This window comes from Arachis hypogaea, chromosome 7, assembly GCF_003086295.3.
Source record: "Arachis hypogaea cultivar Tifrunner chromosome 7, arahy.Tifrunner.gnm2.J5K5, whole genome shotgun sequence".
In the NCBI taxonomy this organism is placed as follows: Eukaryota; Viridiplantae; Streptophyta; class Magnoliopsida; order Fabales; family Fabaceae; genus Arachis; species Arachis hypogaea.
In genome coordinates this window covers 74174841-74246929 of record NC_092042.1, presented here as the reverse complement: position 1 = coordinate 74246929, position 72089 = coordinate 74174841, and the positions used below count along the sequence as shown (strand labels likewise).

The 72089-nt window shown below is 30.8% G+C and overlaps 3 protein-coding genes across 3 annotated transcripts; 1 reads left to right on the top strand and 2 right to left on the bottom strand.

The window, feature by feature from the left end:
* Positions 1 to 21738: 21738 nt before the first annotated feature.
* On the bottom strand, positions 21739 to 23487 carry LOC140174406 (uncharacterized). Its single transcript, XM_072198857.1, has 2 exons — positions 23338 to 23487; positions 21739 to 22224 (listed from the first exon to the last, which is right to left on the bottom strand). Exons 1-2 carry the CDS (start codon positions 23485 to 23487, stop codon positions 21739 to 21741), a joined length of 636 nt encoding a protein of 211 aa, XP_072054958.1.
* A 37-nt stretch (positions 23488 to 23524) lies between these two features.
* Positions 23525 to 41535, bottom strand: LOC140174405 (uncharacterized). Its single transcript, XM_072198856.1, has 4 exons — positions 41266 to 41535; positions 40496 to 40876; positions 40145 to 40336; positions 23525 to 23824 (listed from the first exon to the last, which is right to left on the bottom strand). The coding sequence occupies exons 1-4, from the start codon at positions 41533 to 41535 to the stop codon at positions 23525 to 23527; spliced, it is 1143 nt and encodes a 380-aa protein (XP_072054957.1).
* Positions 41536 to 45204: 3669 nt separating this feature from the next.
* On the top strand, positions 45205 to 48641 carry LOC112703460 (9-cis-epoxycarotenoid dioxygenase NCED1, chloroplastic). The gene has a single exon (XM_025754913.3). The coding sequence runs from the start codon at positions 46358 to 46360 to the stop codon at positions 48161 to 48163; it is 1806 nt and encodes a 601-aa protein (XP_025610698.1). The 5' UTR covers positions 45205 to 46357; the 3' UTR covers positions 48164 to 48641.
* Positions 48642 to 72089: the final 23448 nt, after the last annotated feature.

Sequence of the window (72089 nt, the reverse complement as noted above, 5' to 3'; positions counted from 1 at the left end):
TTTTGTCATCTTAGTATCACTTATTGTTTTCTTTCCTTAGTCACATACGTTGGTTGTCTTCTTGTCAAGTTGACATCTCTATCATTTAAATTATCTTAGTTTGGCCTCTCAATTCTTTATTTTCTGAAGTGTAACTTGTTAAAACAATCCAAGAATGAAAAAAAAAGAAAAGAATGGTGAGCTGAAAAGAGGGTAAAAATCACATATTGAGTGTTAACACGAGTGTCCTAATCCGAGTGATACACGTAAAAAGAGTGCTATGAGATTTTTTCTTTCACAGGTTCTTCGGTGGAACCAAAACCTACCCAATCAGTGATGGATGACAACAAAGAGAGCCAAGATCCAAAACTAACTTTTCGTTTCAACGCCATCACTGGCACACTAGAAAGGATTGAACAGTATCTTGATGACATGGCTTCAAGAATTAATTCTTTATCCCCTAGTCGACGAGCGCGATCCTGAGAATCTTTTCATAATCATTCTATGGAGTCTGCGGAGGAGGTTTCACTCAGATCCCAACGTTATAGACAACGGAAAGCTATTGATAATAACATAAATACTATCAAAATGCGCATCCCAGAATTTCAAGCCAGAAGTGACCCTGAAATTTACCTGGAATGAGAACAGAAGGTAGAGCTCATAGTTCAGTGTCATAACTACTTTGAGGTGAAAATGGTAAGACTAGCGGCTGTAGAATTCTCAGATTATGTCCTTATCTGGTGGGCTGACTAGAGAAAAATAGAAGATGGAATGGAAAATTACCAATTCAATCTTGGAAGAAGATGAAAAAAATCATGAGGAATCGATTTGTGACATCATTATACCACAATGAATTTTTTTTAAAAGGTTCGTAAGTTGAAACAAGGTTCCAAATCTGTAAAGGAGTACTCAAGGAATTGATTATGTTATGTAAGGTGAGATTAACACTGTTCGATTTTGTTTGGTTTGTTGAATTAATTAGTTTCACGTAGTGAGTTTAATAAGTTTTTTTTCATTAGAATGATGCTATTTCTCTGAGAATAATTGAATTTCACTTTTTTCGTATTCTATACATCTATGTTTTAGGTAGGTTTTCTATCTCTAACTATGATCAATTGGTTACGTTTTGTGTTCGACTTACTTTTCCTAGGATAGCATTTTAAATAGCCTTGTTTGAGTTTAATTTCTGAACCTTTGTAAGAGAGGAAGAAAGAGTAACGAAACACAATTAGGAAGTGTGAGGAAGTGAGTGACGAGAAAGAGAGCAAACTGAGAAAGAAAAGGGAGTCCTTCCAATCTTCACCATCTCCATATGATTCCTCTCAAGCTTACCTCCACCAGGCTCAAGGAGATGATCAAGTCAGGTTAGGAGAATAAGGGAAAGTGAAGAAGGGGCTGACCAAAGTTTGAAGTAAAGCTGACCTAGGGAGGAAGAGAGAGCTAGAACAGAATTTTTGTTGACAAAAGAGGTAGGGATTAGGCTAGTTTAATTGTATGTTTGTGTTCGTATGAATGATGATGGGTGATAATAAAATGTGTGATTGCCTGCTGATTATATTGCTAAATTAAGCATACTAATGATGATGATAATGGTAGTGCTACTATACAGAATTTGATGAACATATATGTACTTGTGCGAGTATGTGATATGTGACTATTGATAATAAAAGGAATTGAGCTCTTGGGGATTATTAACAAGTTTATATACACAACATACAAGTGTTAAAGTGATTAATTAGGTAAAGAAAGGGCTAGAAGCTTAAAATGAATTTCAAAGTGGGCTAGAAAAGTGAAGCAGATTCTGCAGAATTAGTGGCAGCAAGAGCAGTAACTTTCCGAGACTTTTTCTCTCTCTCTAGACCCCCAAAAATTGTAAAACTAAATTCCTGTAAAACTTTGAAATGTCTTTTTCTTTACCTCCAAATTTTATAACTTTTGGAGTTGTAGATTGAAAGTTATAAAGGTTTAGATTTTGTCCCTCAAAGTTGTCAAACCAGAATTTCAGTTTTCAAACATAAACTTCAAATCTGCATAACTTTAATTCTAGAATGCTTTTGGAGTTACTTCCAAAGGCTAATGGAATATAGAGGTGACTAGAGCGACAGAGTAAATTTTCAGAGTCATTACCATTTGCAGAGAAAACGTTACGAGGCTTACAAACTGATGAACTCTCTAGTTTGGCTGAATAAAATTCTATAGAAAAGTGAATGTTCAATTATATATGTGCATCTATAAAAATGTTAATTGATGATTCTAAGCTCTTGGAGCTATGACAATCATTCTAGCAACTTTGTTTAGTTAAAAGAAAGATAGAATTATGGTTTTAGAACAGTTATAAACTTAGATATAAAATTTGGTATATGGGTTGTTAAAATGTTTGATACAAAATTTCTGCATATTTGGCAGCGACTTGTAACAAACTATGGGAGCAATTTAGATCACCATTTTGAATATTGCATAAAAATTTCATAACTAATTGATGATTAGAATGGGAAGAATGATTTTTTGAAAATTGTTGGTTTCTGCAGAAAAATCTGTTCTCTTGCTGCAGAAATATCAACTTCCAACCTACTTAACTTTTAATTCTGATAAGTGATTAAGTTAAAACTAATGGAAATTTAAAGCTCTGTATGTCTATAATACTCAGTTTAAATTTTAGACTAATTCCATGTTTGACAAAATAAATATGCAGGTGGGAAAGTGACTAGCTCACTGACATTTAAGAACAACTTTCTCTAAAACAGGCTATGTTCCCAGCTATATAACCTTTTTGTGTGATATGATATTGATCTAAAATTTTGTTTGCTTGAAATCTAGGTGAATCTTATTTGATGTCATCAATTTTGAAGGACAATTGATCATAATTGGATTTTTAATGAATTTATTACAACCACTGTTGTCTGCTATTTTTCTAATTTTTTTTAAAATGATGGCAAAATTTTGATAATTTTTATAAAATTTAATTTTGATCAAATTGCCTTGAAACCATATTTAAATTAAAACGTTAGACTTATAGAATTACTTCATATGAGTAAAGGTTTCGTGTGCGAGCCTTTCGCGACATAGATGTCCCTTAGAAAGTTAATAGGTGCTAAGTTAGTAAACTGTACATAACAGTCTCTGTTTTGCAAGGATAATTATAGGGACTGGTGCACGAAATTGTGATAATCAACAATGGCGCCAAAAACTTGGTAGCGCTCTCAAACGTGAATCACACTTTATCACACAACTCCACACAACTAACCAGCAAGTGCACTGGGTCGTCCAAGTAATACCTTACGTGAGTAAGGGTCGATCCCACGGAGATTGTTGTATGAAGCAAGCTATGGTCATCTTGTAAATCTCAGTTAGGCGGATAATAAAAGGTTATGGAGTTTTCGAATAATAATAATAAATACACAGAAAATAAAGATAGAAATACTTATGTAAATCATTAGTGAGAATTTTAGACAAGTGTATGGAGGTGCTTGTCCCTGTTGAATCTCTGCTTTCCTACTGCTTTCATCCAATCCTTCTTAATCCTTTCCATGGCAAGCTGTATGTAGGGCATTACCGTTGTCAATGGCTACATCTCATCCTCTCAGTGAAAATGGTCCAAATGCTCTGTCACAGCACGGCTAATCATTTGTCGATTCTCGATCATGTTAGAATAGAATTCCTTGATTCTTTTGCGTTTGTCATCACGCCCAGCAATCGCGAGTTTGAAGCTCGTCACAGTCATTCAATCTCGGAATCCTACTCGAAATACCACAGACAAGGTTAGACTTTCCGGATTCCCATGAATGCCGCCATCAATTCTAGCTTATACCACGAAGATTCTGATTAAGGAATCCAAGAGATATGCGCCCCGGTCTAAGGTAGAACGGAAGTGGTTGTCAGTCACGCGCGTTCATAGGTGAGAATGACGATGAGTGTCATGGATCATCACATTCATCAAGTTGAAGTGCAACGAATATCTTAGAACAAGAATAAGTCGAATTGAATAAAAAATAGAAGTACTTGCATTAAAACTCGAGGTACAGCAGAGCTCTACACCCTTAATCTATGGTGTGTAGAAACTCCACCGTTGAAAATACATAAGTGATGAAGGTCCAGGCATGGCCGAGAGGCTAGCCCCCGAAACGTGATCACAGGATCAAAAATACAATCCAGGATAAAAATATAATAGTAAAAAGTCCTATATTACCTCAGTTTAAGGAGAGATGTTAGAATAGTAGTTAGAGTAGTTAATCTGTTTTTAAATTTAGTAAGTTAGTTAAAGGTTAGTTTGATACTTTTCCTCTCTTATAACAAACTACTTTTAACCTATATATAGTGTTCTTCTCCATTGTATTAAAAATAGATTATTGTAATGAATATCAAGTTTCTCTTCTCTACATTTTTTCTCTAAACTTTCTGTCGTTACCGCTTTTACATATTACAGTGTAGAATTGAATCTTGCATTCCAAGATTCTACTAGTATGTATAAGCAATCAATTTTTTTTTATAATATATTACAAGTCTTACATCTATAAAGAATAAGGTCTTTAAAAATTTTATAAATGTAAAATATTTTTCACCCATGAGCTAACTTTTGGAATTGAGTTAGACTCACTTTATCTTAATTCTAATATGATATTTGAGTCTATCCAATCTAATATTATTTGGTCACTCATCTGTAAATGTTCATGTTTCAGATGATTATTTCTAAACGTAAAATAAATGTATTATAAATCTCACCTCTTTTAAAATATAAGATTTTTAGAAAGTTTATAGTATAAAATATTCTTCATCTCATAAATTAGTTTTGGTCCATTTCATTTCAATTCTAATATCATGTATATACTTATTACTTGATCTTCTATTATATATTTCACCTATTTAAATTACTTAATGCATAACAACTTTAATTAATTATTGTGCCCTCATAGAAGGTCTCTTGATGAATCTCAATATTCCTTTCTAGTTATAGAAGTTATTCATCACATAATTAACGCTAAAATAATAATATTGGATGATGGAATGAATGAAGTACTAATTGTACATAGTTACTTTTTATCATATGATATATGTCATCATTTTGCACTTAAAGATTGTGACTGCGATTCTATATATGTCTCCTAAAATACGAAGGGTACCATTATATCAATATCATAGCCGTTTCTTTGTGGAATTCTGATCATAAATTGCATTATTATTACATGAACACACACCTAAATAAATAAGTGGGTCGGTTTGATGAGTGCGTAAGAAGAGCATTTGAGAGAGCCTTATACGCGTTTCAGCAGTTTGAATCACTATATATTGTTACTAATAATAAATTATAACATTAACAACAAAAATAATCTGATAACAATGTAGGAGCCTATCATTTACTACTTTCTCCATTCTTTTTGTATTTAGCATTTTAAAATTTTGATATATTTTATATCAATATATCTTGATATAATTACATCTATATATATTGTTCTATTATATTCAAATGTATCACTTTAATACAGTATTCTAATTTTTTTATATAATAAACAGAAGATAAATAATTCGGTGCGAGTAAACCTAGTTGATTAAAAGAGATTTATATTCCCTTAACTAAGTATTAAAAATCCGATCATCTTTTTAAATGCAAAAACAACTTCAGAAATTTTAGTTATTAAAATTGAGTTAAATTCAATCCGAAAAACTAGTTCATAAAGTGAAAAGTATTTTACATTTATAAACTTTTTAGAAATTTTATTTTTGATAAATATAAAATTTATAATATATTTTTACGCATAAATATAATCATCTAAAACATGAATATTTTTGCAAATAAGTGGTCCAATAATATTGGATTATATAGATTATAATACCATATTAGAATTGAAATTACGTGTATCTAACTCAATCCTAAAAGTTAATTTATTTGATGATGTCTCATACCTATAAATCCTGTGGAAAGCAGCCATTAACGCATCATTTGATAAGTTTATATTAGCATTTAATAAGAAATTAATGAATTATATATGTTTGACAATGTAAAATCCAATAAAGAAAAGAAAAAAAAAAGGGAAACAAAAGATAACGGGGAAAGTATAGTGATGATGGAAGTTCAGGCCACATTACAATCACATGTTTGTGGAGAAAGACACGTCAATGTTCGTGTATGGATTAATTGGTGGGAAGCTAGAGTGCTAATCTTTCAATCAATTAATTAATGAATTATTCAGTCTATCCTAAATTTAATTATGATTAGTCTTGACCATCACTAATCATCGTGGGCCTTTCTCTATGAAACTAAATCATTAACTAAACCTGCCGACTTTCCACATATTTCGCTATTCTTAAACAAATGCACATCTCGTTAATCTGTTATAGTTTCTTATATTTTTTTATTTTTGGTAGGTTTTAGGTTTTCTTTACAAGGTGTTACATATTTGCTTTGTGGACAAAGAAACACGCACAATAAAGTCTAGAGAGAAAAAAAAGTTAACCATTAAATTACATAGAAATTGTGATAAGTGTACACAGTAGTTCAACCCATAAACTTCCTTGTCTATTCACAATAATAATTTAAAATAACAGATATAATTAAATAATTATATAAAATATTTTACATAGTTAATATATTAAATTAAATTATATATAAAAAATATAAAAAAAATCCTTAATGACCATTTTTTGGGAGGGGGGGACCAGAGATTAGATTATGGAATACGTAAGATGCACGAGTAGCGGACCCGTTAGCTGCTTAAGAATGTTGTGCTAATTTATTTATGGATTAATGAATAAATTTTTTTAAAAAAAAATATAAATAAACAATGAAAATACTAAATAATGTGAATAATAAATAGATTGGATGTTCATTTCATTAGGTATAGGAATGGTTATTCTAATATTAAAATTTAGGTAAATAATTTAAAAGTATAGTATATTTTTATTTTATTGGTAATTATTCATGTTATTTAAGAAAATCATTAGTTATCTAATACAACTTTTTTTAAAAATAAAAAATATACTCGTCTTGATCAGAATCAGTGCTTGAAATATATAACGTTTTAAATTATTTTAAATTCAACCTTTTATATAGTCATCCATAACAGTATAGAGATTACAATATTTAGAATATTTACTTTTTATCTATTAAAAAAGTTTCAAATTATTTAAATTATTGGGGAACACATGAAGGGAGGATACGTTGTTAGCACACATGATTATAAGCCGAAAGCCATTAGTAAAAGAGACGTTCTTTATATTGAACACGATCGAATTTATTAGGTATTCCTTGGAATTTATGTATATATTTAATAATTAAATATAATTAAATAAAAATTTAATTTTGATATACTGTAACTATAAAATAATTTTATATATTATTTAATTATGTAATATTATTTTATATTAATTATATGAATGATTATTTAAAAAAAATAAATATAATTAGATGATTATAAAAAATATTTTATACTATTAATACATTAAAATTAAACTCATATAATGATAATTTAAAAAAACCAAAGAAGTATAGGATCTCTCTTGTCTCAGAACAGAATAATTAATAAATAATCCAAACACTTAGCACAAATTATATATTGTGGTATACAAGAAGAAAATCTTTCTCCAACGGATACGGTCGCATAAAAAAAAAAGCTTAATAGTAGGGGACCTAACCATTGTTTAATTTGTCTCCCGATGAAAGTTGTAAAGTATTAATTTTATTGCAGGTACAAAGTGGCTAATAATTAGTATCTCCGTTGATCACAAGTAAAAAATAAAAAGGTAATAAAAAATAGAAGTTAAAATTAATATATGTTATTTGTTTCACCAACTTTTCAATGTTCAAAATGAAGCCTAGTGTGTTTGTTCGTTTTGTTTTGCTTTTTAACTACCTGCCTGCTCATGTGGCAGCCAGTTATATTTCAAAAAATGATATAAACTAATCAACTTTTAAACTACTTATTATCAAGAGAGACATGTTATGTATGTATAATGAAATTTGAAACTACATATAAATTATAATATTCCTATGGGTGCTACATTATGATCTATGAAACTATGAAACTACTAGATTATTCAAACCTCGCACAGTTGGTTGATTAAACTTTTTTAGAAGTTGGTTAAGAATTTAATTTTTTTCAACAATGTGTATAAGAAAGACTTTACTATATATGATATGAGGTTCGTTATTGGGGATTTTATATTTATAGCGCTTTATGTGTTTATAGGGTTTATGGTTTTCTAAATTAATATTAATATAACTCAAAATAAACTAAATAAAATAAATAATATGATTTAAAGTCATACCAAATACCATCAAAGAAACAAGTTTGATACTGGACTAAAATTAAGATGGCTATAATAAACAACAATAATAATAATAAAATTAAGACTGACTAGATCTAATTCAAATTAAAAAATTAACTCGTAGGATGAAAAATATTTCACACATAAATTATTTAAAAACTTAATCTTTGAAAAATGAACTAATACTCTAAATAGGTTTCTATACAATATAATAATTGAGATTAAACAATTCTAATTCAATTATAAAAGTTAATTTATAAAATATAAAGGATGTTTGTATTTATAAATTATTTATACATCTTATTCTTGCATTGAGAGCACGAGACTGGTAATAAATAATCAGAAAATTTAACCTTTTTGCAACTACTTTGAAGTTTTATATATCAATATCACAAATCTATCCCTAAAATATATATAATGTCCATTCTAATTACCATGTTTGAGAGATGCCAATAGCTCTTCAATTTTCTTTCTTTACAAATGGAGTTCCGACAACACTGAACTTCCATTACAACCTGGTCCACTCTGGTAGGTAGATGCTACCAGAACTTATATATTGAAGCACATATATATGTTATTGTGAATATGATGTATTTATCCATTCGCCATATTATATATATAATTAAAAAGAAAGAACAAAATATCTCATAAGATAGTGATATATGGTGTCCTTGCATCATGCATTACATCATTTTTATTGATTTCTTCCTTATTATTAGTTATAGCTTTTAGACGTATAAGTGCAAATAATATTTTTTGTATTAATTGGGAGGGAAAAAAATATCATCGTATTATATGTATATATCATCTAATTAAATGCTTTTTTGACTCCTTTATGCAAGATGCTATAGGTTGGACAAAATAATCCATATCAATATTTATATTATTATTATTATTATGATGTTCAACCAAAATGCAACCTTACACGTAGCTAGGGTCAATTTTTGTCAACATTAGTCATGCCAAAGCACAAGAATATTGTTAGTCCAGAAAACTTCGAAAAAGTTAAGGAATAGGAAACGGTGGATGTAATTGCTGTTTGGATATCAAAATTGAAAAGTCATTTTTTAAAATTATTATTTTTTGGTTTATTTAGCAGTTATCACTGCTTGTTATTTTGGATAAGCTTTCAAATAGTTTGCTTATACATTTACATATACATCAAAGCATGAACCACATTTATCTTTTCTTAAGCAAAAAATTATGATGGAATTTCAATTTTAAGTATACGCACATGCATGACTAGTGTTTCTTTTTTTTTTCTTTTTTTTTTTACTGTGTTCTAGCTTAGGTTTTATAAATTTTATAACATTTCTAACTTTATAACATATGTACCTTTTTTTAAATTGATATTCTTTTGTAATATTGTTAGTGGTATAGAGCAGCACACAGAAAATAAGAGAATTGAATGAATTCTAATTAATCAAAATTAGAGTCATACATTTCATGTATATCAACAAATTCTCATTTAACACAAAAAGAGAGCTTCATCTTTTTTATTCTAACAAAAAAAGAGAGGAAAAAAAAAAGGGAAAGCTAATTAATGAATCTAATGTCAAATAAAGTTAAACAAAAGCAAGTTTAGCACAATCAGAGATTAAAAATAACTTGCTTCTTTTTTAACATGTAAGTTAATTGTTTTACATTTTTTTTTATTTTGTGCACCACCATTTCGAGTAACATGAAGAAAGTAGTGGCAACGGTTTTCTGTTGTGAATTAATGGTTAAAAATATTTCTTAGAGCCAAAGCACAAATTTAAAGATTTGGATTTGGGAACCACACTGAGGAAGCAATTTACTACTGCAACCATCTCCTCGATTAAACCCAAAATCATATTTTAAATCCCTAATTTTGTGGTCTGAATGAAAGAAAAGGAAAAAAGGTTACATTTGGTTCAAGAACTAAGAAGTTGACTTTAAAGAAACCCTAGCCGTGGCTCAGAGCAAAATACAAAAAGGAAAATATTTTCATTTGAGTTCAAGGAGATAGAACCTGAATTGGAGAGTATAGTGAAACCTCACAACAGAGTTTGAAGTCTTGGAAGCATTGCTGGGACACTAAAGGGAGCACTCCGCCAAGATAAAGAATAATATTTTGAGTTCAGAAGTTGGGTTCAGCATATAGAGTCAAGGTTGTGAATCATCATCTCTTTCATGGTTTACTGTTTGTATTTCTGTTTTAATGTTATATCTTTCTTTCTTTTTATTATGTGGAAAAAGGAAAAAGAAAAAAGCATTGAGAAAAAGCCATTGAGAGAAAAGGATGAGAGAAACACTTAGAGAGAAAAGTCGAGAGTGATTTCAGATTTTTTTTTTGTTGTATTTCCGTTTTGTGTCATGTACCTGAGAGGTATCCCTTGCTAAGTTAGATAAGCATTTAGTATGTCGAGTCTAGGTAGAGATATATCCAAGTCAATTTTATGTTGAAGTTTGATGTGTCTCTGATAGGATTATGTTGAGTCCTTAGTATTGGTGTATATAATACTTGGATAGATAGTGAAAATTCCACCAACATTGTGGTAGAGACTAAATGTAGGTTGCATTGCACTAGGCAACTGAACCAGGATACATGGCTGTGTCATCTTCTTCTTCTCTATTCTAATTCTATTTTTCAACCCCTCTTCTCTATGCCATCAAAAACCTTCAATTGGTATCAAGATTCAAGTCTCAAGAATCAAGCTTCACAGCTTGGAAGAAAGGTCCAATGGCAAACAACATGGGTACAACCACAGTGGCCTACACTCTAATAGAGGATCAGTCAAATAACAAGCCTCCCCTCTTTAATGGGAAGAACTATGCTTACTGAAAAGAAAGGTTGCAGATCTTCATTCAATCAATTGATTACAACATATGGAAGATAGTTGTGACTGGTCCTAAAATTCCTACAAAGATAAGTGCTGATGGAGTGGTGACTCTAAAGGAAGAAGCCGAATAGAATGATGATGACAAAAAGAAGGTGGAGCTGGATGCTAAATCTATAAACTTGTTGCACTGTGCTATCAGCTTCGAGAAGTACCGAAAGGTGTCTAGATGTAAGATGAAAAAATAAATCTGGGAGAAACTCCAAGTCACACACAAAGGCACCAAACAAGTCAAAGAAATAAGGATTGATATGCTGCGAAAAGATTATGAAATGTTCACCATGAAGGATGAAGAAAGCATTGATGAGATGTTTGAGAGATTTTCAATCAAAATAAACAACCTAGATGTCATGGGCATGACCCACACTGAACAAACTCTTGTGAGGAATGTCCTTAGAAGCCTTACAAAAGAGTGAGAAACAAAAAGAGTATTCTTAAAATCAAAAGTCGAATCTATGGAGGGTGATTCAAGTGACAATTTTTCAGATGACGAACTTGTGTTTTTTTCTAGGACACTAAGGAGGCTGATGAGGAACAAGGGCTCGAGCTCAAAAGAGTATAAGAAGGATTTGAGCAAAGTAATCTGTCACAATTGCAAGGAGGCAGGACACTTCAAGATCAACTGTCCAAAGCTCAAGAAAGCGGACAAGGCGAAGAAAGAAAAGAAGAAAGTGCTTATGGCTTCTTGGGAGGATCTCAAAAATAATTCAGATGAGGAAAAAGACTCTGAAGATGAAGTATGAATATGTTTCATGGATGGTGGAGAACAACAAGAAGAGGTAAATTACTATAACTTATCTCTTGAAGACTTACATGTTATCGTTGATGATTTCACTCATCATTCTGAAAAATTGTTGAATAAATATAACAAATGCAAATATGAAAATGAAGTTTTGAAAGCTGAAAATGAGTGTTTGAAAGAAAAAGTGAAGGAGACCAAATGTGCTATTGATCTAGTTGAAGAAAATAGATTTTTTAAAATCTGAAATTGAAAATTCAAAGGAAAGCACATTGTTAATCCTTCTCAAGAATTTGTTACTGAAAATGAAAGACTAAATGAAATAATTAAAAGATTGAATAATTATTTAGCAAAATTTTCACATAGTTCAAGCAACTTGGAAAATTGCTTACTAATAAAAGACTTTTGTTTGAAAAATTTGGTTTAAGTTATGTAACAAAAAATGATGCAGTTTTTGAAAAATCATTTTCTAACAACATGGCATTATCTTCAAAATCAAAACCCAAATTTGATAAATCTGGTCTTGGGTATTTCTCTAACAATGATGTTGTCTCTAAAAAGCCATATTTTGATAAAAATGCATCTTCATCAAGATCCGAACTTACTTCAAATAACTCTGGTTTGGATTATATCTCTAACAATGAGAATGTCTTTAAAAGACCACACTTTCACAGAAGAGTCTCACATTCTAGAAACTCATTTGTGTCAAGAAATTATGGTTTAAGTTATTTTGCAAGAGGATCTGCTAATGTTAGAAATGGATTTGTCAAAAGAAATGCACCACTTTCAAAAACAAGAAAATTTCAATCTTTTAATCACCATCAGCATAACTTCAATCATTTTTAGTAACATGCATACAGAAATCACCGTTTTAACTGCAATAAACCTGGTCATTCTTCTTCCTAATACTTTATTGACAAAAGAAGAGTAGAAAACAAAACATACATAGTTGTTAGTGATTTTAATGCACTTGGATAATCAACATGGATTAACTTTAAGGGATCCAAATTAGTTTGGATACCTAAGGTTACTTAAGAGTGTGTGCAGATTTGCCTAGCATCCAAGAAGAAGAAAGACATATGGTACTTGCATATCGGATGCTCTAGGCACATGATAGAAAATTCAACATTCTTCGTCAAACTCAACAAGTATGACGGAGGATTTGTGACTTTTGGAGATAACAGCAATGGTAAAATTATTGCAATTGGAAAAGTAGGTAAAGATCTCTCTACTTTCATTAATGATATTTTCTTGGTAGATGGTTTGAAGCACAATCTTTTGAGTATTAGTCAATTGTGTGATTTGGGTTACTTGGCAATTTTCAAAAGATTAGAGTGCCTTGTTGTGAATGAAAAGAATGATGAAGTGTTATTTGTTACAAACTATTGTGATAATGTATATGGCCTCACTCTCGATGAATTAAAAAATCAAAATGTAACTTGTTTTCATTCTAAAGAATCTGAAAAATGGCTATGGCAAAAAAGATTGGGTCATGCTAGCATGTTTCAAATAAACAAACTTGTTAAAAGGAATTTAGTGAAAGATCTTCCTAAGATCAAGTTTGACAACGACATCACATGTGATGCTTATCAAATAGGAAAACAAACAAATAGTTCTTTTAAACAAAAGGAATACATTTATACTAAAAGACCACTTAAGTTACTACATATTGATCTCTTTGGTCCAACAATAACTCAAAGTTTGGGTAGTAAACACTATGGTTTAGTAGTTGTGGATGATTATACAAGATTTGGTTGGATTTTATTTATTGCACACAAAACTGATGCATTTTCAGCCTTTGAGGCTTTTAGCAAAAGAATTTAAAATGAAAAGTGTTTGAAGATTGCTTCTATTAGAAGTGATCATGGTAAAGAGTTTGAAAATCAATTTTTTGAATCCTTTTATGATGAACTTGAAATTTCACATAATTTTTCTTGTCCAAGAATACCCCAACAAAATGGTGTTATGGAAAGAAGAAATAGAATTATTCAAGAAATGGCTAGGGCCATGTTATGCGAAAGTGATGTTCCTAAGTTCCTATGAGCTGAAGCCGTAAACACAGTATGCTACATTTTAAATAGAATAATCATAAAGAAATTTTTTAAGAAAACTCTTTAAGAGCTTTGCAAAGGAAAACCACCAAGTTTGAATTACTTTCATATCTTTGGATGCAAATGCTTTGTTTTAAATACAAAAGAAAAAATTAGAAAAGTTTGATCTAAAAGCATATCTCCACAACTAGCAAAGCATATAGAGTTTACCATCAAGATACTAGAATCATTGAGAAGTTTATACATATTACATTTTGTGACTCTAACTTAGTTCAAAGTGTTTTGTAAGACTTTAATGCAGGAAATCAAGTAGAGAGCAACAAAAATGAAGTCCAAAATAAAAAAAGTATAATTTTGGACAACCTGATCCTGATCTTGCTGCTACAGATGATTCTACAAGAGATAATTCCATTTTATCTCCTGAAACTGGTGAAAACCCTGGGAATACCAGTTCCATTGATCCCAGCTTAATCGAATCTGTTTCTAAATCCTCAAGATCCCATGAATGGAGATTTTTGAAGAACTATCCACAAGATTTTGTAATTGGGGATGTTTTTCAAGGTGTCACAACTCGATCCTCCTCTAGAAAGGCTACAGAACAAACAAATTTGGCTTTTCTATCACAAATTGAGCCTCAAAATATTAAAGAAGCACTTGAGGATCCTTCTTGTGTAAAGGCTATGGAGGATGAACTTCAACAATTCGATAAAAATTAAGTGTGGACACTTGTTCCTAAGCCTACAGGGAAGAAAGTGATCGGCACTAAATGAATTTTTAGGAACAAATTAGGTGAAGATGGAAGCATTGCTAGGAACAAAGCAAGATTGGTGGCACAAGGATATGATCAAGAAGAAGGGATAGACTTTGATGAATTCTTTGCTACATGATGGAGGATAAATGTCGGTTAGGAATTTTCACAAAAATAATCTCGTTGCAAGTATAGATCCAAACCAACAATTAATCCTCACATCAAAGTTTAATTTGTTTGTCACAAGTAGAAATCCCAATAAAAATAAACCAAAGTATTTAAACCTCGAGTTGCCTCTCAAGGAATTGCAGAGAAGTGTGTATATTATTGGTTATGGGATTGTATATTTTTGGGGTTTCAGGTTTGATAACAAAAAATGTAAATGACAAAGAAAATAAGCTAACAACTAAAAAGGTCTTGGCAAGGATTGATGGTTAAGGATCACTATCCTTGCTACCAACCACAACATGATAATTACAAGGATCACTCCCACTTTGTCATTCCCAAAATTAGAGGAAAGTCAAGTGAGTTTAATGGATCCTAGTCCATAAGTCTTAGCCACCTCACTAATTAATTTAGTGAAAGACTAGAGTTAATGGAAATAAATTATCAATCACTTGGACATTAGTAACTCAAGGTCACCCAAGTTACCAACCCAAGCCAAGAATAAAAAAATCTACTCTAAAATCTAACCAAGCATTTTATCAAACACTTGGTAGGCATAAAAGGAAAGCATAGTAAATTAGCAAGAAATATAAAATCTAACAACTACCAAATGCAAGAAAACAATAATAACAACTCAAATAAACATGAAGAAACATAAAATATAAATTGTATTAAATGAAATTAAAATCAGCAAGAGTGCATGAACATAAAGGTAGCAAATAAAAAGAAATAACATGTAAACTAAGAAAGCAAGGATGTAGGAACAACAAATCGCAAGGAAAAGTAAATGAAAAACAAGAATTAAAACTTAAATCTAAGGAAAATCTAACCTAATTCTACCCTAATTCTAAACAGAAGAGAGAGCTTCTCTCTCTAGAATATGACCTAAAACATGATATTAAGCTATCCTAATTGCTCTCCCCTTGATTCATCTTGAATTCAGCCTCTAAGAGCTTCAGAAATGAGTTAGATTTGGGCCTGGATGGCTCAGAAATCGCCCCCAGCGTATTACCTTTAAGTTGGTCACGTGTTGCTTGTCATTGGTACGCGTAGGCCACGTACACGCGTTGCCATGAATTCAGCAAACCCTCATTTCTTCATGAATTCTCCACTTTGCATGCTTTTCTTTTCACATCTTCCATCCAATCTTTGCCTTATAAGCCTGAAATCACTCAACAAACATATCAAGGCATCGAATGGAATTAAAGTAAATTAAATTTAGCTATTTTAATGCCTAAAAAGCATGTTTTCAATCATTAAGCACAAATTAGGGAGAATTACAAAACCATGCTATTTTAGTGAATAAATATGGAAAAAGATGATAAAATCCACCAAATAAGACACAAGATAAACCATAAAATTGTGGTTTATCACTACTATGTCCCGAATGGAAGACTTAGTTATTTTCTTTTGAAAAATGATTTTCAAAAAGGCACTACAAATTAGTTATTTTCTTTTGAAAAATGATTTTCAAAAAGGCACCACAAACACTACTAAGAATTCTAATGATTCTTTCATCTTAGTTCAAATTTATGTTGATGATATGATATTTGGATCTGCTAATGAATCACTTTGTACTGAATTTGGAAAACTCATGAAAAGTGAATTTGACATGAGTATGATAGGTGAACTTAGTTTTTTCTTCGGACTTCAAATTAAACAGACTAAAATTGGAACTTTCATTCACCAAGAGAAGTATGCCAAGGAATTAGTTAAGAAGTTTGGTATGAAAAATGCCAAACCTATGGGAACTTCCATGCACCCTAACTCCAAGTTAGAAAAAGGGTGAAATTGAGAAAGATGTCAATGAGACTAGGTACAGAGACATGATAGGCTCACTTATGTACTTAACATCCTCTAGACCTGATATTGTGCAAAGTGTTAGAATTTGTTCAAGGTTCCAATCACAACCAAAAGAATCACATCTTTCTGCAGTAAAGAGAATCATTAGATATGTACATCGAACATCCAATTTTAGTTTGTGGTATCCTAGGTATGATGAATTTTCTGTAGTGGGTTATTGTAATGCAGATTTTGCCGGCGATAGAATTGATAAAAGGAGCACGTCGAGCATATGCTGTTTTCTGGGTAGATCCTTAAATGTTTGGTCAAACAAGAAGCAGTCTACAGTGGAACTTTCCATTGCTAAAGCCAAATACATCGCTGCTTCTTCTTGCTGCTCAAAATTGTTGTAGTTAAAAACTCAGCTTGCGGACTATAAATTGAATGCTGATAATATTTCCTTGTTATGTGATAACATGATGCCATAAATATTTTCAAAAATCCAGTTTTTCACTTTAGAACAAAACACATTGAAGTGAGATTTCACTTAATAACGGAACATGTTCAAAAGGGCAATATTAACATTCAATTTGTTAAATCAGAGGAACAATTAGCTGATATTTTTACTAAACCACTGGCTGCGAATAGGTTCTGTAATTTAAGAACTAGTTTAGGCATTCTTATTTATGATACTTTGTTTTAAACGTTGCTGATGCCTTGTTTAAAGTTGTCTCTAAGTCGTGATGAGACAATTCTGGGCAAATGAAGAGCCATCATCAAGGAACATGGTATCTAGTGTTTTGTTCTAAGTTCAGATTCATGTGGGCCAACCATTCTTTTTAGATTTCATGTGGTCCTTTGTGTTTCCTTAAACACAACCTTTTCTGGGCCAACAAGAGTTAACTTATATGAATGTGGGCCTCATTGGTTTGTCATATATTAATTTTTTTTCTAATTCTTTTTCTTTGTCTTTTATGAAAGTCATTTTTTTAAAACCTTTTCAACTTTAGATCATGTCCTTTCAAAGTTGTCATGGGTTCTGAACATGCATATTGTAACACCATACCACACAGAGTCTTATGCTTAAGTCCTAAAACTGAGGTGGTGAGATATTACGACCTCTAAATGTAAACTTATATATATATAGTTGAAAGGAAATTTTATTTAGGAGCCTTTGAAGGAAAGTTTGAAACAAAGGGCGCATCGCTCACGTAAACGAAAAACTTGTGTACGAAGAAACGTAAGACATATATATATATATATATATATATATATATATATATATATATATATATATATATATATATGGAAAATAAAATAGGAGTGTTAAAGATACAAATATTCAAGCTCCAGGCTCAACCTGCGAATCCAAGGTTGGCCGGAGAATATTTACATAAATATACATAACCCAAAATATCCCAAAATAGATAAAACACCAACCTGTTTCTCCACATCGACCTCGAAGAGGGACAAAATAAAGTTAAATATACAAAAAAAAATCTAAATACAGAATAATAAACATATAGGCTCAAAATACGGAGTCCCAAGATATAACACTTCACTTGCAGAATGAACTCCAGACGCTTACCGAGGTGCCTCTCGACCTGCATCTGAAAAACAACAATATCATATGGGATAAGAAGCGGGAGTTCTCAGTATGGTTAAGGTGCCCACATATAAAACAAATAAGGTCCTGGGAAAGTCAGAGACAATCCTAGACCACCGACACTCAGATTATAAAACTTAAAGGAATAAACTGAACCATAAATCTGGTAAAAACTCTCTAAGGTACCCAAGTCACGATATAAGTTTAACTCTTCAATTTACTTTCTGTCTCACTTAACTCTAACTCTTACCACTGACCTAACCAGTCATGGCCTATGGCCCAAATCAAACCAGCTCGGCCTCCGGCCCAAATAAACACAACCCGGACTCCGGCCCATTTTCAAACAAACCATCAATATTATCAGTCCACCACCAAAGTACTCAAAACAGAAAAACAATCATAGACACAAGCAAATACAAGGAAAACATATTTAAGGAACAGTTACAACAAGTATCACAGTTACTAGTTAAACAAAATTTATCACGTATGCAAACCAAAACAATTATGCATACCCAAACAAAGCAAACAAATGCAAGATGATGCATGCCTATCCTACTGGCCGTGAGCTCACGTGTCGGTTAAATCGCCAGAACCCGACACATCTGGTAGCTAATCGAGACATTTGTCTCTAGGTTACGCATCTCTAGGAGGGACTTTAACGAATGAGAATGCCTTTCCACCTTACAACCAGAGAAGAATGTGGGGGAAATAATACGAAGAAGAGTGTCTTTCTACCTTTTCCACATCCCCATCACGACAAGAGAGGGAATCTTCTGTCCTCAACTTGCCATCTGAACACCTTTTTAAGTTAACACGCACGCACGTTCGCACCCAGACCTTGCCATCTCGACCATTTCGGCTATACTCAGTCATCGCCAATTTCAACATTCACCCCTCAACTCAGTCACATACAATTAAAACCTTACCATTCTCAATTCATTATCATCACCAATTCTACACTTCCCCCACCCCAATTTATCCTTCCAAACCTTTTTTCACTTCCAAGTAACCTTCTTTTTTGTAGCTTAATCTCCTCACTACACTTAAAACTAATCCTTAGGGTCTGAAAGAGTAAAAATAGAGGTTTAGAGATTCAAAATTACATTTTAAAATACAAAACTCACTTTACTGATTTCAAGGGTCACGCGTACGCGTGAGTTCACTTTTCCCTGCTCACGTACACAAGCCCCTTGCTCGCGTACGTGAGATGCCCATCCCAAAAATGTTGGTCGCGTCACGTGCAGTGGTCGCGTACGCAAGATCAACAGATTGGCAAAAGTGTTGAATGCTGCAGAATTTTCAACTTTGCACTCCAAACTTCCGACGCTCATAACTTTCTCATTTTAAAACATTTTTCATTTGTTCTTCAAACGTCATAAACTTCACGGATTCAATTTTCATATGAAATAAATTTGAAACAATTTGGCGGTCCGGAAATTGATTTATGGCTCACCGAAGTTCAGTCAAAAACCTAGTTTTCACCAAAGACTTTTAAACCTCTATTTTTCATCAATTTCCTTTATCAAAACAACAGTTCTACATTTAAAAATGACTCCCAATACACTCAACACAACTCCATATTCAATCACAGCCAACCATGCCTCAATTTGAACCAATTCATTCTATGAATTCTCAAATATACAAACACAATTATCAATTTATTAACATTCATATGTTCACATTCAAAATCCTCATCCAGTAGCATCAAAATCATCATTTATCAATCTATTTTACCAACACCAACCACATTCACATAAATGAATCATTAATTTGACCATACCTCATCATTTTAACATACATTGACAACTAAAATCATTAAACATGCTCCAAACACACATTCAACTCTTCCTATAGTCATCTAGCCTAAGTTTTCACGATACCGTAGATGTTATATACAAGAAACTAAAACCATATCTTGGTCAATTTTCTGTTAATCCTGGAACACCTCAAGCATTCACCACACCACAAGCTCCACCACTCCAGCTCCTCACCAACGAACCCAGCCTCCAAAGTTCAATCTCTAGCTTCCAATTCCTTAAATTGTCTCCAATCCACAACCAATTTCAATTTAACATCATAATATTCATTATAATCAACATAGAGTTCACTAATTCATCATTTTACAAAGGATTCCAAGGGTGCTTACCTGACCCACAGCTCCAATGAACTAAACCCGACAAAACCCACAAGCTAATTCGAACCTAAACATCGGAATCAAACAAAATTCAACATGCATTCACATTGAATTTCGAAATTGGAGTGAAGAAAACTGAAACTGAGAAGTGAGTTTCATACCTAATCAAGAACTGGATTTTGTAGAGCTCGTCGCACTAGTCGCGTGGTGATAAACTCTAATTTTATGGTTTATCTTGTGTTGAATTTAATGGATTTTATCAACTTTTCTCACATTTATTCAGTGAAATAGCATGGTTTTGTGAATTTCTCCTAAATTATGCTTAAGAGTGAAAACATACTTTTTAGACCCTAAAATTACTAAATTTAATTCACTTTAATTTCATTCGATGTCTTGATATGTTTGTTGAGTGATTCCAAGTTTATATGGCAAGGATGGGATTGAAGTAGTGAAGAAAAAACATGCAAAGTGGAGAATTCATGAAGAAATGAGGATTTGTCAAAATCATAGGTCACGCGTGCGCGTGACACTGGTCACATGACCTCATTAAAGGAACACGTTGGGGGCGATTTCTGAGTTGCTTTACGCCCAAATCCAACTCATTTCTGAAGTATTTGAAGCCAAAATCAAGAAGAAACAAGGGGAGAGCAATTAGGATAGATTAGAAACATGCTTTAGGTCATATTCTAGAGAGAATCTCTCTCTTCTCTCTAGAATTAGGGTAGATTTAGGTTAATTGCATCTTAAATTTAGGTTTAATTTCTTGTATTGATCTGGTTCCCTTTACTTTTTCTTGTTCTATTGCTTTAATTTTCTTAGTTATTCTTGTCAATTTCTTATTTTGGTCACTTTTATGTTTATAAATTCGTTGTTGAGTTTAATTTCTATTAATGCAATTTATGTTTGATGTTTCTTATTGTTTAATTGACTTGTTATTGTTATTTTCTTGCCTTGTCAATTTATGTTTAATGTTTCTTATTGTTTAATTTTCATTAACGCAAACTCCACCAATGGCATGTAACGATCCCAACTCCCGGGTTAATCCAACACACACGCTCTGAGCATATCTTCCAACGTCTGAATAGTCCTTTCCGACTGTCCATCGGTTTGCGGATGATATGCGGTACTGAGGCATAGTTTCATACCAAAAGCTCTTTGAAAAGCTCCCCAAAATTTTGAAGTGAATCGGGAATCACGGTCCTACTATCTCCTTGGTGTACAATCTCGCCAACTCCTCCATGGAACAGTTTACTCGGATAGGCAGAAAATGAGCGGATTTGGTTAAGCGATCCACGATCACCCAAATTGCATCAAATCCCGACCTAGTCCTTGGTAAACCGGTCACAAAATCCATTGCGATTCCTTCCCACTTCCACTGAGGGATTTCAAGTGGCTATAGCATTCCCGACGGTTTCTAATGCTCTATCTTCACTTTCTGACACGTCAGGCACTTGGATACCACTGTTGCTACATCACCCTTCATCTCGGGCCACCAGAACATCTTTTTCAAGTCATAATACATCTTCGTACTTTCGGGATGAATAGAAAACTCACTGTTGTGAGATTTTGACAACAAATCTTGTCTCAAACTTCCGACATCCGGTATACAGATCCTTCCCTTGTATATCCATAATCTTTCACCATCCTTAGTGAATTCTTCACGCCTCATATCACCAACTGGTTGAAACAATTGCCAAAGCTTCTGCTCATCTTGCTGAGCCCTTTGTATTTCTGATTTAAACGTGCTTGAGATCTGCAACTGGTTCAAACAAGCTCTTCCGGAAACTTTACCAATATCCAGCTTAAGATCCACAAACTTATCCACTGGCTCTTCTTCCTTGATTCTCATCCAAGCAATTGTTAAAGATTTCTGACTCAATGCGTCTGCTAATACATTCGCCTTTCCGGGATGATAACTCAGCTCAAAATCATAATCTTTTAGCAACTCCATCCACCTTCTCTGGTGCATATTAAGCTCTTTCTAATCAAAGATGTACTTAAGACTCTTATGATCGGAAAAGACGCTAAACCTTATTGCGTACAAGTGGTGTCTCCAAATCTTCAATGCAAACACAATCGCCGCTAATTCTAAGTCATGAGTTGGATAATTCACCTCATGCTGTCTCAGCTGACCCGATGTGTAAGCCACCACATTCCGGTGTTGAATTAACACGCAACCCAAACCTCTTAAGGAAGCATCACAGTACACTTCGAATGGTTCATGCGGTTCTGGCAAGATTAAAACAGGTGTTGAAGTTAACTTCTGCTTCAAAGTCTGAAAACTCTCTCGCCTTCCGCTGCGTCACTCTGATTATCGTCGTTGAGAATCCGAAGATTTCTCCTTAACCAAATACTGATTTTGTAGTATTTTTTAAAACCTTTAAAACAAGTTCAATCTAAATGAGTCAATTGTTAAAACCTTATTAAAAGAGTCAAAAACATTTTATTTGTAAATCAATCATCTTAAAGCATGATTTTCCTAAATTCATTGAAACCTTTAAATCAAAACCCTTCCATTTAAATCCCTTTTGGATAAGTTAAATTTTGCAAACCAAAATCACAAGTTAACAAAATCTTAGGACTCACCTTCCTTTTTAAATCGTATCATTTGATTGAAAGTTCTAATCCTAGTTTCAAAACCAAATTATTTAAACCAAAGCTCCAAACCAGATTTGAAAATCATTTTAAATCTTAAAACCGCAAAAATCATAGTTAAAAACCGCAAAGGAGTCAGTCGGTATTTCTGTTGCCACTAGTATTGAACCGCACCCATCACCCATACAGAGTACCGACAAGACCTCTAGTTATGCATGGTAACCATTCCGGCACGTCCACTATGGTCGTTCGTCATCACAAGTCTGAAATCCTCGGTTACTGCCACTAGAATCCTTCTTTTCCCATGGTTTACCCTCAACACAACTCTAAGCCCTTATAATCCTAATGGTGATTTTGCAGAGATAAAACTAGGCTACCCTCATATCCAAGCAATATAATACTCAAAGCATACGCTTACCTCTCGTCGGAGGATCCGACCCCATCGCATCACGTGTATCCAAGGTACACACACGGCCTGACTGTTGATTCTGACACTCATCTCGGTTTCTCCTGCGGCGACAATACTTAGATATATGTCTAGGCTTCCCACAAGCATAGCATCGACCATTTCCTTTCACCTGATAAAACTGGCTTTGTTGTCCCTTCTAAATTTTCCTTGACTTTGCAGATGCTGGGGAGTGTGTCCATCTTTCTTGAAGTTCTGTCCCCCTTGGTCCGAGGTAATCATTGCGTTCTCTACTAGTGTTTCCTCCATGAATGTCCCTTGACGAGGCTACCGTCTTTACGTATTCTTCAACAACCCTCACATTGTCCACCAATTCAGAGAATCTCCTAATCTCTAATGGAGCCACAGCACGCCTCATATCTTCTCTCAGCCCTACTTCGTATTTGACACATTTCCATCCCTCATAAAACTCAGAGTACCCTGACTTATTCTTGAGAACCTACAAAGTTCCTTGAACTTGCTAGTGTATTCTGCTATAGTCATGGACCCTTGCAACGGAATTATTTTTTAGAATTCCTAGCTGACGATTATATCCCACATCAGTCCCAAAAAAATTAATACACAAATCAATTCCTAACAGTTTTCTACGTTAGACATAACAGTCTCCTGTCCATTTTTCGGCATAATTCTAAATTTTTCAAGTATTTATTAGAAAAAGAATATTAGTAGATATTATAATCAAATTAACTTTTAAGGTTAAGTCAAATCTATTTGATTTCTAATGTGGTATTTTTTTAAAAAAATATTATTAAACCATCCTCACTACATACACAATTGTAAATCCAACAAAAAAAACATGTACTAAGTCTTATATTTTCTTAAATTAAAAATATATTATTGTGAATTATTTAGTTTCCTGTCTTATTGTTTGTATATTTTATTTTATTATGTTGAGTATTCTCTAACTCAAAGCTAGATATATTTTTCATTAAAAAGTGGTCCAAACATCGTTTATATTCATGTGGATGTACTATATAAGATTGTAAATAGATATATTCATACAATCATCATAACCAAATGTGCATTCAGTGACATTCATTAGTATCAATTACACCACGTAAAAAAATAAAATAAATTTCTTATTATTATTATTAATTATAAAATAATAGTGTACCATAATTTTTTGTATGTTTTTGGACAAAAAATAATAAATTTATTCATTAAATTCTTATGTGTGTATTTATAATATAAAAAGAATTTTCGCATAAAATTGTAAAAAGGTATATATATATATATATATATATATATATATATATATATATATATATATATATATATTGTCACTCAATGATGATGATGATGATGATGATCTAAAAAAAATTAAGGTTAAAATTATTTGATATTTTTATATTTAATATAACTTAGATTAGTGTGATAGTGATAAACCCCAATTTTGTGGTTTATCTTGTACTTAATTTGAAGGATTTTGTCAACTTATCTCATATTTATTCAATGAAATAGCATTGTTTTGTAATTCTCCCTTAATTTGTGCTTAAATATAAAAACATGCTTTTTAGGCCTTTAATTTGCTAGTTTTAGTTCATCTTTGATTCTACTAGATGCCTTGATGTATTTGTTAGTGAATTCAGGTTGAAAAGGCTAGGAATGGATCAAAGGAGTGAAGGAAAATGCATGCAAAGTGGAGAACTCATGAAAAAACAAGGATTCGGAGTGTATACATCGACGCGCACATGTGACAGACGCGCACGCGTGGAGAAGAAGTCCCATGGCGATGCGTACGCGTGACATGACGCGTACGCATGGGGATTAAAATTCCAAGCGACTCGTACGCGTTACAGCTCGCACGTGACCTCATTAAAGTGAAAATACTGGGGGCAATTTCTGAGCTTCCCAAGCCCAAATCCAACTGATTCCTGAGGCTATTTCATGCAGAATTCAAGCATGGGCAAAGGGGGAGTAATTAGTTTTAGGATAGCATCATGTAGGTTAGTTTTCTAGAGAGAGAATCTCCTTCTTCTCTCTAGAGTTAGGGTTCTTAGGGTACTTTGCATCTTAGATCTAGGGTTTAATTCTTGTTTTCCTTTAGTTTTCCTTGTAATTTCTTGTTCCTACATCTTAATTCTTTTAGTTTGCATAGTTAATTCCCCTTTTTATGCCTCTTTTAGTTTATTGATGAACTCTTGTTGGATTTGGTTTTCTTTAATGCAATTGATGTTTTATGTTCTTTTTATTGTTGAATTGAGTTGTTGATCTTACTTTTCTTGCATTGGGTAGTTGTAGAATTTATTTTTCTTGCACTTTTACTATGCTTTCCTTTTATGCCTTCCAAGTATTTGACAAAATGCTTGGTTGGATGTTAGAGTAGATCTTTGAGCATTCTTGGCTTGGAAAGAGAAATTAAGTAATCTTGAGTCATTAGCACCCAATTTAGATTGGTGATCTAGAGTTGTTAATTAGTATTGTTTCCATTGACTCTAATCTCTTGCTAATTCAATTAGTAAGTTGATTAGGACTTTTGGATTGAGATTAACTAGTCTTATTTGACTTTCTTTCGTGTGAAGATAACATTATACCTTCTTACATTGTTGGGGATGACGAAATAAGATAAGCCCTTGTTAATTATTCTTATGATTAGTGACTATGATAGAAAGCATGTATTCTCAATCCTTGCCATGAATAACTCTCTTTATTAATTGCTTTCTTTAATTGTTTTCTTTAATTCTCTTGTCGTTTAATTTCTTGCCCTTTTACCAAATCAAACCCCCTTGTTCCTTCATAGCCAATAATTGATCACTGCATTGCAATTCCTTGTGAGATGACCCGAGGTTCGAATACTTCTGTTAATTTTCATTGGGGTTTGTCCTTGTGGCAACCAAATCTATTAAAATTTGATATGAGGATTACAGTTAGTTTGGAGCTATGCTTACAATTAAGTTCTTATTTCTATAAGAGAAATTCTAGACCTACAATAATTCTTGTCATCAAATTTTTGACGCCGTTGTTGGAAAATTACAATGGTGCTATGTTATTGGCTATTGTATATATGTTAATATGCTTCTTTGTCAGTTTTTGCTTGTTTAGGAGTTAGTTTTTATTAGTTCTTATTAGTATTTGTTTTTATTTTCTCTTGTCACTATGAATTCTCACCACTTTGGCTATGAGTGTGGTTACAACTATGTTGTAGGAGATGGAATTTACAATGACAACATGCATCAAGGAATGAACAACAAAAAATGGGAGGAGTCTCAAGGATTTGATCACCCTTCTTGGCAACAACCTTCCCAAATGTGTTTGAACAAGAGTCATTCCAAGATGCATACCAATCTAATGTGTGTGGTGACCCTCATTGTTGTTGTCAACCACAATCATCATATGCATATGAATCCCCTCCTCAATATAGCCCTCCACCATACTCAAAAGCCTCATACCACCATTCACCTTCATATGATCCTAACCCATATCTACCATACCAACCACAGTATGAACCATACCTAGAGCCACCACCATTTCAACACCAATACTCCCATGAACCACAAATTCCATATACACCACCTCAAGACTCTTACCAAGATAAACCACATTCCAATTATGAGCCCTTTCTCCTAAACAATGAACCCTCTCTTCTCACATCGCCTCTAATAGATGAATCTCTCCATGCCTTTATGCTAGAACAACAAAGAGACATTAGCTCTTACATCTAAAGGCAAGAAGAGATACAAAAGGAGTTCAAGAAGCTAGAAGACGTGATTGCTACCATAGCGGAAACCATTAGCAACATGGTCTCCTCCTACCTAAGCCTATACAATCAAAGCATTCCCATTGTTGAATATAGAGAAGCAATCAATGAGCATAGTGAGAGATTGAATTCGGAGCTTCAAGGTGGAGAAGAGGAGTTGAAGCAAGGAGTGCAACAAGAGGAGGAGGTAAAGATGATTGAAATAGAAGGAGTAGTTGAAGATTTAGGAGATATGGAAAGTCCATGGGAAGGTAAAATTATAGAGCCCTCTTCCAAGATGCTTGATGTTGATGTTGAGGAGGGCGTACAACCTCCAAGGCATATCATGGTGGAAAACCTTGAAGAGGTTGATCAAGAGATGGATTCCATCATTGATGAATTCTTATGTACAATTGAATCCCCTTCCATTGGACATGAAATTGAGGTCATAGAAGAATATGCACAACCTCCCACACGCTTGGTGAGCAATGAAGAAGGGATAAAATTAGAAGAAAGCTACCAAAAAGAAGGTTAGAAAGAAGTTGGGCAAGCTCCAAGTTCCCCTATCTATGATGATTCCACATCAACATATGACCCTTTTGAGTTTGAGGAATCCTTCCCTATTGGACTTGGAATTGATGAGGAGGTAGATTTCACTCAACCTCCAAGATATGATTTGAGTGATGGGGAAGAGCTAGAAGAAATTGGTGAAGAAGATGTGAACTTGAGGAAGCTTGGCAAGAGGTAGAACTTGAAAAACCTTGCCAAGTGGTGGAAGCCTCTCGAAGAGGATGGACGGGAGTGGAACATGCTTTATCAAAACAGTTGGGAACCCCTCTACCTAAATTGTTATTTAACCCTTTATTTGAATGGGTAAAACTTCTAACTCTTAGCTTTATTATCCCACTTGAATATGGTATTCTTGAAACGGATGGTCAACTTAGGGCATTTTGTGGAATTAAGTGTAAGAGGAGGATGTTTAGTGGTTGGCGTTGTAAATCTAGGCTTATTATGGTGGAAAGCTCAAAATTTAGGAGCAGGGATTGGTATAGTGCTCAATTGGATGGGTCTAGGAGGATGGTTTGGTGCCTTAGTAAGAATTCGGCTTATTTACCACCTGGAGGAAATGACCATGATCAACTTAAAGACGGGTGTGAAAATAAAGTATGGGATCCCGGATCACATGAGGATGATCAACTTTGGGAGCTCATGGTTTGTGAAGAACTCCATCAAAGTTTGGAGATATCAATCTTGAATGATAGAGCTTATTAGAAGTTCAAGCATTGGTGGATATTCAAGGATGGATTCAAGCACAAGCCACCTTGATGAAGAGCTCCCCATAAGTCCAACTTAAGGACAATAAACAAAAGTGCTAGGTGGAAGACACCCCACCATGGTAACATCTTTCCCTTTTTTCTTTTGTAAATATTGGTAAAATAGGTTTAATTTCATGTTTTGTTTGATTAGTTGAGTTTAATTGGGAGCCTAGTATGTTAAATAAGGTTTTATGATGTTTTGGTAGCTGTTTAAAGGTTTAGAATGCTTGGTTTCGTGCAAAAACTTGAAAAATTTTGAAAAATATAGCACCATGCCACGCGTACGTGTCATCCACGCATACGCGTGACCCCAAGCTTTTCAACACTCCACACGTACGCCTCGCCCACGCGTACGCATGGATCCCAAATTTTCACCTCCCATACAAATTCCAGAGAGTTGTGCGAGTTTTGGGTTGGAATGGTACCTTTAGCACAAAATCCACCCACGCGTACGCGTCGCCTCTCTGAATAACCCATCACGCGTACGCGTGCCCATTTCATCTATCCACGCTTATGCGTCACCCCACACGTACGCGTGGAATGCCCTATTTCACCACTCTTCTTTTCTTCTCTTCTTTCCATTCCTTCCCTTCTTCTCTCCTCTCTTCTTTTCTTTCTCTTCTTCAACCATCTATCACCATCTCTTTTAGTTAGTTAGTTTGTTTGATTTTTGTTTAATTTTTCATGATAAGTGTTAGATTATTAATTTTGTTTGTTGTTTATTGCTGCCTATTAACTTGATGCTATTTTAGCATAATTGTTTTTTTTTTCATTGTTGGATTATTTGTTGAGGTTACGATTCGCCACTTGGTTTTGAGTTTTCATGTTTGACATTTGTGAATACCAAGTACATAAGACATTGCCTTCGAGTTTCTAAATCTTTTGTGCATGTTGACCCTTACTTACATCAGCTATTCCATGCATTGAGATTGTGGAATTGTGAAATTGGATCGTAAGCTTACCTAGTGATATATTTTTCAGCTTTGTAAAGCTTTGTGGATCATGCTTGCTATGTGATTGATTTTCACTTCCTTCTTCCTTTTCCTAAGTTCCATAGCACCCATGTCTTCCACCTCTATGTCACTTAGGTGTTGCAACAACTTCAATATGTGTCATTGTTTGATGTGTAAGCTCTATATTTCATTTGGTTCATTAAAGTTACTTGCACATTAGTCAATGTCCATTCAGTACCGATTTCAGAGTTGCTTGATTAACTGCTTGAATGCTTTTATGCTTCTTCATGGCTTGTTTGGCTATCTTAACCTACAAGTTTTCTTTAAAGTATTTCAAACACACTAGAATGAGTGAAGTGTATGCTTTCTTTTGTATAATTGTGACATGGCTTCTAAATACTAGGGTGTGAATTCTAAACCGCATGCAATTTAGGACCCACACAACTATTTTTTATCAATGTCACTAATTCACTCACTCAATTCTAGTGATTTACTTCATTCTAACATTGTATGCTTCTTTACTTTTGCATTTACTTGTCTTCTTATCCTGTTTTCTATTTTCAAGATGACGTGTCTAAAAAAATGGAAGCGAAAAGAAAGAACACGCAGCAACTCGTTGACCTACCAACTGAAGGTAGCAACCGAGAAAGTTGCCATACCCCCTTGCTCATCTCTGAATGCACCGAGGACGGTGTGACCTTTTAAGTGTGGGGAGGTCGTCTGACCAGTCGATGATTTTGGGTGACAAATTTCTAATCTCAACACTGTTGCATTTCATTTTTAGGTCTTTTAGGATTTTTAGTTGCATTTTCTTGTTTTGCATATATATATAATAAGCTTAGTCAAAATAATGAAATTTTCCAAGAATTTTATCTATAGGGCACCCCAGTTGATTGAAAAAAAATTTAGAACTTGCTTGAATTACATATATTGTGGAACATGTTTTGAGCTAAGAACACAAGCATGTGAGATTTGAGCGTAATTGTGTGGTTACGTCGTATAACCACTTATTTTCATTCTTGTGTGCATTATTCTCATTCTATGATTGTAATCTTTGATCTGTTTGATTCCATATGTCCATTATTTTATATATACATGCACTTATATGATTGAGCCCATTGTTTCAAATAGCTCATTACCCAAATGGCCTTACCTTTTATCTTCCATTGTTAGCCAATTTTGAGCCTATGCTTAACACATTTGTTCTTACTTTTAGCATATTACAAGCTTTAAGTGAAAAATAATAAATGTCCCTTATTTGGATCTTTGATTAGATTGGGATAATGAGAGTGTTTATCATTTAATTGTGGGAGAGTTGGGAACATTAGGTAGAGATAAAAGTGTATTTTTATATTTTTGTCAAAATTTTGGAAATTGGGTGCATACTCATGCATTAAATGTAAAACTATATGCATTGATGCTTGGTGCACGAAATTGTGATCATCAACAATGGCGCCAAAGACTTGGAGCTCTCAAACGTGAATCACACTTTGTCACAACTTCGCACAACTAACCAGCAAGTGCACTGGGTCGTCCAAGTAATACCTTACGTGAGTAAGGGTTGATCCCACGGAGATTGTTGGTATGAAGCAAGCTATGGTCATCTTGTAAATCTCAGTTAGGCAGATTCAAATGGTTATAATGGTTTTCGAATATAAAGATGAATAAAGCATAAAATAGAGATAGAGATACTTATGTAAATCATTGGTGGGAATTTCAGATAAGTGTATGGAGATGCTTTATTCCTGTTGAATCTCTGCTTTCCTACTGCCTTCATCCAATCCTTCATACTCCTTTCCATGGCAATCTGTATGTTAGGTTTCACCGTTGTCAATGGCTACCTCCCATCCTCTCAGTGAAAATGGACCAAATGCTCTGTCACAGCACGGCTAATCATATGTCGGTTCTCGATCATGTTGGAATAGAATCCAGTGATTCTTTTGCGTCTGTCACTACGCCCAACACTCGCGAGTTTGAAGCTCGTCACAATCATCCCTTCCCAGATCCTACTCGGAATACCACAGACAAGGTTTAGACTTTCCGGATCTCAGGAATGGCCGCCAATAATTCTAGCTTATACCACGAAGACTCTGATTAAGAAATCCAAGAGATATGCGCTCGATCTAAGGTAGAACGGGAGTGGTTGTCAGGCACGCGTTCATAGGTGAGAATGATGATGAGTGTCACGGATCATCACATTCACCATGTTGAAGTGCAGCGAATATCTTAGAACAAGAATAAGCCGAATTGAATAAAAGAATAATAGTAATTGCATTAATACTCGAGGAACAGCAGAGCTCCACACCTTAATCTATGGTGTGTAGAAACTCCACCGTTGAAAATACATAAGTGATGGTCCAGGCATGGCCGTGAGATCAGCCCCCAAAATGTGATCAAAGGATCAAAAGATAATCCAAATATGATCAAAGGATCTAGAGATTTAAATACAATAGTAAAAAGTTCTATTTATACTAAACTAGCTACTAGGGTTTACAGAAATAAGTCTAAGTGCAGAAATCCACTTCCGGGGCCCACTTTGGTGTGTGCTTGGGCTGAGCTTGAGCTTTACACGTGCAGAGGCTTCTCTTGGAGTTAAACGCCAAGTTGTAACGTGTTTTTGGTGTTTAACTCTGGTTTGTGACATGCTTCTGGCGTTTTACTCCAAAATGCAGCATGGAACTGGTGTTGAACGCCAGTTTGTGTCGTCTAAACTAGAACAAAGTATGAACTATTATATATTGCTGGAAAGCCCTGGATGTCTACTTTCCAATGCATATAAAAGCGCGACATTTGGAGTTTTGTAACTCCAGAAAATCCATTTCGAGTGCAGGGAGGTCAGAATCCAACAGCATCAGCAGTCATTTGTCAGCCTTCTATCAGATTTTTGCTCAAGTCCCTCAATTTTAGCTAGAAAATACCTGAAATCATAGAAAAACATACAAACTCATATTAAAGTCTAGAAATGTGAATTTTACATAAAAACTAATAAAAATATCCCTAAAAGTAGCTAGATCCTACTAAAAACTACCTAAAACAATGCCAAAAAGCGTATAAATTATCCGCTCATCACAACACCAAACTTAAATTGTTGCTTGTCCCCAAGCAACCGAAAATAAAATAGGATAAAAATAAGAGAATATACTATAAATCTCAAAATATCAATGAATATTAGTTCTAACTAGATGAGCGGGACTTATAGCTTTTTGCTTCTAAACAGTTTTGGCATCTCACTTTATCCTTTGAAGTTTATAATGATTGGCATCCATAGGAACTCAGAGTTCAGATAGTGTTATTGATTCTCCTAGTTAAGTATGTTGATTCTTGAACACAGCTACTTTTATGAGTCTTAGTCGTGGCCCTAAGAATTTTGTTTTCCAGTATTACCACCGGATACATAAATGCCACAGACACATGACTCGGTGAACCTTTTCAGATTGTGACTCAGCTTTGCTAAAGTCCCTAGTTAGAGGTGTCCAGAGCTCTTAAGCACACTCTTTTTGCTTTGGATCACGACTTTAACCACTCAGTCTCAAGCTTTTCAGTTTGACCTACATGCCATAAGCACATCGTTAGGGACTGCTTAATTTAGCCGCTTAGGCCTGGATTTTATTTCCTTGGGCCCTCCTATCCATTGATGCTCAAAGCCTTGGATCCTTTTTACCCTTGCCTTTTGGTTTTAAGGGCTATTGGCTTTTTCTGCTTGCTTTTCTTTTAATTTTAATTTTTTTCGCCAATTTTTTTTTCGCAAGATTTGTTCTTCACTACTTTTTCTTGCTTCAAGAATCAATTTTTTTTTATTTTTCAGATCATCAATAACATTTCTATTTTTCATCATTCTTTCAAGAGCCAACAATTTTAACATTCATAAACAACAAGATAAAAAATATGCACTGTTCAGGCATTCATTCAGAAAACAAAAAGTATTATCACCACATCAATATAATTAAACTAATTTCAAGGATGAATTCGAGACTCGTGTACTTCTTGTTCTTTTGTATTAAAAACATTTTTCATTTAAGAAAGGTGAATGATTCATGGAATTATTCATAGCCTTAAGACATAGTTACTAGACACTAATGATCATGTAATAAAGACACAAACATAGACAAACATGAAGTTCAAAAACCGAAAAACAGAGAGATAAGAACAAGGAAGTTAAGGAATAAGTCCATCTTAGTGATGGTGGCGCCTTCTCCTTGAAGGACCAATGGTGTTCTTGAGCTCATCTATGTCTCTTCCTTGCCTTTGTTGCTCCTCCCTCATAGCTCTTTGATCTTCTCTAATCTCATTGAGAATGATGGAGTGTTCTTGGTGTTCCACCCTTAATTGGTTCATGTCATGACTCAATCCTTCTAGAGAAGTGTTGAGTTGTTCTCAATAGTTGTTTGGAGGAAAATACATCCCTTGAGGCATCTCAGGGATTTCTTGATGATGAGCTTCCTCATGCGTCTCTTGAGATCCATGAATGGGCTCTCTTGTTTGCTCCATCCTTTTCTTGGTGATGGGCTTGTCCTCTTCAATGAGGATGTCTCCTTCTATGACAACTCCAGCTAAGTAGCATAGATAGCAAATGAGATGAGGAAAAGCTAGCCTTGTCAAGGTGGATGGCTTTTCGGCTACTTTGTAGAGTTCTAGAGAGGTGACTTCATAAACTTCTACTTCCTCTCCAATCATGATGCTATGGATCATGATGGCCCAATCCACAGTTACTTCGGATCGGTTTCTAGTGGGGATGATGGAGCGTTGGATGAACTCCAACCATCCTCTAGCCACAGGCTTAAGGTCCAGTCTTCTCAATTGAACCGGTTTGCCTTTAGAGTCTCTTTTCCATTGAGCTCTTTCCACACATATGTCCATGAGGACTTGGTCCAACCTTTGATCAAAGTTGACCCTTCTAGTGTAGGGGCGTGCGTCTTCTTGCATCATAGGCAAGTTGAATGCCAACCTTACATTTTCCTGACTGAAATCTAAGCATTTCTCCCAAACCATTGTAAGATAATTCTTTGGATTCGGGTTCATACTTTGATCGTGGTTCCTAGTGATCCATGCATTGGCATATAACTCTTGAACCATTAAGATTCTGACTTGTTGAATGGGGTTGGTAAGAACTTCCCAACCTCTTCTTTGGATCTCATGTCGAATCTCCGGATACTCATTTTTCTTGAGCATGAAAGGGACCTCGGGGATCACCTTCTTCTTGGCCACAACTTCATAGAAGTGGTCTTGATGGGCTTTTGAGATGAATCTCTCCATCTCCCATGACTCAGAGGTGGAAGCTTTTGTCTTCTCTTTCTTCTTTCCAGAGGTTTCTCCGGCCTTAGGTGCCATCAATGGTTATGAAAAAACAAAAAAGCTATGCTTTTACCACACCAAACTTAGAATGTTGCTCGTCCTCGAGCAAAAGAAGAAAGAATATGAGAAGAAGAGGGAGAAAATGGAGGATATGGAGGTCCATGAAACTTGCAGTTCTATTGCATTAAAGCAACTAGTTGAGGCTTCAGCTCAAAATTGGTTGCTCCAATGGCAGGGATTGAGATGCTTCTTCCATAAAAATTGGAAGTAGGTGTAGTATAATCACCAAGCATCCTCCTTGCGCCTCCACCATTGTTATCGGGTTCGGCCATGTCTCTTTTTTTTCGAGATTCTCTGTAAGGTTTTCTCTGGATTGTTGTGCTTTAGCTTCTCTTAGCTTCTTCTTCAGAGTCCTTTCAGGTTCAGGATCTGCTTCAACAAGAATGTCCTTTTCCTTGCTCCTGCTCATATGAAAAAGAAGACAACAAAAAAGAAGAGGAATTCTCTATGTCAAAGTATAGAGATTCCTTTATGTTAGTAGAAGAAGAAAAGAATAAAAGAAGGATGAGAAAAATTCGAACACAGAGGAGAAGAGATGGTTCGAATTTTTAGATGAAGAGAAGTGTTAGTAAATGAATAAATAAATAGAAGAATTTTGAAAATTGTTTTTGAAAGATAGTTAGTGATTTTCAAAAATTGAGAGAAGAAATACAATTAAAATTAAAATTTGAAACAATTAGTTAATTAAAAGAATTTTGAAAAAGAGGGAGGTAATTTTCGAAAATTAGAGAGAGGAAAGTAGTTAGGTGGTTTTGAAAAAGATAAGAAACAAACAAAAAGTCAATTAGTTAGTTGAAAAAGATTTTGAAATTGATTTTGAAAAAGATATGATTTGAGAAAGATATTTTGAAAAGATATGATTTTTAAAATTAAAATTAATTACTTGACTAACAAGAAACTAAAAGATATGATTCTAGAATTTAAAGATTGAACCTTTCTTAACAAGAAAGTAACAAACTTGAAATTTTTGAATCAATCACATTAATTGTTAGTAAAGTTTCGAAAATTATGAAGTAAAGATAAGAAAAAGATTTTGAAAAACAATTTTTTAAAACAATATTTTCGAAAATATAAAGGAAAAAAGAAAAGATTTGATTTTGAAAAAGATTTTGAAAAGATAAGATTTTTAAAAATGAAATCTTGACTTGACTAAACAAGGAACAATTTATTTTAAAAAATTTTACTAAGTCAACCCAAAGATTTCGAAAATTATGAGTAAAACAAGGAAAATATATTTTTTTATTTTTTTGAAATTTTTTTATGAGGAGAGAGAAGAACACAAATATGACCCAAAACATAAAAATTATGGATCAAAACCAATGATGCATGCAAGAACACTATGAATGTCAAGATGAACACCAAGAACACTTTGAAGATCAAGATGAACATCAAGACTTATTTTTGAAAATTTTCAAGAAAAGAAAAACATGCAAGACACCAAACTTAGAAATTTTTTTAATGCTTAGACACTATGAATGCAAAAATGCATATGAAAAACAACAAAAAACACAAAACAAGAAAATTTAAAGATCAAACAAGAAGACTTGTCAAGAACAACATGAAGATAATGAAGAACACATGCATGAATTTTCAAAAAATGCAAAAGTTTTTTAAAACATGCAATTGACACCAAACTTAAAAATTGACACTAGACTCAAACAAGAGACACAAAATATTTTTGGTTTTTTTATGATTTTATTAATTTTTTTGGTTTTTTCGAAAATTACTTTTTGGAAAAACGAAAACAAAGAAAAAAATTTTTTGAAAGATTTTTGAAAACTTTTTGAAAAGAAAATTACCTAATCTGAGTAACAAGATGAACCGTCAGTTGTCCAAACTCGAACAATCCCCGGCAACGGCGCCAAAAACTTGGTGCACGAAATTGTGATCATCAACAATGGCGCCAAAGACTTGGAGCTCTCAAACGTGAATCACACTTTGTCACAACTTTGCACAACAAACCAGCAAGTGCACTGGGTCGTCCAAGTAATACCTTACGTGAGTAAGGGTTGATCCCACAGAGATTGTTGGTATGAAGCAAGCTATGGTCATCTTGTAAATCTCAGTTAGGCGGATTCAAATGGTTATAATGGTTTTCAAATATAAAGATGAATAAAGCATAAAATAGAGATAGAGATACTTATGTAAATCATTGGTGGGAATTTCATATAAGTGTATGGAGATGCTTTATTCTTGTTGAATCTCTGCTTTCCTACTACTTTCATCTAATCCTTCATACTCCCTTCCATGGCAAGATGTATGTTGGGTTTCACCGTTGTCAATGGCTACCTCCCGTCCTCTCAGTGAAAATGGTCCAAATGCTCTGTCACAGCATGGCTAATTATCTATCGGTTCTCGATCATGTTGGAATAAAATCCAGTGATTCTGTTACGTCTGTCACTACGCCCAACACTCGCGAGTTTGAAGCTCGTCACAGTCATCCCTTCCCAGATCCTACTCAGAATACCATAGACAAAGTTTAGACTTTTCGGATCTCAGGAATGGCCGCCAATAATTCTAGCTTATACCATGAAGACTCTGATTAAGGAATCCAAGAGATATGCACTCGATCTAAGGTAGAACATGAGTGGTTGTCAGGCACGCGTTCATAAGTGAGAATGATGATGAGTGTCACAGATCATCACATTCATCATGTTGAAGTGCAGCGAATATCTTAAAATAAGAATAAGCTGAATTGAATAGAAGAATAATAGCAATTGCATTAATACTCGAGGAACAGCAGAGCTCCACACCTTAATCTATGGTGTGTAGAAACTCCACCGTTGAAAATACATAAGTGATGGTCCAGGCATGGCCGTCAGGCCAGCCCCCAAAATGTGATCAAAGGATCAAAATATAATCCAAAGATGGTCAAAGGATCCAGAGATGTAAATACAATAGTAAAAAGTTCTATTTATACTAAACTAGCTACTAGGGTTTACAGAAATAAGTCTAAGTGCAGAATTCCACTTCCAGGGCCCACTTTGGCGTGTGCTTGGGCTGAGCTTGAGCTTTACACGTGAAGAGGCTTCTCTTGGAGTTAAACGCCAAGTTGTAACGTGTTTTTGGCGTTTAACTCTGGTTTGTGACGTGTTTCTGGCATTTTACTCCAGAATGCAGCATAGAACTGACGTTGAACGCTAGTTTGCATTGTCTAAACTCGAACAAAGTATGGAATATTATCTATTTCTGGAAAGCCCTGGATGTCTACTTTCCAACGCAATTGAAAGCGCACCATTTGGAGTTCTGTAGCTCCAGAAAATTTATTTCGAGTGCAGGAAGGTCAGAATCCAACAGCATCAGCATCCTTTGTCAGCCTTCTATCAGATTTTTGCTCAGGTCCCTCAATTTCAGCTAGAAAATATCTAAAATCACAGAAAAATACACAAACTCATAGTAAAGTCTAGAAATGTGAATTTTTCATAAAGACTAATAAAAATATCCCTAAAAGTAGCTAGATCCTACTAAAAACTACCTAAAAATAATGCCAAAAAGCGTATAAATTATCCACTCATCAATGCTCTTGTATATATTTTGGTTTGAAAAAAATGAGAAAAACAATAAAAAATAAAAATGAAAGAAAAGAAAAAAATATATAGAAAAAGAGAGAAAAAAAGCAATAAAAAGGGGGACAAAATGCCCCAAAGTAAAGTTTAATAAAAATCAATGCATATGTATGGTGATCAAAAGAGAAATGCATGAGTGTGTCAAAAAGTGAAGAATGGGTAGATAGGTTAACATTTAAATAGTATAGGTTGTTTTAGGTTAGGTGGGAAGTTTTAGCTCATCAAAGATTCAAATTTCTAGTCCACTTAACCATATACAATCCTACTTTGACCTTGGCCCCATTACAACCTATGGAAAAGTCCTCATGATATTTGTATGCATGCATGAAATAATTGTTGATTGTTAGATGAAAAATAAATCTTGGAAAGCATGATTAAGGGAGAATTGAGTAAATCAACTCTATACACTTGAGGGACTAGAGCAGATACACATCCGGTGAGGGTTCAATTACTCAATTACATATTTTCACCCATGATCATCTCTTTTCTTGCAAGTTTGTAAAATCATTTCAATAACTCAAATCAATTGTGGATTTGATCTCATTGAGACACCTTTAGCCCTCATGTTTGTACATGCTCTCTTGGGAATGGATTTATTTTGACCGAGTAATTGCATTCAATTAGATAGATTGCATAAAAGTAGATTGAATATAGATAGTTTGCATTGAATAAATGTTGATACCCTTTGTTTCTTTCTTGAGTTTAGCATGAGGACATGCTTGGTTTAAGTGTGGGGAGGTTTGATAAACCCCAATTTCATGGTTTATCTTGTACTTAATTTGGAGAATTTTATCAACTTATCTCACATTTATAAAAATATGATTTTTAGGCCTTTAATTTGCTAGTTTTAATTCACCTTTGATTCCACTAGATGCCTTGATGTGTTTGTTAGTGAATTCAGGTTGAAAAGGCTAGGAATGGATCAAAGGAGTGAAGAGAAAAGCATGCAAAGTGAAGAACTCGTGGAAAAACAAAGATTTGGAGTGCATACATCGACACGCACGCGTGACAGACGCGCACGCGTGGAGATGGAGTCGCATGGCGACGCATACGCGTGACATGACGCGTACGCGTGTGAATTAAAATTCCAAGCGATGCGTACGCGTCACAGCTCGCAGGTGACCTCATTAAAGTGAAATAGCTAGGGGGCAATTTATGAGCTTTCCTGGCCCAAATCCAACTGATTCCTGAGGCTATTTCATGTAGAATTCAAGCTTGGGTAAAGGGGGAACAATTAATTTTAGGATAGCATCATGTAGGTTAGTTTTCTAGAGAGAGAAGCTCCATCTTCTCTCTAGAATTAGGGTTCTTAGGGTACTTTCAGGGTCGGATCCAGAAATGTTATTATGGGGAGGCCAATAACATATATAATATTAAAGAAATATGCAAATAAATTATAATGTAAGATTCATTACAAAAATATAATGATAGAGAATACTTATATTTAAAGTACAAACAAAATATGCATACTTTTTACTAACGAAGTGGTACACGTCGATTCTTCATATCATAAAATTCATCGATAATAGAATCGGTGTCAAATCTTTCAGTAATCTTCTTCTCAATGTAAATCAAAAGACAATTAGCAAGAAATTCATCTTCCATTTTATTTTTGAGTCTATTCTTCACAATATTCATAGCTGAAAAAGATCTCTCAGTTGTAGCAATTGAAACAGGGAGAGTTAATACCAAGCAAATCAAATGATCAATCAAATGATATGTTAAAGACTTTCCTGTCTTCGTTAATCCTTGACATAACTCCGAAATTGTGCACAAGTTAGTTAACTCAACATGATTAGGAATGTCAAGTTCATAATGTTGAGCTTGCATTCTAATGTGAAATTTCTCTTGGTCACTGAAGTCACCTGGATAAAATCGTTCTACTAATTCACATACTTTGTTGACACTGAAGAACTTATAATTATCTCTGGGATCTAAAGTTGAACTTAAAGTAAGCAATTCCACCATATGATCATTGAATCTTCCATTAAGCTCTTGCAACTGTGTATCAATTACAGCCAGAAATAAATTAACACGGTAATGATTCTCCACTGAAATTTGGTCGACAATTTTGCAAGTTCGCCTCTTCTAGGAATATGCAATGCATTCATATCAGGAACTTCAACTTCATGTTTCTCACAAAACAATAAAACTTCTTTTATGAAAGCCTCCCAACTTGATTCTCTCATTCGTTGGATTAAAGTCTTGATTTTTTCGTTGCAAAGCTTGACAAAGATCATGACTAACTTCCAAAATATTTCTCATCAAATGCAAAACAAAGACAAATTCAAAGGATGTGATAGCATCATAAGCAGCACTAGCATCACCACGAGTGGAGAAATTACCTTCTTCAGTGCTTTTTTTAAGAACTTCACAAGTAGCATCAAACATGCATAGCAAGCTACGTACAGAATTCAAATGAGACCCCCATCTAGTATCTCCAGCTCTTTGCAAAGTACCAATTTGATTAAGTCCACTACCTGTCACAAGTTGATCATCGGCGTTTAAGTTTGCAACATTATTTGCTTGAGCAACCCTTAACAGATCATGACGTTTAGGAGAAACAGTCACAACATTCACAATTAGTGTAAGTTGAAAAGAATTGATGAACATAGCAAACTTCTTTGGCTGCAAAAACAAGTGCTAATTGTAATTGATGAACAAGGACAATCTTTCGAAAATAGAGCTTGCAATCCATTCCATTCACCACGCATATTACTAGCTCAATCATACGCTTGTCCCCTAAGATTTTGAACATCAATATTATGACGAGAAAGAACTGATGAAATTTCTGTTTTCAATGTCAAAGAACACGTATCAGAAACATGTATAAGATCAAAAAATCTTTCTTGAACACAACCGTGCTTGTCTACATATCTCAAAACCACAGACATTTGTTCTCGCTTTGACTCATCTCTTGCTTCATCAATAATTATACAAAATTTAGAATCACCAATTTCTTCTCGAATTGTTGCACGCACTTTTCAAGCAAAGATATGCAATATATCTTTTTGAACACAAGGAGATATATATTGAGCATTTCCAGGAGCATTTTCAAGGACAACATTATTAACATTCTGATTGCATAAAGTTAAAAGCTTAATTAACTCAATAAAATTTCCCCTATTCAAAGATCCAGGACTTTCATCGTCGCCTCTAAATGCACATGCTTGAAATGCAAGCCATCGAATAGCATCAATGGATATCTTCAACCTTAAACGGTTATTTGCTATAGTTTCATCACTATACCTATCAAGAACTTTGTCTATATGCTTAGAATGAGCCATTAAATCATCACAAGATTTCACACATAAATTATAGGGAGAATTAGGAATAGAACCCTCGTGATATACAAATGTACAATTCACTCCATTATTTACTTTCTTCCAATTACTAAATCCTAACTCTGAAAATGCATTTTTTCCATCATTACGAGCACCATAATGTTTACTAAACAAGTAGCAAGGCAAACAATAAGCAACATCTTTTTCTGGTGAATATTCTAACCAACTTAGAAATTTCTTAAACCAAGAAGATTGAAAATATCGACGGTGATTGTTATTACCAGAAGCTGGATAGCTAATATTTGTTGGTTGGTTTGGCCCAGCTATTATGTATGCTCTACGAATCTAATCACGTTCATTGACATTATACTACCAAATTGGACGTCGCTTTACTGGATCCCTTTCAAATAAAGAGATATCAACATCTCTTTCTAATCTTGGAACTTTGGATTCATGTTGATGTGCATTTTGAGTAAGATTAGAGAGTTCACTTACTTAAACTTCTTGTGAAATAAGATTAGAGGGTTGACTTGTTTGAACTCCAACATTATCAGCAGCTTTTCTCTTAAAAATTGCATCAATTTTACTTTGCTTTTTCATCATAAAATGTTCTAGTTTCTTTTTACCTGAAAAAAAATTCAAATAATTATATACTCATATGAATAAATAAAGTCTAAATATTTTTTATTAATTAAACATCAATAACAAATTAATAATATTTTTTTACTAAATCACTATTAATTTTACTAAAAATAAAAAATAAAAATACTACTAGACAAATTAATAATATACATAGTCATACCGTAGTACAATACATAGAGATATATCAACAAGAACAATAAATCTGCATAGTAACTATTTAAGATATATAATAACAAATTTTAAATTTAAAATATATAATAAAATATACCTTGTGAGTTGTGAGATAGTGGTCAGTAACTCAGTGGAGTAAAGGACTAGAGGGCATCGCGCGTCGCTATGGCTTCAATTTCAAAAAGAATCCTAAACGTCAAAAGTCAAAAGGAATAATAGTGTTTATGTGTAGCCAATTTAGCTTTAGGACTTTAAAAAATTTCAAAAATTATTATATTTTATGGGTTGGGCTTCTTAAACTTTACTACTATTTTTTTTTTTGTAAAAAGCTGGGGTGGCCAGGTCTCTACTTGCCCCTATGTATTCGGTCCTGGGTATTTTGCATCTTAAATCTAGGGTTTAATTCTTATTTTCCTTTAGTTTTCCTTGTAATTTCTTGTTCCTACATCTTAATTCTCTTAGTTTGCACTGTTAACTCCCCTTTTATGCCTCTTTTAGTTTATTGATGAATTCTTGTTGGATTTGGTTTTCTTTAATGCAATTGATGTTTTATGTTCCTTTTATTGTTGAATTGAGTTGTTGATCTTACTTTTCTTGCATTGGGTAGTTGTAGAATTTATCTTTCTTGCACTTTTACTATGCTTTTCTTTTATGCCTTCCAAGTGTTTGACAAAATACTTGGTTGGATGTTAGAGTAGATCTTTGAGCATTCTTGGTTTGGAAAGAAAAATTAAGTAATCTTGAGTCATTTGTACCCAATTTAGATTGGTGATCTAGAGTTGTTAGTTAATATTATTTCCATTGACTCTAATCTCTTGCTAATTCAATTAGTAAGTTTATTAGGACTTTTGGATTGAGATTAACTAGTCTTATTTCTCTCATGTGAAGATAACATTATACCTTCTTACATTGTTGGGAATGACAAAATAAGATAAGCCTTTGTTAATTATTGTTATGATTAGTGACTAGGATAGAAAGCATATATTCTCAATCATTGCCATGAATGTCTCTCTTTATTAAGTGCTTTCTTTAATTGTTTTCTTTACTTCTCTTGTCGTTTAATCAAACCCCATTGTTCCTTCATAGCCAATAATTGATCACTTCATTGCAATTCCTTGTGAGACGATCCGAGATTTGAATACTTTGGTTAATTTTCATTGGGATTTGTACTTGTGACAACCAAATCTATTAAAATTTGATGTGAAGATTATTAGTTAGTTTGGAGCTATGTTTACAACGAAGTTCTTATTTCTATAAGAGAAATTTTAGACCGACAATAATTCTTGTCATCAGATAGGTAGGAATTAAATATAATCAAAATTATTCTTTTATTTTCACTTGAATCTCAACTTGATCACCAAATCATCAATTAACTCAAAAGATAACTGAATTTCTACTTCATAATTAGACTAAATTAACATACACATCCATGTGGCACATATATATTATTTTTCTTTTATTTATAATATGTGCAAAAATCATGTTAACAAAAAAAAAGTATGTCAAATTTGCATTCTTCGTTGTGAGTTACGTCGAAAAATTGTTATATCTGACAGAAAAAAATGTTAGGGATTGATCTATGTATTAATTTATTTAGGAACTAAAATGTCTATTTTTAAAATTTTTGAATACTAATTTGGGTAATTACACTGCCAAAAAATAGATTAAAAACTAATTTATTTGCCTGAATAAAATTTTAGAGATATTTTTGTGTATTAATTTTTTTAAAGACTAAAATATCTATTTTTAAATTTTTTTTACGGTTGATTTAGATAATTACTCAAAAATTTCTTTCAATGATTAATAACAATCATTTTTATGCCATGCTTAGTCAACAGAAAGAGAAAAAGAGATTGAGTAGATTTTAAAAATGATACAATTATTAAACCAATAAAATTAGAGGTTCAAAAATTCAATCAAAATTATTAAAATTAAATTAATATAATAAAATAATATATTATATAAATATATTTTTTTAAAAAAATTATTTATTATTTTATACCATTAATTAATCTTTAAAAAAACTCAAAAACTAAACTATTTAATTATTTTTTACTGAACTTTTCAAATTTTAACAAGTTCACTATCAAATGACTTTTATCTAAAATAAAATCGGTTTGATAATCAATTTTCGATTAACTAGATCAAACTACTAATTCAATTTTATTTTCAGAACTATTGATATAATTATTTATATATTTTTTTATTTATTTAAATTTTTGAGATAAATAATTTCATAACGTACATTATATTATAAATTTTAAAATGCATTAAAACTTACAAGATAAAGATAAGATTTTATTCTGTTCAAAATATTTATCATTAGATTAAGACAAGAGTAGATAGTTATTATTTTAATATTTTTTTTATTTTTTATACTTCATTTTGTTTTTATCTTTGACCATTATTCTGACTTTGTTGTTAAAGATGTAACTAATATAGTTTGAAGAAATTGTAATTATCCCTTTAAAGACAAATGCTTTTTCCCTAAAAAATATCAATCTAGAGACAATTAAGATTGAAACAAAGTTTTCTAAACTTAAAACTTGCTTAGTGTCTTGTTACACTACTACCAAACATGTAGTAAACCCAAAAGGAAAGGAAAGGAAAGGAGAAGGAAGGTAAAGAAAAGTGGGAAATGGAATTGCAAGCGTGTGGGGTAGTAATATGATGTGACTAAGATTTTGAAGGCAAAGATGAGGGACACTCAGAGAATTAGCCACGTGTGACACTCTCAACTCTCACTCACAACTTCACATTGAGGCAGCAACGCGGGGTTCGACGTGTGCAACAAACAAACCAAAATGCCTTCTCCACTCATACTTATAGTCATAGGCACCACCACCCATTACTATTCTTCAATCAAAAAGCCCAATCTTCTTCATACCCCTCCTATTTGTTCATCTTACAACCTAATGGGCCAATAGATTACCATCGTTAAACACACACACATACCACTCTTTTCTTTCGCCGCTTTCATTTTCTTTTACTTTTTTTAGACCCTTTCAAGTTTCAACTCTCTCTCTCTCTCTCTCAATCTAAATTGTTTTCTTCTATTTCCATGTTATACCAATTAATGGCCTTTATAATACTATGAATTATTAAATATATACTAATAAAGCAAAAGAAACTCAATTTAAAATTCTTGACTAATTTCTTTTATGAAAGTATTAAGTAAATTCATATCACATTATAATACCTAGGTATTACTCCGTTAAACAAACCAAATTTACCTTGGTCTCTTGGCGTTGTTTTAATTTTATTCTCATCAATTGTCATGTGTGATTGCTCTCAATTTAAGGAATTTTCCCTATATCATAAAGAAAAGTTTAGATAAATAATTTTTAATTAATTAATTTTAAATAAATGTAATTAATAATTATTAATTTTATATTTTTAAAAAATAAAATTTAAATAATCACTAATTAATTTTAAAATATTTATTAATGTGTTGTTAGTTGAATCCTTGTTAATTATCTAGTAAAATTAAGATTATAATCCTTATTATTCCCCTTTCCTTTCTCTTATTATTTCCACAATAAAATAAGCTTTTCTTTTGTAGTGTAGAGAGAGAAAGCGAAGTAGAGTGTTCGTGGCAGTGTATCATGCAGCTATGCCCCATATACAACCCCACCTTGTCTTGATCACTTATTGGCAATCCAACTTTTTTAATTTTCTTTTTTCTTCTTTTTTTCATTCTCAATACTCTCTTTCCCTCAATTTCTTAATCCTACACGTGGTCTTCTCTTACATGTCTAAGTTGAACCTCCATGCCTCCAACCCCTTCTCCCCACTATATATATCCGGTCTCTCACTCCCCTCATCCCTCAACTTTCTCACTCACAAACCACCTCTCTCAAACAAAACATAGAAAAGCAAAAAACATTCTTAAACGAAAAAAAATACACACACACACCAATCCAAATTCCAAATTCAAAACTCAATATTCACCCCCTGCTACTTACTTCTTACTCTCACACTCACATCACTACACTTTCAAAATAGAGCAACCATGGCAGCAACTTCAAACACATGGATCAATACCAAACTTCCATCATCATGCTCCTCTTTAAAAGGTGCATCATGTTCACCTCAAACACCATCCTCATTCACTATCAGGAGTAACAAGAGGAGGTCTAATTACAATAAAATCAAATGCTCACTCCAAACACTCCACTTCCCAAAACAGTTACAACCAACCACAACAACAACAAAACCAAAACCAACAAAAGAAAATAAAACCGCATCCACAACCGCAGCTCCGGTTAAAGACTGGAACCTTATACAAAAGGCGGCCGCCATGGCAATAGACTTCGCGGAATCCGCCTTAGCCTCCCACGAGCGCCAACACCCGCTCCCAAAGACCGCCGATCCCCGCGTTCAGATCGCCGGAAACTTCGCACCGGTGCCGGAGCATCCCTCCACTCACTCCCTCCCAATCGCCGGGAAACTCCCGGAATGCATTGACGGAGTCTATGTCCGCAACGGTGCCAATCCGATGTACGAGCCCCTGGCCGGACACCATCTCTTCGACGGCGACGGCATGGTTCACGCCGTGAAATTCCACAACGGCTCTGCCAGCTACTCCTGCCGGTTCACCGAAACAAACCGCCTCGTCCAAGAGAAATCCCTCGGAAAACCGGTGTTCCCGAAAGCCATCGGAGAACTCCACGGTCACTCCGGAATCGCTCGCCTCCTCTTGTTCTACGCCCGTGGCCTTTTCGGCCTCGTAGACGGAAAAAACGGAATGGGCGTCGCAAACGCCGGTCTGGTCTACTTCAATAACCGCCTCTTGGCGATGTCCGAAGATGATTTGCCTTACCACGTGCGCGTCACGCCAAACGGGGATTTAAAAACCGTTGGCCGTTACGACTTTAACGGCCAACTGAAATCCACGATGATCGCACATCCCAAAGTGGATCCAGTCTCAGGCGAACTCTTTGCTCTAAGCTACGACGTCGTTTCAAAGCCTTACCTAAAGTATTTCAAATTCAATAAAGACGGAACGAAGTCGAAGGACGTTGATATTCCGTTGAAGGTCCCAACGATGATGCACGATTTCGCGATAACCGAGAATTTCGTGGTGGTACCGGACCAGCAGGTGGTTTTCAAGCTTGGCGAGATGATGAGGGGTGGATCACCGGTTGTTTACGACAAAGAGAAGGTCTCTAGGTTTGGGATTCTTGACAAGAATGCCACCGACTCAGATGGTATCCGGTGGATTGAAGCGCCAGAGTGCTTCTGCTTCCATCTATGGAATGCGTGGGAGGAGAAAGAAACTGATGAGGTTGTTGTGATTGGATCGTGCATGACCCCTGCCGACTCCATTTTCAACGAGTGCGATGAGAATTTGAAGAGTGTGTTATCGGAGATAAGGTTGAACTTGAAGACAGGGAAATCAACAAGAAGGGCTATAATCCGTGAAGAAGAACAGGTGAACTTGGAGGCAGGGATGGTGAACAAGAGCAAGCTTGGAAGGAAGACACAGTTCGCATACTTGGCACTCGCCGAGCCATGGCCTAAGGTGTCCGGTTTCGCCAAGGTTGATCTGTCCAGCGGCGAAGTAAAGAAGTATATGTATGGCGGTGAGAAATTCGGTGGTGAGCCGATGTTTCTTCCTCGATCGGCGTGGTCGGAGAGGGAAGACGACGGTTACATTCTTGCATTTGTTCATGACGAGAAGGAGTGGAGGTCTGAGCTTCAGGTTGTGAATGCAATGACTCTGGAGCTTGAGGCTACAATTGAGTTACCTTCAAGAGTGCCTTATGGTTTCCATGGCACATTCATTCAATCCAAGGATCTCCGGAAGCAGGCTTGATTATTTTCCGTTGAGACCTTTCTTTCTTTCTTTCTTTCTTTTATTTGCTTTTAGATCCTTCTTTCGTGTGAGCGAGGGGAGATTTTTACCTGTGGGATTGTTTGCAGATATGTCCCCGGAATCTCCATCCTCTCTGTTATTTTCAAGCAGAAGTAGAGGCTCATGTTTCTCTCTGCATTCTTTTTCCTTTTTTTTTAATTATTCTTAAGTTTGGGGAGTTTTGAGTGAGAGGTTTTGGGGGACCATAGCTTGTAGCTTTTGGGTGTAGTATAGCAAAATGAAAGCTCAGCTGGGTCTCTGCTTATTCTTTCACTTAAATTTTAGATGTCATGAAAAGTCTTGAGGGAAAACAACAAGTTGTGTGTATATCACAATATAGATTATTATGTGATATATGATATTGTGTAAATTTCTGTCCAGCACAGGTTTCTGTTGTAAATATATCAGAAATAACAGTAATTTCACTTCTTCTTTTAAATCCATGTTTGCTACCTGTTAGTGTCTAGAATATAATATCTTGATTTTTGTAGGATTTTGAGAAACCGAACCCAGAACAGAAAAGGAAAATTAAAGAAGAAAAAATAAAAAATAAAAACAAATAAAAGTGAATGCAATGTTCACGAGTTAGGTGCCTTTTTGGTTGATGTAGCCTATATTCCAGGAAAGGATACATTAAAAAAATCAGTCTCCAATTACAATAGTTTTGTGAATCTATTCATTATGTGGAGATACTCAAACTCAATAATGTGCCTTAGTATAAGGTTTTAACAATTTAATTTTTATGAAAGTGTAGAAAACAAACAATAATACAATAAAAAATTAATTCAAATGATTTAAATTTATCTTTTTTAATATTTATTAATTTTAGCGATAATTAATAATACTAAATAAGACAAATTTTGATTTATTTTTTATTGTTTCCTTAACATTATTGAAAAACAAATTATATATATCTAATCATGTATGATTATATTAATAATTTTTTTAATTTATCTAATTATTAATCAATAATGATAATTAAGCATTTAATTAGATAATAATTTAAAATTCTTTAAATTTATTGGTATAAAACAGTTAAACTAAAAATTAAATGAAAATTAATTTTGCAATGTCTTATTCATCCGTTCCATTTAGTTTTTCAGGGATTTTTTTACGATAAAATAATAACAAACCAATCACATCCAAGCACCTGGTTAATAGCAACCAATACCACTACCACCCCCTCCCCAATCCCCTAAAATTAGGTGAAAACTTTGTGAGCAAAATACACATGGCAATAATAATAAGTGTCAAAATCACACAAGAGAATATCAGCATGTAACTGATATTTAAGTCAACTTTTGCAAGTGATGATGCAAATTGGAAGTTCCATGACAAGATTCTTAACTAGAAAATGAAGCTTTGATATTTGTTGTTGTTGCATGGTTATTTATTGGAGAAATGATTAAAAGAGCTTACAAATAAAAAGTCAAGGAAAAATCTTGGGGTTGGGGATTCTATTGGCAGATTCCGAACAAGTTGATAAGTTTAGACACACATACTATACATAGCTCTCAACTACGCGCAAAATGCTTAAAACGCTTTAAACTCAATAATTATGAAATAATTATATAAGATATATATCAAAATTAATCATTAAATAATTATTAATATAAAATATATATTAGAATATAAAATATATATTAAAAATAAATTAAAATAATATATATTTATATATAAATATATAATAACTAATTTTAGTAATTAATTTTAATATATAATAATATTTTTAATTATAAAAACATTTCCCTCACGTGAAGAAAAATAATGTATATACATACAGAGTACAAATTTAAAAATATTATCATGAGAATTAATTATATATATATATATGCAAATAAATTATATAATATAAAATATATTATAAAAATATATCAATAGATAATATATTTTAAAATATAAAAAATATGTGTATTTTTTATTAATGAAATAATACACGTCAATTTTTTATATAATAAAATTCATTATTAATAAAATTTGTGTCAAATTTTTCTGTAATGTTTTTTCAAATATAAATCAATAGATAATTAAAAATAAATTTATTTTTCATTTTATTTCTGAGCCAATTCTTCACAATATTCATAACTAAAAAAATTTTCTCAGTTATTGCAATTGAAAAAGACAGTTAATACCAAACAAATCAAACAATCAATCAAAGAATACGTTAAAAAATTTCTTTAATCATTGACATAACTCAAAAATTGTGCACAAATTACATGATTAGAAACTTCAAGTTCATAATGTTGTGCTTGTATTTTAATGTAAAATTTCTCTTGATCACTAAAATCATCTACGGAATAAAATTATTCTACTAATTCACATATTTTATTGACATTGAAATTCATAATATTAAAAATTATTAATATTTTGGCTTGCTAGACTTTTGTTTATACTAAATTAAATACTAAATATATTTTTTAAAAAATTAAATTATATTTAATAATTTATTACTATTAATTTTTAAAAAAAAAAACTAGAGAAAAGGCCTCTGCTCGTCTCCCATATATCTATTCCTGTATACATATTTTCATTATGTTTTATGATGGAGTCTCTCATAACTATATTATAATAACTATGATAATTATGTAATTTTGAAAATATTTAAAAATATTACTAAAACTAGAATTATATTTTTTATTAGTTGACAAATTTTTTTATTTTTTATTTTTAATTCAAAAATATTTTTAAAAATAAAAAATATGACTTTTAATTTAAAAAAAAAAAGAATTACGTGTTAACAAAATTACATAGCAACTATAACTACTACAATGATAATCATCATAACATGCGTCGGATTTTATATATTAAGTCGATGTTTGACACACAAGTTTACAATATTTAGATAAAATATAAAATTTTAATAAAATAAATCTCATATTCCTATTCTATTTTGGAAGGATCATGGATGTATGATGGATCGATAAAAGAAAAAAAAAAGAAAAAAGAAAAAAGAAAAAGAGATGAATACAAATAAGGTACGCTTCTATGGTTGTGTCAATGTCAAAGTGCCAAGGTGCTTGGAGGTCCAACCAATGAAAATTACCCCATTAAGCAAGTTGTAACATGAAAGTTTCTGTAATTATATTATTTTGATCACTACTAAAATTATGGGCAATTCTGATAGTTAGCAATGTGATTCGGTATGTAAGGCATGTTCTTTGGTAATACTATCTTTCAGATGTGTATAGTGCAGGCTGTCATGGTCTTCTATTATTTTTTGTTTCTATCTGGAGAAGAAGAAATGTGCAATTGTGCTTTGTGCAGTGATGTCAAACCCAACTTGAACTTTGAGTCAGACTCAGTCATGGTTTCACCATCATTCCACTCTCTAGTAAGTGGACTTCACCTTAAATATTTTTGTATACATGAAACATTTATTTTAAATATATCTTTTAAAAATTACTACTACCTTAAACTTCAATATATAGCAGTTAAAAATTATATAAAAAAAGTGAATGGTTATAATAATATTTTTAGAACACCTATATATTAAGTATAATTTTTCAGTAAAACATATTATTGCTATATACAAAACATTGATGATTGATTTTTTTCATTTAAACAATTCTAGGGAAATTATATAGATCTTAGACTTGATGTAGTAACATTTTTACTTTTTGAAAGTAAATTATTAAAGTTAACTTTCAAAAGATAAAACTTTAAAAATTGTAATATATATTTATGTTTGATAAATCAAACTAAAATAATTGACTTTCAATAAGTATAAGTAATAATAATTATATTTGGTAAAATAATTTTTAAAATTTTAAAAATATTATAATAAACATAAATATAAGAGTAAATTTAAATATTTATTAACATACAAAGTGATATTAAATTTTTTAATTTTAATAAGTATAAATTAATTTTAAAATATTTTTTAAATATTTTTAAAAATATGTCTAACTTTTAAAAGTTAAAAATACAAACACATAATTTTTCTTATCCAACAGACATAAAACAAATTATTTGTATTCTTAAACAATATAAACACTTTAAAAAATTTTGCAAACTCATATTCAACTAAGAAAGACAAAATAAAAAAATAATTGTACCGAAAAAAATTACTACAAAAAAGACATATCTTTTTTTTTAGTCAAATAGATTAAACAACCCTAATTCTAAACATTATTCATGTCTATATGACTTCTTGCAAGTTGGCGAAACTCTTGTTTTTTGGGTCCAAATGTTTGGATACTTGTTCTCCGTGGAAGGCAAATGAACCAACTATCACTGCTTAGTGCTGAAAAGTTGCTCCCATTCTATATTTGGATTAGCACATGGCAACCACCAATTTGCCTATGTGGAAGGTATAGTTTTCTATCTATGTCGGTTCTTCAACACAACAATTTGCTCTATTTAATTTATATATTAATATTTATCACAATTTTTTTTTTTCTATATTCATAGTGATGCAAACAAGAGTAGCTTACCTCATTGCTATTATTGTATTCATGCATCACTATTAATTAAGTTATATTTTTGTTCATACTCATTTTGGTTGGTAAATTTGGACACGTCTATTTTTAAATAATTATAACTATATGTTAAAATATAAAATACCAATAGAATTGAGTTTAATAATACATATATTTATACACAAATATAATATAAATGATTTTATCATTGATTTTTAGCATGTTTGTAATAGTTTTTGTTCTAAAAGCATGCTCATGAATTTTTCTTTTTTTGGATTAGGAAGGGTTAAACCTTGAAATCAACCTAAAATTTTGTTGTTTAAGAAAGTGAAAGTGAAAGAATCTTGGTAAGGATGAACTAAAACAATAGCTTGATATGGAAGCAAAGTAGAGAATTGAAAGAAATGCTCGTAGTTAATATTACTGAACGATAAGAATGAATTCTCAATTGCCTCTGCAACTTAACATGCTTATATAGCATTCTAACTAATTATGCTAAATAAAGGCAACCAAGCCAACTCTAAGAGAATCAGTTTTGAAACATATCCGAAGTGTGGAGAGAGAAAAATCAAAGCACAAACGGTGTGTGTATTTTAGGAAGGAGCAACACAATTGTTTCCATTCCGCGTTTCTTTTCGCACATATGCATGATTTATTTTGCAAAACAACAATACTAGAAACCAATTCTATATAAGCCAAGAATCACCCAATTGATAAATTAGAGGTACCGATAATTTTAACTGGATGTTGCTACTGATAAGCACACGGATATTTCTTTTTCTTGTAAATTGAATGGTTTTCGATATGATTTCTATATTTTATGTGTTACGCATTAATAAAACATAATTAATTATATAAAACCAACTAATAAATGATCAAAGCATCTGTTCCGTGATTCTCTCTTATCACTAACGTATCTTCCCTCATGTTTTGAACGTGGTCAACAATAATTTAAAAAATAAATTAAATTACAAATTAATAAAACTAATTATAATTAATTATGTTGTTCTATTCTTGTCTGATTATTAGTTGATTCCGTATACTTTTCCTTTGAAAAATATCCGCTTTGCATGTGAGGGCTTTTGTTATTAGTTGCCAAAAAATTATAGTTTCTGATGTTCTGCTTTTTAGAACCACATGTATGTATGTTTCTATTTGAGATAACTATTTGTTGGAGGTATACTTTTTGTATTGAATATTTCATATCTAGAATTCAGACCTAAGATTATTAATTAAAATGAGAAGAAAGAGTAATAACTCTCATTTCAACTACCAAATGTTAGTAAATGTTTGTGCCACACAAAATAGTTAGCTTATTAATTACCATGTTAATATAATGACATAATATATATGACCGACGTATATAGCAGCCGTTAAACTATAGTTATACCTTTTTCAATATCATGTGTATGTCATTGGCATTTACCAAGTCCTAATAGGATGCACTTAATTATCCAGCCTATTTGCTTCATTTCTTTTTAACTGTTCATTATCCGTTGTAAGTAGGGGTGGAAAAAGACTAGACAATTTATTAGGGGTCTGTAATTTGATTTTGGTCTGATTTGGTCTGATTTGTTATAAAATAGACATAAGTTTAGAATTTTTTTAAAATCTTAATATATTAATAGACTAAATTTTAACTTACTAATTAATTTTATTGGCTTGTCAAGTCTATTTAGCTTGTTAAAATATAATTAAATATATAAATAATTTTTTATTATTAACAAAATTATGAAATATTTTAAATTTATTATATTTTATTATAAATATTTTTGTATATTTTAAATATTTTAAAAAATTAAAATTTTTTATAAATATTAAATATGATATATTATATATAAATATTTTTATTAAAAAATTATTTTTTTAAATAATATTTTTATTTTTGTAAAAAAATTATCAAATCTTTTAAAGTTGAATAACAAATTAGACATAATTCTTTATAAAGAACCTATAACAAACTACAGGCCAAATTTAGATCAATTAATTATATGACAGATCAAATCTACTAAAAACAAAATCTAGTCTAACCTCACCTGTTTCCACTCCTACTTGTAAGATGTATTTACTAATGTTATTGTTATAAATGAGTTATGTTCAATAAATATTTCTCAATTAGAGTACTTGCATGGATGTAAAATACGGCAAGCTCTTCTTCAATCGTCAATCATGGTCATGTCATGGCATTAATTACTTAGACCATCCCCCCCCCCCCCACCCCAACACACACACCCCACATGTGTCTACATTTTCAGAATGGAAAAAAAAATTGTTTACGAGATAATAAAAGTTAGTCTAAATTTATTTTATTTTATATTTATTAATTTTTGTTGTAATAAATAAGTAATATTAAATGTAATGAATATATAATTATAGATATTATATATGTAAAATTAAAGATGTTTAATAAAATAAATTAATTTTAGATTTTTGTTTTTCTAGTATTACTATTAAATGCAGCTGCGCCTAAATAATTTGACACAATTTTTTATTATTAATCTATATAATATACCTTTTTAGTGTAATTCTTTTATTAGCAAAATTAATTAAATTCAAAATCTTAAGAAAAATAAGTTTTAATACTACTTATTGAATTAATTAGTGAATATAATTAAAATAATAATTATTATTACTATATTACTACTATATTACTACTACTACTGGTTCAACTATTATTATTATTATTATTATTATTATTATTATTATTATTATTATTATTATTATTATTATTATTATTATTATTATTATTATTATTATTATTAAACAAGTAATGTTTATAAATTTATTTAAAAGAATCTTTTATAATTGGCCTACGATATTTTCTGCGCTTTTTTGTATTATTTCAGGCCTTGTTTTACTATCAGAGAGTAAGATGTAGAGATATAAATTTGTTTGATAATAAAAATATAAAAATAAGTGAAATATTTTTGTTTAATTTTACATAATATATATTCAATTTTCTATCGATCTAAAATCTAAACAAACAAAAGTAGGAATAGAAATACATTTTTTTTATCTTCTCTTTATTTCTTGTTTATATATATTTGTCCTAAGACACTTAAAAATCCTAACATCACTTTATGTTTTTTCTTTATATTAACAGTATAATTATTAGTACTAGCATATGTGTTGATGCATGTTAGTTCAAACAGAGTAATCTTGATTCTCTGATACTCGAATATGAACATGCATGAGATGTTCCGATAATAGTCTTATTTTTTTTCTCTTAAAAATTATTATTAGTATATTATTAGTGTGTTTAAAAATTATATTCGTATAAATTAATGATAAACAGATTTCATACGGATAGGATGATGAGGGCATGCTAAAATTATTACAAATTCTTAAAATGAACAATATGGATCAAAATAGTGACTAAATATTAGAAAGGAATTACTTAAATAAAGATGTTTAAAATATTTTTTTAAGATATTTTTTATTAATTAAAATTTAACATATATAATCGATTAAATTGTGTTATTTTTGTTAAAATTAGACGAGAAAAAAATAATTTAATTAAAAAATTGATGAATTAAATTTTGAACTGATCTAAATTAGTATTTTTTTATAGAAAATTACTACAATACTTTTATTATAAAAATGATTAAAATATTCTTATTATATAATATTTTAAAAATCTTAAATCCTAACCATATGACGACATAGAGAAAAGAGAAGGATTAAAATTTAGAATTCTCAAAATTATTATATATATATACGAAAAAGTACGAAATTTGAAAGTGTAAATTCTTCAATAGCGGCCTCTCCTGGGCTTTCTTATAATTTGGATATATTATTTAGGAATCAATCTATTAGGTATAGGATTACACAGTTATGGTTCATTTACATCTAATTGAATTGAATTTAATTAAGGAAAAAATTTCTAGCAAATACAAATAAAGAAAGTATAAGTACATCATAAGAGATAAGTATATATACATATCTAATATACTAATATATAAAATATATAAGAAATTTTAGTATATATTCGATATTCTATTTATATATAATATATTTGATATGAATATAGAAAGAATAAAGAAAAAAAAATATATATATATATATATAATAGAAGTATTTTAGTCCTTTCTTATAATAGCTTATAGAAATATTGTAGTCATTTTTTATATATAAAAAAAATATTAATTTAGACTAGTTCAAAATTTAGTTTATTAGTTAAATTGATTTTTTTAATTTAATTTTCACAAAACTAATACGATTTAATCGATTATATATATTAAATTTTAATTACTAAAAAATATTTTAAGTGTCTTTATATGAGTGACTCCTATATTAAAAATTTAATTTACAATTTCAAATTGACAAGTAACCGCGTTTCTTATGCTTTTAAACCCACCAAAACAATTCTAAACTGAAGAGTTACATGTTTACTTAGCTTATTTATTTATTTCGGTCCAATGCAATGTATATGGAAGTTTCAAACTTCCGGTTGGGCAAGTAATCACATACATATTGTAAAAACGATGTTAGTGGGAATTCAGAATTACATAAATTCAAATTGACAAATTAAATAAGAAATAGAATGCTTTAAATATTTTACCCAAAATATTAACAAAAATGAATCTATGAGACACTGCAAAAATATATTTTTGATTTGGTCCAAACTTAATTACTATATAATTTACATTTTACGGTTGAAGTTCAAACTTTTAACATAATATCTTTTAGCAAATAATGTAAGGGTTAAGACGAATGCACGCTATTGTTTTTCTTTAGTGCGTGCGTGAAAGCTTTGACCACTGGAAGCAGTAAAGTCAAACACAAAAAGTCCTATATGTGTTTTAATGCTACTATTATACCTGAACACAAACTAAATCGTCATGTCATTTAAACTTTAAATACTCAACGTAACTGAGGCTTAAACAAACCATAATACCTAAGGTTAGGCTGTGTATGTTTACGAAAAATTAAAATAAAAATACAGAAATATAGAATTGTGTTTGATAAATGATATATAAATAGAAATAGTGTTTAAAAATATTAAATTAATATATTTTATATAACAAAAAAAATATAAATACATTAACAAGAAACATAATTTATTTTTTATTTTTTTATTATTTTTGTTAATTTTTTATAATTATACTTGTTATTATTATATTTTTTCAAAACTTTTTGAATAAAAAAAATAAGAATAAATTAGATTTTCATAATTTGTTTTGCTTTATCACCAAACAGAATACAAGAATATTAAATTCAATGTTTCTATCCTTTATATCTTATTCTCAGTGTCTTATTTTGTCCTATTCTCAGAAACAAACACAGCTTAATAGACTAATAATGGATTTTTTTATTATAAATAAAAAATAATTTCAAGCTACTAAAGCGGCAGCGACACAGCGAATCACGCGATGCAAGAAGTTCCAGCCCAATTCACGCAGTCTTTGGAGAATACTGGTGGTGTCTGGCACTGGTGGAGGTGGTTTGGGGTGAGGGGAGGGGGGAGAGGATGAGGTTAGAGAAAGTGTCTGTTTCGAAAATGTGGGGGCAGGTGCATATTTTAAATTTAGGATAAGTTTACCGTTGAATTAATCACCGACGATAATGCATTGTGGGTCGCCAAAAAGTTACATTCTATTAATCGGGTCTAATGCTAAATTGTGTTTATTTTTTACCCTTTTTTTCCATTATTACTAACAAATTTACCATCAAAAATACAAATTTAACGATAATAATTTGAACTGATAAATTTATTGCCACATCCGCTAATAGACGTTAATGTGCGATGCTAAATTTGACGATATTCAATATTTTTTGTAGTATTTATTTTAGTAAATAAAATTTCTCTCTCGATGATATTTATAGGCTTCACTTTTTACCGCTACAAAAAATAAATTCGTCGAATGCCTGGATGAACCTTGTGATTCAAATGAAATTCGTTAAAGGCCTAAGCAAATTTTGTATAATTTCCAGAAATTCATGGAGTTTGGACGAACCGTCAAAAAGTTGTTGAAGTTCACTGAGGGGTTGGACAAACTTCAAATAAACTCCAAAAAAAAAAGACATCTTTGAAAATAAAGTTGATTTAATTTATTTTTGGAATTAAAGATTTTTTTATTTTATAAGAAAAAATTCGACTAATAACACTTGTTGAACTCAAATGTTTAGAAAGTTTCAAAATCAGATAGGTACAAATTTATAGACTAAGAGTCAATTTGGGTAAACAACTTACTTAAATTTTAAAAAAAATAAAATATAAAAATTTATATTAAAAACAGTTTATAAATAATAAATTTTTTTGTGTTTAGAAAGTTATCGTAGAAATACTTATTTTAAAATTTTGTAATAAATATGAGTGATAAAATAATTTTTAATAAAGAGAGAAGTCAAATTTTTTAACTATTTTAAAAATTCTTAAATAACTTTTTAAAAAATTAAAAATATATCTAAAAAACTTTACCAAACACCATTAGTATTAGTATGACATTTTATAAATAAAAAACTCAAAAAAAATTAATAGGATATTTTATACTAAATATAAAATCATTCATGTTCATTATTTCTTAAATATGTAAGCTTTTAGGAAAGATAGTTTGTGATATAATAGTATCAAAATTTATGAATAAAAAAACTTTAGAATCCAATTATTATTGCCACAGAGAAATATATATATATATATATATATATATATATATATATATATATATATATATATATATATATATATATATATATATATATTGGGATATACTGCACAAGTCAAGTAACATTATTCTATTTGGGATCAGTTCTCACATTCACACTGACAACAACTTTACTGTATGAAAACTTCTCGAATTCCGGTCAAGAAAACAAATCGTTACAATATTAGTGTCATCTAACCAGTAAGGCAGTAACCAACATGTGCAATTCCCTTGTCTTTTGTTCCTTAAATTGAAATTTTTCATTACTAGACAAAGTTCTCTACTTCTATTGCAGCATCCATCTTGGACACGGTGCCACAAATGCTCGATCTGAATTAAATATATCGAAGTTAGTAAACTATACTCCTATATTATATTGTTTCATATTTATTAATTAAATAACAAAGTTGGTAATCTATATACTACTAGAAGACTGCAACACAATTATCAACGTTTCCATGAAGACACTCATCAGAGGCGACCATGAAAAACAAGTTCTGGCTGTGCTTCAATTCAATTTGACAGAACCATATTTCATTTGGATGATGACTTATTAGAATACTATTTAGCCACACAATAACAAAAGAGCATTTTCAGAACTCATTATTATTGATATTGTTGTTATGAAAAGACTGAATTTGTAATGTATCATTATTCACATGTTCACTTATTATATCTGTGTGAATGAGAAATATCCAACACAAAAAAAAAAAAAAATCTTTGTGCAAATTTTGTGTCACCTCATCTATGTAGAATGTATGCCAGTATAAATCAACCTTTGGTTCTATACCCCATCAAATAGATATAATTATTTTTATATTTTTTATTACTTTAAACTTTAAAAATAATAATTTTATAACATAGTATTAGAATTTTTACGACTAAAAGGTCTAGAATTTGATTTTTGTTATTATCCAAAATAATAATATGAGGCAAAAAAAAAAATTTACGCAAAAAAATTCAAGTAAATCCAAAAGAGGTTCTTATTTGAGGAGGTATATTGTGTGATATTATTCATATATTTTTCTTATTAGGTTAAATTTTTGGAAGAAGTGGTTTGATGATGATGATAACAAATTCTAGATCTTTAAATCATATAAACTCTTATATTATTTCTTCTAAAAATTTAAATTAATAAAAAAAGACATAATTGTATGTGATAACAAAATGTAAATATATCTGAAACCAAAATGTACAGTTAAATATAGACAATAAATATTTATTTAAAAAAACACAACTTTTATATTTTGAATTCCCATCAAATTTGCTCATGTCATTTTTCATATAAAATATTTTTTCCTTCACTTGTGTTCTATACATATACGCGAGCACAGAGACATTATTTATATGGGAAATTGCTCTATTCTAAAAATAAAGAGATACAAAGAACCTATTTTTGTTGCTAATTCCAGGTCAATCACAATTTCCAACGCATTTTAGAACTTACAAAAGACACCACTCCTGATATATACCCCATCTAAACAACTTCTGGCTATATACTCGCTTCAATTGCTTTCCAATTTCTATTCATACTTCATGAGTTCCATTTAGCCAGAGTTAGCTAGATAGAAAAATATTACTTTAATTATTATTTAGTATAGTATAATAATAACAATAATTATTGTGTCGTCATATGTATGTGATTGCACATGACAACTACTGGTGACACCTTAGACTACAAAATTTCGGCCACACAGAAAATTCTAACTAGGCTTATGTATGCTATTATGGATAAGGTATACGCTGTTATATTGAACCATTTTGCAAGCAACCTTTGTGGCCAACATTGGTCCATTTAATTATTACTAGTTTAGCCGAACAAAGAATACCATAGGGAATGAAACATTATTATTATTATTATTGTTCATATCCATATGCATATGAATATAAATTATATTACCTCAACATTTTGAAGTCACGAAATTGTTTGTTGAAATTCCTTTAGAAACAACTGGAAGGGTGCTTAGCTTGTTGATGCATTTAATAGCAAGAAGTGAGTAAATAATAGATGTGTTAATATGTGTAACTCAAATTGCCATTCTCAAATAATGCTACCAATCAAGTTGTGTATGTAACTCATTGCGGCTAGTTATTATTAGTTATATACCGCCGCATATATACAACTGATTTATTTCATTTACTTCACTCTAGTTTTCGTCATACACTTTATTTAAGGTATTGAAAAATTATTTAAAAAAGAAAAGCTGAAAAACCATAAACAGTATTAATTAATTCTCTTACGGTAAAAATTTTACATAGCTAAATAATACGCAGTGATGTATACAGTATGTTTTATTTCTATCAATGAGAGTTGAATTTCCAGTTACATAGTTAAGGGATAGGTAAGGCGGTGTAGTACGTTATATGACTCATTCTATGTTTGGTTGTTAGGCCACTCATAAATATTAAATTTTATCAGTAATCTTTAATATTTTTTATCATTATTTGATCACTATAAATACTAAATTATGTTTAACAAATAAATTTTACTAATTTATGTATGTAAATTTTAAAAAATATGAGTATAAATTATATTAATTTATGTATGTAAATTTTGATAAATATAAATATAAACTATATATTTTTTATATGCAAATTTTTTATAAATATGAGTATAAATTTTGACTAAATATTGACAAAAAAATAATAATATTTTCTAATTATATAATATTGCTCTTGTACAAATTCTACGTTCCAAATGTCCAATAATATTATCGAAGTGAGATAATCTATCTCTCATAATAGATTTATTTGATCATAGCAGGTACAAATCTAAAAATTTTGACATGCGAATTTTATATTTTTAATTATCTTTTTGTGTTATTTTTTTCATTCCATAAATACTTTTATGCATAATATGTAACTATATTGAATTATTTTTTAAAAAGGGTTTATTAATATATAAAAAAATCATAAATTTTATTTCAGTAATTTTATTTTTGACATGAGTTACATAAAAAAACATAACAATATCAATAGTATTCTATAAAATTATAAGATATTAGAATTTTTATGGTGTGTTTAATTAAAAAGTTGTTATATATCTTTTTAATTAAAAATAATTCTTTTAAAAGATTTAAAATTTTCAAAACAAATAATAAATTAGTAATTATTTTAAAGATACTGATACATTTATAAAATACAAGATACAACTAAAAATAAAACGATAATCAAAATAAGTTATCATAAAAAAATAAGTTAAAAATTTTTCCTTTCAACAATAAAAATTTAGAAAAAAATTAATATTTTTTATAAGAAAAAAGATCTAAAATAAACAATATATATTATCAAAACATAACAATGTAAGTTATTATTTTCATAGAGATAAGTATATAGAGATTAATTTAAAAAAATATAAAAACTTGAATGTATAATATTAAATCAATTAAGCAGTGATGCAACAAAAATGATTAGAACTTAAACCCATAATATTATTAAAAATAATTACATATAAAGTCATTAAATATTTTATATTCTATCAAGTACATATGTCATATATACTTCTTTAAAATTTTAAGAAGAGAAAGGTCACTACTTATTCCCTCTTAAATTCGTCTCTGCTTTTAAAATATTCTAAAGTTCAAGTCAATAATAATATATAAGAGATACAATAATTAGGGATAAAAAAGATATTTTAATCATGTGTTAAATTATTTATTTACGTTTAAAAAGTAAATCTGAATAGAATTTAAATAAAATCATACAAAATATATACAAAATATGACGTAGATATAGTCTAAATTATATCCTTTATGGCAGCATACTCTTAGAGAGAGTCCTCTTGGACTAATTACAACTTTAAGTCCAATATGGAAGTTGGACTCTAACAAATAATAATAAAAAATTGTTAAAAATATTATATTAGTAGATAATAATAGTGTTAATAATACAAAAAATTTGATCGGTGAAATTCGACTACAATAAAACAGAACAACAATTATTAATCGAGTCGAGAATAATTGGAGTTGAAATTAGAGTAATTTTAAATTGACAATATGATATAGAATGCGAGAATTTGTTGGGGTCAAAAATAAATTCTACGACTAGAATGAATTTTGACTACAGATTGTGTCAATCTAAAAAAAAAGAATTAGTTGAAGCTAATAACAAATAGTACAAAAGCGTCGAAGTCGAAAATTTTCAACACACGAAAAACAGGTCAAAAAATAATTATGTTTTTTTCTTGAACATTAAGACTTTTGTTTAACCCTCAACCTAAGTTGAGAACATGGACACAAATTTTAGAGAGCAAATTGAAGGGAGAAGACGTGAAATGACAAACTTAGATGTCAAGATTTTTCATAATCAAGGCAAAGTCGTTGCCTGTGAAAAAGAAGGAAGCTAGATCTTGAAAAGAAAAATACATTTTGTAAGTCTATCCTCATGATCTATAAATAAAAGAAGTTTAGAAGGAATAATAAATTTCAATCTAAACATTTTACCATCACACTAAATTCTACAAAAATCCAAGTCACACTAATACCAAAAAGAATCATGGAGTGCAACTACATATAATTTTTTGGAATCCATTCTAAATTTATTTCATTTGTTTTCTTTTCTGTTATTTCTTTTGTTCTTTCTTTTCTTGTTAATTTATTTTATCTTAATTTTCTTTGAGTTTTTTTTCTTTCTTCAAGCATTTTACTTTTTTTAGATTTTGATTTTACTTTCTTGGTTATTCAAAGCTTTCATTTATTTTTACTGCAATTCTTTACATTATTTGTCATAGTTTAATATCATTGAGTATTTTATACATATTTCGACACAAACACAAAGTAATTTTTAAAAAAAATATTATCTACTCCCTAAACTGATATCTTAATACAAGTTTGATTCGACACTCTATCAAAATTATCAAAAATCAGAAATAAAAAATTTTATAAATTTCATCAAGTTCTTGATCATTATAATAATAATTGTGTACGTTTTACGGACTTGATACATATGACAATCAAAGATAGTTGACTGAAGTTTGCAGAAAAACCTGAGATAAAAGTAAATTCTGATCCTTTTTAGGTCACGTCAAACTTTGTTGAAACTGAAAAAATATCTTTTTCAATGTAAGTGTCTGAAATCCATTTTAAATTTATTTCATTTATTTTTTTCTGTCATTTTTTTGTTTTTTTTTTGTTAATTTATTTTATTTTAATTTTTAAATTTTTTTTCTTTCTTTAAGTATTTTGCTTTTTTTATTTCAATTTTACTTTTTTAGTTATTTAAGGCTTTCATTTATTTTTATTACAATTTTTTATATTATTTATCATAGTATAATATTATTGAATATTTTATATACATTTTGATACAAATACTAAATAATTTCAATCGAGCTTTATAGAAATTATATTTGCTCTTCGAATTGATACTCTGACGTTATTACCAAAAATCAAGCGAATCAAATAGAATGATATTAATAGTGTTTATAAGTATTTAGATCACTCTTACTGGCGATTAGAACTATGAAAATTGAATTAACTCTTTGCAAATTATACTATAACATTACAGTTACTGGTTACGTTGGTGGCCATTCAAGCACTCCAAGGTCAAGACTCCCAGAATTGAAAATGAAATTAAGAATCAGCACTGCACAAATAAAAAGGTGTAGCATTCAGGATATTGAGAAGTGCCACATGTCACTGGATTCACCCGTCAGGCATCTTATGTTTCATATCACTTTTAATTTATAGAGCTTTCTGTTTCACTATTAAGATAAGAATTATTGATTGATTGATCAATCAATCGCTCTTTTAATTTATACGTTACAAGAATACCTCTGATATTTCTGATGGACTTATACCAAATGAATGAATTTAGGGATATTCAACATTCGAATATGAATTTCACATTTTATATATATGTCGTTCTATTTATACTCCTTTTTTTTTCCAACTAATTTTGCTTGTTAAAAAGTTTTTATTGAGAAAATAAAAAAATTATTGAAAAAAATTGTGAGTTATTTGTTATGCTTGTCTATCTTAGAATAGAGATAAGATTAAGATTACTCTTAGTTTTTGAATTTCTTATTATATATATAGTTATCTATGTAAAGATGTCTTTATACAAAGATTAAAATTAAGATATTAATATATATTATATTAAATAGTTTAATTAAATGTATGAAATTATTTAAGCGTTTTTAACTATTATATATATATATATATATATATATATATATATATATATATATATATATATATATATATATATATATATATAAACATCTAAACGTAAATAGTCACCTTCATACTAATGTATGCTTTCTCTGAATAAGGTCACATCTTCACATAATCATGCTGTCTATTATGACAAGTTCACACCACACCCCCAATCAAAGAAAAATGTTACGTTGCATTGAAAGGTACATTTCAATTGTCATTATTTCCGTGAAAGCATAGAGAGACCAATTGACTGGGGCCTAATTAATCTCTACGTAATAACTCACTACACCACCGCTTAATTATCAAACACTAAATAAGTAAATTAAATAATATAAGATTGTGAAATTGAAGTGTTACATTATCGTATATATATGTGAGGGCTACTAAATTAAATGAAGCCGCCAAAAAATGCGATATTATTAATGGTGTGGTTGTTGTGAAAGATATATGTATGGAAGTGTTTAGGGCCACAAGTTGAGGGGAATTGGAAGAATGTGTGTTAAGGCATCAAAATATACCTTTCTGGGTTTGGGGGTAATAAGAAAGGATCCAAAGTGAGTGAAAGGGGGGTCCTAAGACGGCATTGACAGAATTGACCAATATTCAGCTTTCTACACACAACACAAACCTCTTTGCACATGCACATAACCCCATTTTTGAATTGACCTTTTTGGATTATTCCACACACCCAATGCAATATTTCATTTTTGTTGCTAGCTAATTGCGCAATTGCCATTTACAATTTTGAATTGCGGTTGTAATTGATACAATTGCGGTTATGACAATTGTTGATTTTATCATTTTTGCGATGGACATTGGGTAATAATAATACAATATTGGTCTGGGAGTGTGAATATTTTTTAATTTGTTTTTATAATTTTGATTTGAGTTTATTATTGTCACTAGAGATACTTCATTAAACTTTGATACGATTATATCATGATCAAGTTACAAGAATGAGCAATGCTACAAGATCAAAATTTATTATCTTTAACTAGCAGTTAGCTAATAATATTTAAAGTATTGACTAAAATATAATATTAATTTATTAGGCTAAAAATGTTAGATTACTAGCTACCTAAAAGTGTTAGTCAATATAAATTAAATTTATTAGTTCTTTTGTTTTACTTTTACAAAAGTGTATATCGTCACATTAAAATTTATTAAAATAATTGTTTAAGATTCTGAAAAATGAATTGATCATCCAATTGATAGAATTAAAGGTTCAAAAGATTTAAAAATTTAACTAAAATTAAATCGAATATAATAAAATAATATATTTTTTATTTTTTTGATATTTTATTATTTTAAATTGATTAACCGTAAAAAAAAACTAAATCAATTTGGTCGATTTACTGATTTTTGACTGATTCATTGACAATCGATTTTTTGGCTATGCTACACATCTAAGCATTTTTTTATCGAAATTTTATCCAAGTAGATCCAACACCAACAAAAACCACTCTCATTAAAAGAGCGTCATTACACGCGCTTTATCTTCTTCTCCTCTCCCGTGCTTCTTCTTTCAAATACTCGCATACTTCATCTTCTTCTTCTTTCAAATTCACGTGTACCTCCTCCTCCTCCTCCTCCATCCTCATTCACGCACACATATTTTTCTTCTGCTTCTCCTCATTCTCCTCCTCCTTCTCTTCTTTCGTTATCGTCATCACCAAAAACATCAATATTTTGCTAATAGATTATCTTTTCAATCAAATTTAATGGAATGCAATTGCTAAATTGAATTAAATGAACGTAGGTATTCTGAATCCGAATTGTAGATAGAGGTGTTTCGAATTTAATTTCATATAATGTGTTATGTTCATTCACTCAGTACTATAAAATTATTTCACCAAGAGTACGTGTTCGGTTCATTCTGCAGAAAGCTATTTGAATTTGATTATATATAATGTATTATGTTTCGTTCACTCAGTACTATACAATTATTTCACCATGAGTACGTGTTCGGTTCATTCTTTAGAAAGCTGTTTGAATTTGATTTTATATAATGGATTATGTTTCTCGTTCACTCAGTACTATACAATTGTTTCACCATGAGTACGTGTTTGGTTCATTCTGCAGAAAGCTGTTTGAATTTGATTTTATATAATGGATTATGTTTCGTTCATTTAGTACTATACAATTGTTTTACCATGAGTACGTGTTCGATTCATTCTGTAGAAAGCTGTTTGAATTTGATTTTATATAATGTATTATGTTTTGTTTATTCAGTATTATACAATTATTTCACCATAATGACGTGTTCGGTTCATTATGCAGAAAGTTATTTGAATTTGAATTTATATAATGGAATATGTTTCGTTCATTCAGTACTATACAATTGTTTCACCATGAATACGTGTTCGGTTCATTATGCAAAAAGCTGTTCGAATTTGAATTTATATAATGGATAATGTTCCATTCATTTAATACTATACAATTGTTTCATCATAATAACATGTTCGATTCATTTCTGTTCTGCACAATTTAAAACTCTTCCTCTTTACTTTCTACTGTTTCTTCACCAGAGAGAGAATGAGGAAAAAACAAAAAAATACAGCAACAATAACAACCAAAGAATGACGATAAGGAAAAAACACGTGAAGAAGAAGGAACGTGAAAAAGAAGGAGGAGAATGAGGTGGAGGAGAAACGCGAAGAAGAAGATGAATAAGAAGACACTTCGTTCATAAACAAGCATGAAAAGAAGAAAAAAAAAAGAAGAAAAGAAACATGAAAAAAGAAAAAAAAAATGTATGACCTAAAATTGTTTAAATAAACTTAAATGTTTAAATTACTTGAATATGAAAAATATCTTTTTTTTTAATCAAATTGACATAATTGTTGATTATCGATTAAATTGGTTGGTTCGATTTAATTCTCATAATCATACATATTAATGTTGCAGTTACAATTGCAACTCTAGATTCTAATTTTAAACATTAAACTCTATGATAATAAAAATTTAGTTCTCTAAGAAAATACAAAACCGTCTATTTCCGCATAAATATTTTTTATTTTTTGAATTAAAATTTGAGAACGCAGGACAAACTTATCCTTACTTAATTCTTCCTTGGTGGTCAATAATTGATATGAGCGCACTCCTCCGATAGGAATGGGTTCTGTTTTGTTAGAATATTCTGTTGGTATTTCACTCTTTCCTTTCCTAGGCAAGTATATATCCAAATACGTTTTTAACGAAATTTGTATAAGATATTTTTATTTTTTAAAAAATATTTATTTTAAATTTTTAAATTTTATAAAAATAAAATATATAAGTTTTTTATTATATTTTTAAATATTTATTTATTTAAATAAAAATAATAAATCTAATTAAAGTAAAAATTTATATCTTATTTTTATAAAATTTAAAACATTTAATATAATAAATTTTTTGTAGAAATAAAAATATTCGACGTAAACTTTTTTAACGTCTTATTTTTATATTTTTTTTTTGTGGTTGCCTGGACGAGAAAACCTTTTTTAATAAAAAATAAATTTATTATCGCAAATCTCAATAAATAAAACGAAAAAATTAAAATTAAATGAAGAATGTACAGGAGAAACCGATTTTGTTATAGAACATCTTTGTCACAACGAAAAACGGCTCTGAGTGGCACCACATGTACCAATTCGTCTTCATTCAACTCTGTCAGGCTTCACTCAAATAATGGGATGGACTACTGCAGCATTTGTAATTATCTGATTAATTTTTTATGAGAAACTAAAATTAGTGAAATTTTTAAAATGAAGAAAAAGTATTGGAAGTGAGTTGAGCTGAGCTAAATTAGACTAAACTCAACTTCGACTCAAAGAAAATTGAGATTGGTTCACGGCTCGACTCATTAATAATTGAACCTATTTTTTAAACTTAACCTCGATTCACCGAAAGCTCATGAGTTAGTTCGAACTCATGAGATGACTCAAATAATAGGAATATAATCTATAATTTTATATTAATAAATAATAACTTATATATTTTAAAAAAATATTTAAAAAGATCAATTTTATATATTCTCTATCTATCAATAAATTATAAATTTTTTATTTATGTCCTACATCAGAATTAATTTTAAATAATTAAGATCATTAATATATATATATATATATATATATTTCATATGTACATATAATATTAAAAATATAGATTAAATGCATATAGGATATGTGTGTATATATATATAATTGAATTGGTTCATGAGCTAATGAGTTGAGTTTATCCAAATTCAAACTCGACTTATTTAATTTTTATGAATTCAATTCTAAATTCAAACTTGACTCGTCAATTCACGAATTTAACTTATCGAGCCAATAAATAAATTGACTTGACGCCCTAACGAAAAGGTAGTTAGTATTTCTTGGTATTTTTGTTCTAAAGATTGTGGAATATAATTTTCAGCACATGCTAATAAAGAAGAACAAGTACTAATTATATTATATTATATATATTGTTTTGCATTTTTATAACATTCAAACCTTATCAAATCCAATATATGGTGGCCGTACACACGCGCGTTCATATAATATTGTTTAAATTTTTCAACTAAAAATTTTTGCCCAAAATTTTATTTTGTGAATTATGAGACAATATTACTAACTAAGAATTAATTTTCATACACTATAAAATATAAAATTTTTTTATATCGATAATTAATTATATGTCACATTAATGAGGAGAAATATTAAAGTTTTAACAGAATTTATTATTTTTAACTATCAATTTAATTTTCTTAGTCTAATAATTTAATAATATATTTTTAGTTCACATATTTAAATATTAATGATTAATTATTGGGTTAAAAATAATAAATTCTACTGGTTCTTTAATATTTTTATTAATAAAAATAATTATTTTTTAAGCATTTTATTTTCAAAATCATCTAATAATTACCTAAATTATTTGATTAGATATTTATGTAAAATATTTTATATTATCATGATCAATATATCAAAATTAAATTATAAAAAAATTGTGTAATCTAGCTTCAAAAATATGGATGAGTGTGTGGCAGCATTGTTATTATTGGTTCGGGAAAATTGTCAGCTTCTGAAGGAGTGGCCATAGGATATTAACAGATAGGAGGTGGAACAAAAGAGATTGAGAATTGGCCATTTATTGGGAAAAAAAAAAAACTTGAGTTAATTTTAAATAGCAATGGAGGATTGGAGGGTGACGAATGGCATGATGTATTTTTAGATTACATAATGTACAATTAGGTAAGTGCATATAAACGTATAAAAAGTACCAACCGAAGAAGTTCCCTTAAGGGTTAAGACCCTACCAGCATAGAGCCCCCACTTTCCTTACTTAGTATATGAAGAATTCAAAGAATATATAGAATTAATTTGTGCCATTTTTCGCCATACTTCGAAGTGCCATATTAAAAAATTAGAGCCTAGGGATATCTATTTGTATACTTTGATTTGATTTATAATAAACTCACAGAAAGTTCCATGTGATCACGTAACACTTGGCTTCTGGCAGTTAGTAGGTTTGTGATTGTCACAAAAAGCACCACTAAAGCTAAGCTTGAGGATTTCGTTATTAGTTACAAGTGTTAATTGCTTTAGATTTAATGGCAATATATATGTGATATAAATTCATTTTTTTAAGAGTTTAATTTTGATATATTTATTGTATAAAATATTTTAGACAATTATTTAATTATATCCGTTTGTTTTTTATAATTATTCATATAATCAATATAAAAAATAATTACTTTTGTTGATGTAATATTACGTAATTAAATACATATAAAAATTATTTTTATACTAACAATACATTAAAATTAAATTTGTGTTTTAATTATAAAATTGTTACATTAAATGAGTAAATACAACTATTTTTTCACTTATTATTTCAATACTTACAATAGAAAAAATAATTATATAATTTTTTTTATATTCTCCTGCTATCAACCGTCCTTGTACTAAAAGTTTCAGCTTATATACTTTTTCTTCCCACTTTCAACATCTTCAATTGGTGTTCCCTCCATAGTCCATACCTTAAATTTAACCCACAAAGATAATTTACAATAATAAGCACAAAAAGATGTTATTATACAATTGTATACACATGATCCTTTTTATTAAACACCACCACTAATAAAAGTAACATTTACAATTTTCCTTTTCCAGGTTATTCAATATATATACATATATACATATATATATATATATTTTTAATTAATCCAAAACACAATAACAGATAGTATTATATTAAATAATAAATACGCGGTGATATAAAGGATGTTACATCACATAGCATTAAAACCTTAAACTGCAGCCGCTGTTATAAGAAATTGTATATATGCTTATTAAAACATGTTATGTAAGAGTGAGTACCTAATTAATAACCGTTGAAGTCACTATACATAGAATTGTTGCAAATAGTGACGTCATGCCTTCTTCAATTCCTCTGAATTGGAGAAATTCATGAACCTTTCAGAATCTGCACTTAAATCCATTGGCGGATGCTAAGATAGGGGTTAAAGCGGTTTAGGACATTACTCTTTCATGTGTACTGTTTATGCGTGTCACGTTTTTGTTCACATGCCAGCCCCAATAAGGATCGAGAAGCTGTTTTTCCTTTTCATATAAATAAATTAATTAATTGTAGAGAATTCTTTTAAAAAAATAAAGTGAAATAAACGTAATCTCATTTATATTTC

What these genes read in the sequence shown, in the direction of transcription:
- LOC140174406 (XM_072198857.1), bottom strand. Translation starts at nt 23,487, where the DNA reads ATGGTCGATGCTATGCTTGTGGGAAGCCTAGACATATATCTAAGTATT. An exon ending in GTCGGATCCTCCGACGAGAG is followed by an intron (nt 22,225 to 23,337) that starts GTAAGCGTATGC and finishes CATCCCGGAAAG; the next exon opens with GCGAATGTATTAGCAGACGC.
- LOC140174405 (XM_072198856.1), bottom strand. Translation starts at nt 41,535, where the DNA reads ATGGCTCATTCTAAGCATATAGACAAAGTTCTTGATAGGTATAGTGAT. An exon ending in CTCAATATATATCTCCTTGT is followed by an intron (nt 40,877 to 41,265) that starts GTTCAAAAAGAT and finishes TTGTTTTTGCAG; the next exon opens with CCAAAGAAGTTTGCTATGTT. An exon ending in AGTTCTTCAGTGTCAACAAA is followed by an intron (nt 23,825 to 40,144) that starts GTATGTGAATTA and finishes GGAACTTTGTAG; the next exon opens with GTTCTCAAGAATAAGTCAGG.
- LOC112703460 (XM_025754913.3), top strand. Translation starts at nt 46,358, where the DNA reads ATGGCAGCAACTTCAAACACATGGATCAATACCAAACTTCCATCATCA.